Here is a 72,089-nt window from a genome sequence, read left to right as displayed (position 1 = left end):
TCACACATTTCCACAGGTTTCCCCGTCTTAGTGGCAAGGTTATGCAGCATGGCACACATAGCTATGATTTTACAGCAGACCAGGGGCTGGTACTGCCGTGCACCTCCACTTTTGTGCAGGCAGCGGAACCGGCTTTTGAGGAGTCCAAATGTTCGCTCAACCACATTGCGTGTCGATCTATGTGCAACATTGTATCGCCTTTCACTTGGGGTGGATGGGTGCAGGTACGGAGTCTGGATGAAAGAGCGCACTGCATAGGCACTGTCACCTGTGTCTGAGAAGTAAGTAAGTAATTCACAGTCTACATTCGCAGCAACAGGTGTATGGATGTACGCTGTTACAACGCATGCTTTTACCACGCATGCTGTAACAACGCAAGTTTTAAAACTCATTCCAATACAACGCATTACACTGGGGGGTGCCGGATAGTGAATAGTTTAATTTACTATTCCAATACCAGTCCCCGTGGACACTAGGGAAGGTGTTGGATAGTAAATTAAAACTATTCCCTATCCTAGAGCGCCCCCCAGTGTAATGCGTTGTAATGGTTTTCGTTTTAAAGTCTGCGTTGTAATAGCACTGCATGCTAAAAGTTGCGTCATAAAGGTTTTTCCCCCAGGTGTATACCTCAGAGGGTGTCACATGTACTTACCTAGCAGGTAGCCTTCTCCGAATTCCCCTGCAAGGAGACGGGTATAGATCCCACTGTTCCTGAATATGTATAAATCATGTGTGCTCCCTGGGAATTTTGCAACTATGTCGGTGATGATGAAAGACGCATCACATATGACCTGGACATTAATCGAATGTGTGGATTTGCGATTACGGTAGATGTACTCAGTCGCAGCAGGGGGGCAGATTGGTATATGTGTCCCGTTAATGCAACCAATGACGTGTGGGAAGTGGACCTTCTGATAAAAGTCTAACTTGGTCTTCAGCAGTTCTGCCAGTGTGCTGGGGAATTTGATGTAGTGTAGCATCCTTTGCAAAATGGCATCCAGGAATATTTGGAAAAAACGCAATAGGCAACTCTGTGAGACTCCACCTGCCACAGCTATTAGCCCTTGGTAACTGCCAGATGCCAGGAGGTGCAGGCAAGAGAGTACCTGTACATGAGTGGGTATTGCGTGCGCCCTTGGTGTCTGGTGCTCCAAGAGTCGGTGCAGGTCCCGTATCAGGTCCAGGATGGTGTTTAGTTTGTAGCCTGTAGCTCACATGGATTGCAGCCTCAGTCAGTTAGAACAGTGTAACACACAGTCTGTACATGCGCTCCTCCCGTCTCCAGATCCTCAGTCCTGCTGCTCGCAAATGTAGACGCTTTGCAGTCACGTAGAGGGCTGCTATTGTGTTCACACATTTTAGGGCGGTTTATATGCAGTGCACCTGATTACCACCTGCTTTGAGTTCGTGCTAAATACAGATTCTTTAATACCGATTTTTAGCTAATTCGGTATTACCGAATTTTGGTACATCGCATTTGCAATTTTTTTATTTCTTTTTTCCTTTTTTTTCTGATTACTTATTTACCGATTCGGTATTTTTGTCTGCCAGTCGGTAAATAAGGAATCGGTAACTGGTTTCCATTATTTTGCCGATTCCTTATTACTGATTCGGTATTTTTGTCTGCCAATCGGTAAATACGAGAATCGGTAACTGTTTTCCCTTATTTCTATCGATTCCTTATTACCGATGGCGTTCGGTAATACCTACATCGCATATGGCTAAATTCCGGTCGGTAACGCTGAAATTTACCGAAAATCTACGTTACCGGCCAGTATTTAGCCACCTACATCTAGCCCCTAGTTTTGCAGAATTAGTAGGAGATATATTCAGTGCATTGATACCTTCAGTGGGAGTAATTCTGAATTCATGAAGAATCTGTCAATTGTCCACAGTAGTTGATCATTTATCAACTGATACTGCTGGAGGCTACTTGATGAAAAATACCGAAATGGTTGCGATCAGATCGATGGTTTTGCAGAATCGACTTGACCTTGATATTTCATTGGCAAAATGGGGTGGATTCTGTTATATGCTGAAAGCGCAACATTGTTGCACTTGCATACCTGACAAAAGTGTAGAAATTGGAAAATACATAAAAAATATTACACAAATGGAAAATGATTTGAAACAAGTGGAAATTAGCAGTATATAGAAGAAATTAACAAATAGTGTAACATCAATGGGGTCATGGCTTGCTAATATTGGTTAAGGAGTTATATCTCAAGTAATACTACCTATATTCGGGCTAACTATGATTTGCAGGAAGGTGGTATCTGACTACATGGTTGCTCCCAATTTGTTTCTGGTGTTTTGATGGTTTTTGACTTAATATGGCTGGGATCCAGCTATTCAGGGCCTCCGGCTATCTGCTTTAGTTTCTAAATTGATTCCATGTACAATAGGTACACTCCAGTTTAGTTACTGGGGTAACGTTATGAGTCCCTAGTATATGGTACCTTAGGTACCTAGGGCATAGGTATCCAGGAGGCTTACCAGGGGCTGCAGCATTTATTATGCCACCCTTGGGAAGCCTTCCAAAATGGCACCACAGGATTGCTACTGCAGCATGGGTAAGGTGGTGCATGCACCCCTTATTTAGATACAGGTTACCTGTATCTACCTCAAATCACTGCACATAGAAACCTATCAGTCCCCCCTATGGCAGGCCTTATCAATCCTGAAGGCAGGGTGCTTGGTTTTGTATGAGAGGGTGCCCATGCATGAGCAGGGTCCCGCTGCAGCCTTCAGAACCGATTTTCTGGGGTTGTTCTGTGATGCAGCTAGACCATATATTCTTGAGTGCATTACAACCTGCCGGTAAATGTTAATGGCTGCACATAAACATGTTGTGTTTGGTATCAAACACTTAGGAATCCTACCCCCCCTGCCAGTCCTGGCGGCGGGGGTAGAATTTCACCCTACTAGAGGGAGACATGTACACACCGGTATACGTGGTACCAGTTTAAAAGATCCCTGGCATCACAAAATGGAAACTGCAGCCACAGACACAAGTCTGGCCTCCTGTTGCTGGACGAAACTCTTTCTTTTTTCTTCTTATTCAGTATGATTAGCAAATCCTATTTTGCTGTGTTTAGTTATATTTTGCTATTGCTCCTTCTCTTGAACCAACTGTTTGATGTAATTGACTGATTGTCCATGGTTCAGGTTTGCTGGACTGCCCCTGTGGTGTATAACGCTGGACGAAACTCTGGCAGGGTAGGCCTGGACAATACGTTTCCTGTCACAGGGAGGTGTAACCACCTCCCAGACAGACTTTGGTGTATTGGGGCAGGGTGAGTGCACTCTGAGAGTGCTTTGAAATATGCACGGGGGCACATTTGGTGTCCCAGTGCATAGGAAAGTTCAAACCGGTTGCTGGGGCTACCAGCCCCTGCTCTGGCACAAAACTGGACAAAGGAAATGGGCTTAGCCACCACTCTTTCCAAACCCTCCCATAGGTGGGTCCCCAGAGTATGCCCAACTCCTTACTTGGGTATAAGAAAGAAACCTCTGGCAACAGGACTATAGATTATACCTGGACGAAACTCTGCTATAGAAATCCTGGACCTTCGACAATCTACACGACTAGATGACTGAAGAATCTCCCTTGGAGTAAAGGAGTTACTCCCCTGCTTTGCAGGCACCAATGAAGCATTTGCCAGTCTGCATCTCCAAAGCTCCCATCGAACTCCAAAGTATTTGCAGCCCAGGAGGTGGATTTCCAGACTTATCCGAGGCCGACCCGAGTCCCCAGCAGAGCTGAAACCCGCAACCCTTGTGAGTAACGTGGAACCAGAACACCTGGAAACCATGCACATTTGCAAGTGCATCAGCTTCTCGACATTCCTTGAGGCTGTGCATTAGGCTACTTGTAACCCAGACCCAAGCATCTTTTCTTTTTCCACTGAAGATTGCTGGCCTACACTACATGAGTGTTCCTTGAGCCGGCCCTTTGTGTTTTTGGTCGAGGTACCTTCACAAACCCTGGTCCTTTGACTGGTGGGTCCCTGAGAAGGCAACTTTCAACTTTCCTTTGGTTTCCCTGGTTGCACCAGATGTACCCTGACTCTCCACCACTTTGTGAGTCCCTCAGACCTTTCTGGTCTGCACTGAAGTATTTCTTCACTTTCTGCATGGGTTGCTGTTGCAAGGGTTGTTGGTTCGAATCCGGTCACCAACACCGAGCACTCAACATCCTTCGTGGGACAGCTTGAATCCAGCTCCTGGTTATTGTCAATGCCTCCTGGTCCTCGTGGCTGCAGAGTCAAGCTTCACCTCTTCAACCTTCATTCACCCGACATCGGTGGGCATTCGACTATCCCCCTGGTCACTGGCAAGTGACACAGACTCTGTTACCTCTGCTTTCAGGTTCTTCTCATCTTCAATCCAGGCTTGGATCACCCTGGACACTTTTCACTTCAGTGGCAGCAGCACTTTGCAGCAAATCGCCATTGAAATCAACGATAATTCCCGACACTAAAAGACACCTATGCACCCGGCTTCCCTTGGTGAGGTAACTCGAGTACTCCAGTGCTCCCGTTAGTGTTGACCCTAGAACCCCTTAAGTCGAAAGGGGTTTGCTCAAAGTCATCTCCTAAGTGTCCTTAATTTTAACATTTCCAACTGCGACTTTCCCCATAGAAGCTAACGGTGATTCACGGCTGTGTTCTCACACTGCACGCGTCCCCGTGGGTCCCCTGTGTCATTACCTTGGGTGGTTCGTTGTGGGCCCAGCGATTCTACAGGCTCTAGTCTTTGTGTCTAGTCAAGTCATGGTATTTACACCACTTTCTAAATATATGGTTTGGTGCGCCACTAGGGCTCCACGTATATTGTGCTAATTTACTGTGTGATATTAAGTATAACATATGTGCTTTTACATCTAGCCTCATAAAGAGACTAGTAGGGTGTGTTAAGAATAAATATATATATTTTATATATATACCTGGTGTGGTTCTCCTTTCATTTGGTCATAGATGAGATTATAGACTAGTAAAACAAGCTGCTTTACATTCCTTCAAGACTTAGCCTGAAGGCTGCTCCCCATAGCTACCACTAGGATTGCTTTCAGATAAGGTTGTCTTTAACCTATCATCTCCAAGGAGTTGTTTGGACTGGTGCAAGGTGCTCACTATAACTAGTGGACAGCATATGCCAGGCCAACTTCTCACAGGATTAATAATAATGATCTGGTGCAAATATTCTGAAAAAAGAAGGCATGAAGAGAATGAGCAAGGAAAGTAAAGAACATATGAAGAGATTAAGCTTGAGGAATTAAAAGGAGAACTATACAAGAAAATGAAGAACATGAAAGAAAAAGATGAAGTTGAAATTGATATGATAGAGAAGGGAATTGAGATGTGCTAAAGTTGGCATTTGATTTGGGTATGGCTAGGGTTTGATGACATAAATGCCATCAGAGAGGGGATTGATGGAGAAAGGACTCATATAATCTCGTAATAAAGTATTAATAATGTTTGTAATACTAAATTTATACAACATTTCCTATTTTCTAGGAAAGGGGGAAGCTTGCCTATGTGTTCTACTAACAAGTAACCTAAGTGCCACTAAAGATGGCTGTAAAAGAATGTGCGCATGCGTCAGCTGCATGACATCTTAACTCTTGGAGGGGAATCTTTGGTTCTGTGCAGTAGCATTTAAATGGCCACTTGAGAACTCACATGCTAAGCATCTGCTTTGCTGAAAATAATTTGTTATTTACTAAATGCTGATGCATAAATAGTCTTTTTAAGTAATTGGGATTAGATTAGAGATAGGTGGTGTACAGTGAAATCATTTTATTTGAATCTAATACTTTGTCTATTTGACCTCTTTATTAGTTCGTATTTGGGCCTCCTAGAATGCTATGGAGCAATGAGCTCAAGTCTTGGGACTCGTCCAAGGACATCTAGTAGACGTACCCTGGGAACCAGTTGAACATCCTGAAGATTCAATGAACAACTGGGAAATCGTATACATGGTTGTCAAATAAAGTTTTCAAATATGGGTGGGAAATAAAGCTTGGGAGAACAAATTAATGGGTGGTAACTTATAACAAAAGTATTAAACTAAGCACGGTGTGAGGATCATCCCCTCCGCTTGTCCAATCAGAATTTGGAATTTTATAAGGTTGAAACATTTAGGGGTGGAACATGCCATTAAGAAAGTTTAATTGGGGTAGTTAGTTAGTTTAGAAAGGTTGGTCGCTGCCAGAATGCTGAAAGACAGATATGCTGTCCGAATGCTAATCAAATACCTGATGAAACAGACTTAGAATTTTACAATCAATTTAGAATAGAAGACGACTGCGGAAGAATTGAGGAGGCAATAGAATTAGAAGAAGATTGCGGAAGAATCCAGAAGGTAGTAGGTTTAGAAGAAAGTCGCAGAAGAACAGAGGATGAAGTTAGTTTCAGAGAGGGGTCAGACGCAGGCGTAAAATCCAGTAGAGGTCATCTGTCCTATCCTGAAGAACCTATCACCTGAATATCTTTAAGGGGCCCTTACTCTTGGTTAGTGGGGTCTGATTTTTGCACCATCCTAAGTAAATATAAATCTGTGTATTGTGTCCATGTGCTTTCTCACTGTCCTCTTTTTCCTGAGGCACTTGTTATTGTGAATGTTTTATTAATTGGATAGACAGATTCTTCTTCCTCTTAAAGATGGATATAACACTGTAAATTGTTTTGCTCTTTATGATTAATTTAGATAAACATTTAAAACGTTTCTGACTCTGTGGTTATTTCATAAGAAATCAGGTAAATGAGACCAAAGTCATTGGTCATCAATTCTTATCAACTAAAATAGATCCATTTGTAAAGAAAGGGCATAGTCATTAAATAAAGTTTTTTGTCAGAATAGCAAATGTCTTATGAATTTAGTCCTATAAATTGATCCCCAGCTGGGCTCACTGGCCTATATTGTGTGAGAGTGTTTATGGGCCCTCATGAGTATTTAGTGAAAAATGTCCTAAGGTTGGTGGCCCACTGGATCAAGTCTAAATATGAGCTTAATTAATGATCTACTACCCAGGGGAACATGACTAATTCAACTGCTTACCTGGCTGTAAACATTTCGGCCCACTGCTGCCCTTAGGAGACCCCAGCTATTTTATCAAAGTGCACACAAGACTTGTTGAAAATGAAACCTCATGGGCTCAATCTAAGAGCAAAATATAAACAGAAGATAGAAGGAGGGTCTAAGGGAAAAAGTTTAAAGACCAGCGTACATATATTCCTCAAATATGAGCGTTCAATGCAATGATCTTGATGAATATCAAGTTGTACTGAAGGGGTTAACCAACTCAGCTGACAAACACTTATTGCACATTACCGTTTAATTTTAACTACTAGTAAAGTGTGTGCAATTTGCTCGAGCATTAGATGTAGGTTCAGATATGGACCTATATTAACCATCATGCACTCATAACACTAATCTGTGGTTTGCCATAGCTATGGTCTTTATGCCATCATCAGGGTACTAATAACATACTAGATAATAATCGACCCGATTGATTATATTCCTAGTCGAAACGCCCATTCACATTAATATGCGAATTTAATAACTGTTACTTTTAAAGTTGAATACGTGAACATGAGGCTCTGCTTTGATAGCGTTTGCACTAGGTTATATCAATCAGATTGCATTAAAAGCGGAATCACATTTCACTCGAAGGGCAACCACCACCAACTCAAGTTGCTAGACTTCAATTACCATGATGACTAGCGACCTTTTGTAGTTCGGCTGTTACTGATGTTATTATGGCTCTCTTGCCGTAAAGCCAGCACTGACTCGAGTTGCTAGACTTAATTTCCCATGATGCCTAGCGACTTCTGTAGTTCGGCCATCAGTGATGCACTTTTTGTGCTTCTGGCTGGAGTAATTGTAAACACTGGTGTGGTTATTTTAGTATATAAGCAACACCAATCCCTGCCGTCGGTTACCTCTCGAAGCGGCTCAATATAGGCTGGAGAAACCGACGGGCAGGTGAGCATTTCTTCACCATCACGTACTTTGTAGATATTTAGATCGCCGCTCATGATATTTCTCACGTCTCTTTTTCATTATTGCACAATCACTATGTGCACATATTGTGAGAGAATTGCTCCATCGACTCAACATCGAGGACACAGATCTCTTGAGTTCTTTATTGATAGCTGTCTTAGATATACCACACTTTACTCTACAGGTGAAAAGAATCACATTTAGGTGGGTTATAAGCCTTTACAGCCAGCTATTAATGGGTGCCTTTGATATTTTTCAACCTTTCTTTTATACACAAAAAGCTTTATTTGATTGAGCCAAATAGCGATGGTGGAATAGCCTTCATTTCTCTTTAACTTATTCCATTACTTTCCCACCAACACATATGTTATTTTAACATGACCACAGCTGCTTGTCTGCTGAACATGCTGACATGCTTATCACACAATAAATCTCCATGACACAATTTCCTTGTTTTATGGAAAGTACAGTTTGCTCTTATACAACCTATGAACATAGAAGACCATGATCATATCCTCTTAGTTATTGTTTAGATTGCACTGATTTTCTGTTATTTTGCCTCATAAATTACATTAAAGCATAGGTATCATGACCTCTATGACGTGCCATGTCTGATAATCATGTATGCTTTTTCTTTCATAGAGGGGGGCCTCACGTCCTGAGCCGTGGCCAGGAGAGGTGAGGCAGCTTTCTCGTGAATTACGGGCAAGCAACTAGTACATATTGTTCCACGTACACCATTTGGGTGTTAATAACGATGGATCACTAGGGATCCACGTAGTTTACAAGCATGCAGCATATGATTCTCTGTTTTTTCTGATGTCAATTTTAGTTTTTTCTAGGTGGTACCAGTATTCTGCAATTCACTGAGAACCTAGATATCAAGTTACGTGGTTGTATTTATTTCAACCTATTGATTTTCTATTTTGTGCACATTTTTCACTATCACACAGTAGCATTATCAGCTACAAAGGTCCTGAAGAAGGCCGCGATTCTATCCAAATCACAATGGCCGAAAGATGTAGACCATGCTTTTGGACATATGCAGTTATATCAGAACTGCATTTGCACTGTTTTTAATTTAGACATCAGTAAATATTGAATACATATTTTTTCTCCAGATAGTCCATTTTAATGTTCACATCACTGCTCACTCATTTTGCACTGCGCCCATCACCTTTACAATTTGTATCCTTTACATCTGATGGATTTTAGGTAATCCAACTTTACCTTATATAAAAAAAATCCCTGAGCTCCTCCCTCACAGTGAGGGGGTAGTAGCCCTTGGATGTACTAGGTTTTACAACCAAGAGGGGATCCCAGATGATGAAGCATGTCACTTCGGTGAGTGATGGGATTCGGTCCTTTTAAAAAGGACTTCTTCAGGTCAAACTATAGGTCTTGATTTGCATGGCATGCTTGTAGTTCACGAGTAGATGAGATTGACCCATGGATATTTTTTTGCATTGCATGCTGAATCTAAGAGCCCAATTAAAAGTTGTCCAGAAGTATTTGTGGGACTGTGGGAGGGGTACTGCTCCAGACAACCAATTTTCTCCTGGTTTTCATCCAGATAATTCCATGCCCAGACTTTGCTGTAAAGCTGCAAGGACTGTGAACAGCTGCTGCCCTCAGCTCCCGCCAGCCCCCATCTTTCAGCTCTGAGGAGCGGAAAAACCTCCATCCAGCCAAAATATAGAGGAATCTGTCCTCTTGCAACCCCTAATCACCCCCCACCTCAACATGGGTGAAAGAAGCCACAGCAACAGCATCCAGCACTGGTGGGCCTTGTTCGCTCTACACAGATTTGCAAAAACAATTATACACAAAGGCAGACTCCTCTTTACTCTCTTTACGCTGTTGCAAAATGTTCCAACCAGCTATCTAGACTATTTTGGGCTGTGCGGAGATAGGATGCATTTTTCTTATTTCATGTATTCTTTTTTGCCACACTGTTAAAAGGAAAGTCAAGTTTTTCTGGTGCAGAAATTCGGTTTTTGCTAATGCACCACATTTAGGTTTGTGTATGCCCAGTGCTAGAAGTTTCTGAATGCGCTATGCCCAATCAACTGGAGTGCCAAAAGCTGTCCCTGCTTTACTGCTGTGTCTTGCGCTCTTTGCACCCACCATTTCTCATTCAGGCAAGACGGCAGAGTGAAGGGTGTTGTGTGATGGTGTAATCCCTTGCCATGCGAATAGAAAAATACACCACCTTCATTTGTGCTCTACCACTCCCTCCAACCTGACATGTTTTTTGTTTCTTGGCCTTTGTACCCTTGAGGACTCTGAATGGAGGAGGTTCAAGGAACATCTGCTTGCTAAAAAATGAACAATTACCCTCAGGTGTACTTGAATGCAATGAGGAGTGCTTGCCTGGATTTTGAATAAGCTCCGCCCCCTTCTTCTGGGAAACTGCATATGCCTGATCATGAGCGAGAAGAAGCAGCCTCAAATACAGATTTCCAGTGTAAGGCAGATTAAAGGCTCCCAGTGCATTGTTTGAATACCACAAGAATAGTTTCCTAGGAGACGGACATATTTTGCTACATAATGATAATAATTATTATTATATTTGTAAAGCACACAGCTACCTTAAACTAGGTGTCCCGGCGCTAATGTAGCAGACATCAGAAAAGAGGCACCGACATAGTTAATCCAGTTGCTTAAAAAGCCAGGTTTTCAGCGCTTTTCTGAACTCTACATCTGAGTTCAGCATGCATACGTGGGGAGTGCTATAGGCACCGGGGCCAGGATTTAGGATTGTGTTTCTTTTATCCTGATCACACAAACCGCTGCTCATGCTCCACAATGTAAACGTCAGTTTACAAAACCCTTCGGAAAAGCTAAAGAGCGGATAGCTTCCTGGAATTCATTTTTCTTTCTAGTCATTTCCATTTAGACATTGGTGCTTAGAGAATTAGAAAGACGTACCATGCAAGAACCGAAGTAAAGGGGCCAGTAGCTCATGGAGTTTACAAATGAAGATAATACTGTAATTAGGAGGGACTAACAAGCTGATTACAGAATCAGAAGCCAGCATTAATGAAGGACAAAGACACAAGTCAATGAAAAATATTGGTATAGAGTGCGCGGGGCTTCTCTGCCATACTCTACTACAGCAAGTCTAGCAGAGCAGCGCATACACACTGACTCAGGCTCTACCTAAAAAGGGTTATACTGCTGACCCAGCATTAGGAAGTGACTCATTCACAACAAGACCTGAAAGCCCTTCTGATGACTAAAAAAAAAGTACCCAACTTCTATACCTTCCAAGCACAGAAAGGGCTATTCAGGTTGAAGCAAAGACATTATCAGAGTAGGGAGAAAGCAGGCATACTGTCAAACATGTACGTTAGACAACACAGGGTATAATAGGCTATCCCACCTATATGACAAGAGAAGGGGAACTATTGCCACCCAATATGTAGATATACTCACCTTGTTTGTGTACAGCAAACCATCAAAGTCACTTCTTGGAGTTGCATGCTTTTATTTCCATTCTGTCCCTACTGATATTAGTCCCAGAACAGACTGATGCCCTGTGACATTACAAGTAATTAACTAATGCTTGTCATATACAACCTCTCCTTTAATAAAGCACCAGGGGTAGAGGGTTACCTGGTGAAGTACTATGAATTTAATTAACAGTTACTAGTGCCCATGCTAGCTAAAATGTACAAAGATATACAAGAGGGCATTCCTCCCTCAGGTGACATAAATATGTCCACAATAACACTGAAATTAAAGGTAGAAAACGACCCCTAGATAACGCCAGCTATTGACAAAAATCATTACTTAATGTAGACGTGAAGATATTGGCAAAACAATTAGCTAACAGACATAAATAGGTCAGGGATTTCGAAAATCGAACCCACTGGACTCTGTGCTGGCCACATGAACTCATATTACATGTGCTACACAAGCCACATAGATAAACATGCATACCATACATTTAGGATGGTAGCACAAGGATTTGGATTAGTGCATTTAGAAAGTACTTTACATGACTTTGAGGCAGTTTGACTCCACTTCCTGGGAGTCCTGTGCTGCTGGGACGGGTTCTTTGCATCCAAGGACAATGTTTCTGGTTACTATTATTAATTTTGTCAAGTTCAAGTTTTATTCACGTTTATTTGGACCAAAGTTCCTCACACATTTTCACAAATACATTAAAAATAAATCTAAAATCTCACATCATTCTAAAAACATCAAAAGTCATATTATACACTCAACTTCCCTTTCAACTCAGCCCATAACCGTATGCATCATATAGTATTACATTTCATTTCTAAAATCATTTAAAAATGTTTTAACCCTTTGCATGAATTTCCCGATGGCAACAGCTATATCTAAATTGCTCAATTCTGTTACAAGGGTTACTGCCTGGGCCATATCTTTTATATCATACTTTTAAAAATCGGTCGTAAAAACTGTATTTGAATATCTAAAAGCTTCTGACAGTCCATTAATATATGTAAAATGTCACATGGAGTGCCCAAAGTGCAGGTGCATTTCCCCTTATTATCGATCATAGAGCCTTGCACCCCATTATTTGCATAACAGGGGTTCACCCCAATTCTTAACCTTGATATTTCTGTTTTTAAATGCCAGTCGGGTAACCTATTGACATAAGGGAAGCATTGTTCGTTTTTCCATGCGGTAGCCATAACATTTACTGAAATTTATTCAAGAGATAGTCTTGATCCTGTGCCCGCAAAATTTCTTTCCCCTGCACCCTAAGTTCCCTCTTGTTCATTTTCATCAGGTAAGTGTTGGGGCACAATTTAACCTTCATCAGACAGCATGCCTTTGTGATAGTAGCTCTTATCTCTTTGGCCCAATTTAATTCACTCTTCTCAATTTCGTTTTTGCATCATTGTGATATTTTAAAAACCTCCCCTGTTCCTAAACGCTGCCAGGAACGAAGTAGGGCCATACAAGATAGAATGCCCCATGAGGTAATTCCCAAGTCAAGTCTCACTGCCTGAACCATTGCCGGCTTAGGCAATGAGAATACATTTTTCAAAGTTTTACCATCCTCAGCATCCCAACCATATTTGCCACTGAGGTAAAGTAGTTCGGCACCATACAAAGACTGAAGGGGAACCATAGCTGAGTAAGCTTTTAAAACCGGTCTCTCAGACATCGCGCCATGAGACGCATTACATTTTTTCCAATTTGCTGACTGATGCTGAAGATCTCTGAAGATTCCCAGATACCTATATTCTACAACCTTTTCCACCTTCTCAGCACCCAGAAACCAAGTAAAGACAATTTTCTTTCTGCCAAATCCTAGTATCTTTGTCTTGTCCATGTTGACGACAAGTTTTTTCAAGTGACAGTAATCATCGTACCTACTTAGCTTCCTTTGCAGGCCAATTTCTGTTAGAGCCATAATTACTAGGTTGTCCGCATATAATAGACATGCAATATGCTTTCCATCTTGTTTCGGGCTTGCCCCATTTACATTACCTATAATTGACGGTAAATCTGCTAAGAAAAGGAAGAACAGCAGAGGGGCCAATACGCACCTCTTCTGTAGCCCATTTCTAATCTAGTTTTTTTCGGATAGGATTCCCTCTGTATCTAAAATTATCGGTGCCCAGTTGTATGTATGGAGAATTTGTACCATGCCTAACAAATGCTTTGGGATACCATACCCAATTAAAGTCTCCCACTGCAGCTCTCAGTCCACTAGATCAAAGGCTGCGCGGAAGTCCACGAAGCAGCAGAACAAACTTCCCCTCTGCTCAATCGACTTCTACGCAATGGGCCAGAGAGCAAAGCAGTGGTTGACTGTAGAATGTCCCGACTTAAACCCCCCTGTTCAGGGGGTACAATCTGATATTCTTCCTCCCAGTCCTTGGACAATCCCAATAAATCTTTCGCAAAGACTTTTCCCCCTATATCCAGGAGATTTAATAAGCTGTAGTTCTTTGGCGCTTTGAAATCACACTTCCAGTTTTCTTGAACAGTCCCTGACTCTAAGATCTCCTGAAACCTCTTTGCGAGAAACTCTGCCCACCGCTTAGGTCTTGTTTTTATTATCACTGCCGGCAGATTATCAGGGCCTGCAGCACGAAAAAGGTTCAGACTTGTTATAATTTTCATAATGTTGCTGGAGGTAAAATCTTCTTAATATCATCCCTCACTCGTACACATGGTATTGTACTTGCCTTGTCTAGTATTGGCCATTTCCCATAAATTTCTCCCAGGTAGCCCACTGAATTGTCTTCAGGGACAATACAATCTAGGGATCCTATTTTCCTACCGGTACTGTCTTGTACCAGCTTCCAAAACCCTTTCAAATCTTTAGATTCAATTACAGCCAACATATTTGCCCAGCAACTATCTTTGTAATTTTTTTTTTTTATTCCTAATTAGCAATTTATTTTTATACTTAGTTTCCGGAGGGTCAATGATGCTTCCACATTATACCTTGCCCTCAATCTTTTCTCGCTTTGCCTGATAAGTGCCTTGGTTATATGGCATTCCTCATCGAACCAGGGACCCTCATTTTTGTAAGATCTTTTACTTCCTAACCCTGGTTTACTTCCTTTAAATTTCACCCGTAGGCTTTCCACCAACTTACTTATTGTATTTTCGAAATGGATATTGCCATTTTTAGTTGAGATTTCTTCAAAGGGAATAGTCTGCTGGATACCCCTTAACTTTTCAATATGTGCTTCCGATATACGGGTTGTCAGCCGTTTTTGGGTATTCCACATGTACCTGAAGTGCTGTCTCTCTATTTTTACCCCTTGTTATTTGTAACTCTGACCTCTGTGGGCAATGATTGCTGCCTCCAATTTTTGCTACCTTGAATTGTTTAATTAGACCAAAGATTCAGACATGGGTAAACACATAATCTATCGGGCAGAGTTGCTGGCCATTCACAAAAGTATGCCTTGCAGGCCGATCCGTCTGCATTCTCCCATTTAAATGTACCATACCTAATGAGCCTATTAACTGTGTAAAAGCCACATCTTGGGGCAAGATCTCTCCACTAGGGAAATTGGCCACTTCAATATCATAGGATATTAACTTTTCCTTACACCAACAATCTATCCTAGGGGGTTCCAATCTCTGATTAAAGTCACCCAACACCGATAATACATCCTTTTGATAGTATTCACTCACAAACGTTATATCCTCTTTTAGTTTTCCCAGATTTTCGTTATATTCGCTCTCATTTCCCTACTGTATGTACACATTTATGATACATATTCTTTCATAACATGGTTCAGACTTCTGTAACAGCACCCTACAATATAATGCCCATTTACAATGTAATTTCACCGCTTCCACCTTCCTGGCAATTTTTACAGAGATCAATGTTAATTGCCCTCCCGAAGGTCTGCCCTAGGGATTTTTTCTTGCAGCTTTAGAATATTGAGCAAATCTTTTGGTAACTCGGGTAGCTGGGGTATTGTCGCACAGCCAAGTCTCCTGTAGACATTACTCCTAACAAGCTTATTAAAACTGTCTTGGTTTGATATTTTATTATAATCATTTATATTCCATGATAGTATAGATAAGCTGTGCGGCGACCCATACTCCTCGTCGATCTCACTGAGATACCCCTCCTCCTCATACTCCTCATACTCTGGGGGTGCTAGTGCTATGAACCTATTCCCAACAAGCATATCTCTTTTGTGTCTTGCTATTCCTTTTTTAGTTTTGTTATTTCAAGGTCCTCCTTCTTATCCCAGCTTGAATTGAATATTCGTATCTGCTGTACTCCAAATCCAGCATAGTTTGTAAGAAATGCAGCCCCTGCCTTCCTTTCTGCATTTCCCCCCAACCTATCAATCTAATACCCTCCTTTAGCAACTCATTTTTAGCTTTTTCAACTCCAGTCTTTACTAAGGCTGAATAAAAAAGGACCTTAGTTACTTCACCCCATTTGTTGTTTATGAGGAACCCTACTTCTCTAACATCCTCTGTGCCAATATTACGGAGGCTAGCACATGCTTATAGAGCAAAGAGGAGTTGTGATCGGTTTAGAGGTTTTAATTTCTTTGCTTTTTTTCCACCTTTGCCCTGACCCGATGGCTCTGGAAGAACTCATAAGTCCGGGGTAGATTCTGACCTTAGGCCATGTGATCCCACCAGTGGTGCAACTTCCCTTCTATCATTTAGTTACCCTCTTTAGCCTTCTTCCTAAGGCATTTACTACTCCTAGGTCTGCTAAGTCCTGATCGTAGCTTCTTACCCATCCTTCATTCCGTATCTTTCCCCTCTTTTCCAAAGACTTTTTCTTAGTCTTCTTAGGACTTATGGTCTCTGTTCTTCCTCGACTCCCATATTTATTTTCAACACCCTTCCCTTTTTTCACCTCCATGCAGTTATTCTTTTACTAGGGGCAATCTTCTCCTGCAATGACCAAGGGAAGCACTTCTTGTAATTCCTCCTTTCTCCCCGTCTTCTTATGATTATAGGGTATCGAGATATATATTCACTTGGTTTCTCTTTCTGTGATGGGGCAGCCCTTATTACTACTTCCTCCCTACTGCTTGCCCTTTCCTGGTCTTCTCCAACTGGCCTATTGCAGACATTAACCCTTTAATTTGTGTCAGCTCTCCTTGTATTGCTTTAAACTGTCCCCCTTGTGTTGTTAAAAGTTTATTGTTTAATACTGATACCTCTAGCAAGCCTTGTATAGTTTTTTGGAGGATCCACTTAACCTCCAGCATGGTGGCACTCGAGGTTCCAGTAACCTCTATACTATGCATTATAGAGCGCAATAAATCATTCCCTGTACCAAAAAGACTCTCTACTCCATTTTTCTCGCCGAATTGCTCATTGGATCCAGTATTATCTCTTTTACTCTGATCCTTGCTGCTTGGGGGTTCGTATTCTCCTCCTTCCTCATTATTTTGTTCCATTGACGGCGGAAAGAGTCTTGGCAAAGAAGACAGCTGTGGGTCCAGGGATATTCTTGAGAAGTTAAAAATTGATTGATTTGGGGGGGTCTAGGTCCAAGTCTACCAGATTCCCTGATGCTAGGTGGGCCACGGAGCTCAACTCCTTATCCGTCATGTCCTTCCCATTTAAATGTCTCCCCCAAAAATCTTTGATAGAGTTTGACACTGATAAGCCTCCTTTTGTTACCCTTGATTTCGATGACTGTGGCGTTAGGGTCAAGGATTGTGCATGTCTCGGTGCTGGTTTTTTCCTTCCGGTAGTATCACTTAAGGCTTCTTTTATAATGCCATTTTCCCCCACTTTATATTCTACTAACGCATTAGTCTAATTCTTTTTCACATTATTTGGGCCTTTACGAACCTTTGCTTTGCCTGGTGCCATCCTTTGTTCTTCTCTTGCGTCCTACTTCCTACTTTCTACTTCGCCCTCTCTCAAGCTCCAGTCCTACAACTTTGGTGAATTTGCTTTTTCCTCATACAAGTCCCCCACAGGGTTTCCAAAAATTCCCTTTATACCAGCCCAGTGTCCAATGTCAACCAATGTCCGCTCTTTATCACTGGTGTAATTATCCTATCTATCACAGATGTATTCCTCTGGCCATTTAAAACATAGACAGCTGCACCTCACTTGCCTCCATTCCACGGTCGTCATCGTTCTCTCCGTTCTCACTCTGCTCTTCCAGCCACCACCACAGTCACTGCTTCCACTGCTGCCACTGCTGCAGCCACTTCTTATCTATTATTAGCCCCGCAGCTCTTCGAAACCACTTGCTTTCTGCTTGCACTAGCATCTTTCCCGGGTCACGCACCTTCATTTAAGCTTTCGGTCGCGTTCCAGGACTCACGCTCTTTCCTCCGGTCACAGCATCAGCGACTGTGTCAGCGGCGGCCTTCTCTGGCTCTAGCTCTAGCTCCCATCACCCGCGGCGTGTCAGTGTAGTGCGTAGTACGTCGTGCAGAGCAGTGTGGTCACTGGGAGTGGGAGTGAGAGGGAGAGCAGGAAGCAGGATCATGATCGACCGGGAACAGAGGCAAGTACAGGATGTAGATCGAAAAATGTATGCGTTTAGGAAACTGTAACTGACTCCTTGCCACGTGGAAGCAATGTTTTCGGATTCAGCCACATTTGAATAATACCTCGCGGCTTCTGCCGCATTGAAAACATGTTTTAGGGCTTCAGCCACGTTGAGAAAATGCCTCGTGGCTCCTGCCACATTGAAGCAATGTTTTCGGCTTTGGCCGAGTTGGATAATACCTCGTGGCTCCTGTCGCGTTGGAGTAATGTTTGCGGCTTTGACCGCATTGAAAGAATGTCTCGCTTCTCCTGCCGCGTTGGAGTAATGGTTGCGGCTTCAGCTGCGTTGAAGGACTGACTAGCGGCTCCTGCCGCATTGAAAATAATGTTTGCGGCTTCAGCCGCATTGAAAGAGCGACTCCCTGAGGGACAGTTGAGTCCACGGTAAAGTGCCGCTAGCTTTGCTTCTGCTGCTGCTGCTGCCTCGTTCGGCATTCGGCGATCCAGTCAGTCTTATTATTATTTTTGTCAGAGAGAGTGTGGGAATTGGTTAGTTTTGTATATGAATGAGAATGTGAATGATCGAATTGCGTGCGAGTTTCCGAACAAGTCAGTGAATGAGTGAACAAAGAATGAACTAGATTGTTTGAGTAGCAATACACTGTACATTACCTCGATCAGTATTAGGTTAATCACAGCATTTGAAAAATAAGACTCATACTTTTTTTGTAATCATGGGGCCATATCACACAAAGAGAGCATTGGAAGTACTAACTTGTGTCGCTGACACAGCTTTTGACTTATTGATGCTGTAAATAGTTGACTGAAAAAAAAAACAATACCTCAACCGGTATTGGTAAGGAGGACGGTTAGTTATGTAAGTTAAAAACTTTACACACCAGGAGACTCAATTTTTTAGAATGTGCAAACAGCATCATATATTTGACAACATGGGAAAAATCACATAAGAAAGAATACAGTTATAGCAGCACTGTAAGCTAAAATGCATGAACAACCCAAATTGACCTTGGTGTGGCAATGTGAAAGTGACATAAGAAGTGGCGACGCAAGTGACAATTGGTGAATCAGCGAAGGAGAACGGTGCAAAAAGTGAGCAATTATAAACAGTGATTGGGATGGTTGCAGACACAAATGTACGGTTGAAAGAGCAATTGGAGAATGATTTCATTGGAACCACGATGGCTGGATCATCATCAGGACAGGGTTGTCAATTAATCGCAGTGCTAAGGTTTCGTCGGAGTACACTTGGAGGCTGAGTTGGCGGAGGCGTACCCGCGGATACTGGTTGGTCAGAAGAGTCCGTAAGAGGCGAGCGGGGTAGAAGAAAGTCGTGTCCGGGCAGAGCATCGGTGGCGGGCGGCACTAGGGAGTGCGTGCTTAGTTGCTGAGGTAAAGGCACTCAATGGTAAACCGCCACAGTCGTGTGCGGTGTGGAGGGATTTGAATTTTTGTCATGCCGCCACATTTGTGTGCGTATCGCACAATCGTACGATCCGCACACAAACATGGCGGTCATCACGGGTTACACTCCTGTTGTTTCATACACGTAAATAGTTGACTGGCAGAGTGAGATTATATCTCCTTAGACAGTGGTAAATGGTTCTTTGTCACTGGAAATTTAAATGAATATGCTGCCTTTGGTTGGAAATCCAAGCGATATTATTGACATCTCTAAAATAAGCAAGAAAACATACCACAATAACAACACGCAGCAAAATAACAGCATAAATGCAATGTGCAATGCACAGCATGATACAACTGGCAAAATGGTTCACAACAACAGTGCAACACAGAAATGGAATTTAGTAAGACAACACAAAAACCCAGCAGCACAAATATCATAACACATCACTCCCATAACAAAATGCAACACAAAAGATATGTAAAAACATCCTCATCATCTATCACCATCTCCAGAAACCTGTTTTTATAATACTATATAACACTACGATAAAAAGCAGGTGTGCTGCCTTTCAGGGCTTTAAGAGGGATGAAAAACTGGGGGGCTCTCAAAGGGGTGGGGCTAATGTAATTAAGGGCATGGTTTAAAAGCACATAAGCAAAGATCTGTGCTCAGCATAGTGTGCCACACGATTTGTATTTTCCAGATATATGATACAACAAGTAACATCATACCTACAACAAGTCAGGACTATTGACTTTGTCAATTGTTTGTTGCATAAGATAAATAAGCAGCAACTATTACTTGTATACAATATTGAAAAAGTTTCCACTTAAAGCCCTGGTGACACCACAACAATGTTGCTGCTCCTGAGTTTCAAAAAGTGAAGGGAAATCCAGAGAGGAAATGACTGTCTTTAAAGGATTTCCCTTCCACTACAATACTCACCTGGCATGACATCATGCCCTAACTTCTCCACTAGTCAGAAGTGAAAAGTGTGAGTACACACACATCGATGTGCCTGCTGTCACAGCAGTCAGAAAAAAATTGGACCGACTGGGACAGGGCACAAAATAGAGCCCGATAGAGACCCGTTTGAGGCCTCCTTTAAAACACTGCCGGTGCTCAGCACCAGTGAAACCCAGACCACTTAAAGCCTTGCTGCCTTTTATCATTCCCCCTACCAACCCTGGCATCTACCATAGCCTAGAGTGTGCAACAGGCAGCATCCAGGACAAACCCAGTTCTTCAGAAGTCACTGGCAGGGGTTGACGCCTCACATGCACACCACGTATTTGCAAGTCTTCAAAAAATAATTGAGCAGTTAACAAATCTTTACTGATTCACTTCGTTCTATGCCCCCTGCCGTCCCCACTCTTGTAAAGGACTGTTGCAGCAATAGCAGGATAATGTATTTCAGGGAAAATCCACAGGTGGCAAGAAGAAAAATAACAGTGTGTGCTAAATCAGAGCAAAGCTTGTTTTCAAGTGCAATACCAGGAAGAGAGTGCTCTGTATGGTATGTAAATTGTCATGTAAAAATGTCCTAAAGATTCTTCAGCATTCAAAACATATTTTTTCTTTAATGTGAACATGTTTCAGTTCAGAACACTAGAATGAATTGCTATAGTAAGTGACATTTATCAGAAGCCTTAGAGGCAGATCTACTAACATTCTGTGCTTGGCTTGAGTCACAAGAGTGAAAACAAACCAGAGTAAAATGTTTATTTGGAATGTACTTTGCAGTTTTAGTTTTGGCTTCTTTGATTTACTTTGCACCAAGGGGAGTTCCAAGGGTCGTGCATGGGTGTTCCATGGTTTCTGATACAAAGCCCTATCTACTAACAATAGGAAAAAGGAGTTTACACCATTGAGGTAGATGTTAAAGTGTTTCTTTTCCAAATTTTTCCAACTTTGCATGTGTTCTGCACTGTACATCAAACATCTAAAATGTGAAGCTCTAAAGGTTGTCTATTCATGTTTTTTTTTGTACTGGGGTAATACCTTTCCAATACAAAACCAATGCTGGACATGACGCAGTCACCTTTGCACTATTGTGCAAAGGTTTCTGTGTGGCACTAGGCAGTCTGTGCATCAGCGCTAGAGAAAGAGCAGGAGAGCTTAATGGATATGTTGTTGTCCTGTTCACTTCCTCTCACATACCGTTGCATGGATTTTTATTGAACCTATCTGAAAGTTTCAAAACATAAACCTAAAAACATTCATGCCTCCGATGATGAAGGCTATTCATGAACCAAAATACAAATAAGTTATCATGTAAATAACATATGGAGCAAAACGTGAGGTTTTGAAAGCACACATCCCAAACTAAGGTTTTTTAAGGTACACACAAATGTGATGAAGGAAAGGAGGCAGGGGATGGAACTATGCACCTGGAAAGACGAAAGCATTTTTATAAAGCTCTGCTGGGGCCTGCAGCTCTTGTCCCAACAGGGGAATTGGCAATGCGAGTCAGACGAGGGGTGTGCCCGGCTTTTGAGTAGGAGGGAATGGAGAGCTGCAGGCGTTGTGAGTCTCACCCTGGTACCGGGATGAGACATCACCCTCAGAGGCCCACACAGAGTGTAGCCCATCCATGCTGGAGAATGAGAGAAAAGTGAATGAGGAACCTCCACAGGCTGGCCGCCAGGCAATGCACTGGAAGGTGTAGGCATAGTTATAACACTGGTGCCTGCGAAGCCAGCGGGCATGCCCAAGTACCAGCTGTGATTTAGGTTTAGTACTGCATTGTAACAGTAGAAGGAGGAATGGCAGTGGCCTTACCCTGTACTCCACAAGGAGGCCTGCATTCACTGTACTGGCACTTCACCGCACTGTGTGGAAATCTCACGGAGCATTGCTACAATTTATGACAGAGAGTACATAAGGCATCCTTAGTGTGATTCAAGGTACCCCTTGTAGATTCAACCTTCTTGTGCTCAGGGCATCATATTACTCCCATTTTGGGGACAAACACACAGCAGAAGCATAACCCTGACACTCATCAAAATCACTTTACCAAGAGATGATCAGCACACACTAGATCATTAACTAGATCTTACAAAGAAAGAATATTCTTGGACATATGTGATGGAATTTTAAAAGATCCTTTATTCTTTTAGTCTTCACAAGGTAGCCAATGTGTTTTTTCCCTTTATAGAACTTCTTCTGGGCTCAAACCATGCTAGGTAAAATGTTCAGAGATATATAAGAGGGTATTCCTCCCTCAGGTGACATAAATAAGGCCAAAATCACACTGAAATTAAAGGTAGAAAATGACCCCTAGATAACGCCAGCTATTGACCAATAGCATTACTTAATGTAGACATGAAGATATTGGCAGAACAATTAGCTAACAGACTTAAATAAGCCAGGGTCTTCGAAAATGGAACCCACAGGCCTCTGTGTTGGCCCACATGTACTCATATTACATGTTCTACACAAGCCACATAGATAAACTTGCATAACATACATTTAGGATGTTAGCACAAAGACTAGGATTAGTGCATTGAGGCAGAACTTTACATGACTTTGAGCCGGTTTGACTCCACTCCCATGACACAGATAAAAAAAGTCAAGTCATGAATAAGGATTCACAAAGTACAGTATGCTCTAAAACTGATCAACATACTAAGCCTGTGATAGGACAGGTAGTCTACTGTCTGCATAAATAGGGCATGCTTGGTGAGCCTCTCCAGATCACAAGACAGGTCCAGGACATCATTCATGTCATGGAACGGCATGGGTCTTTGCACATACACTTGATTTGTATGAGGTTAGTTCCAAAATCAAAAACTGGGATACCAGATACTCACAGTATGGCACTTAGGATAAGACAACATTACTGTACACCTTGCAAGGGATACTGCCTCCGCAACAGCAAGTTCAGGAAATATTATGTTTTCCTAATTGAACATGATATCTCTTATGGTGTTTTCACTCTGTACGTTTTAGTAGATTCCTGCATAACTGATGTTTTGTGAATAAAGCTAATAAACCATGTGACCTGATGGTCACCGGCGTTAAGATACATGATCACATCTCACCCGCACTCAGAGAACTAAAATGTCTCATGGTTGAAATGCGTGCCAGCCTCAGACCTGCCTGCCTCTCGTACAAAGCCCTGCACACAGGGAAGCCTAACTACCTGGCCTCCAAACTCAAGAAAGCCAGTCAGACAAGGAACCTCAGGAGCTCCAACACCCTTCTACTCATCCCCATGAAAACACACAAACAAAAAAATGCAAACAAAAAAACGCAAAGAAGAAAACGCTGCGCGGTCCTTCACTGGAGAGGCACCCAAAATCTGGAACTCCATCCCAGCTGATATAGGACTATGTCTTCCGTTATAAAATTGAAAAAAACTCCTAAAAGACCTCTTCCTCAACCGTTCCTTCCAGATCCGATAGCCTCCGCCGAAGCACACAAGCTGGCATTCTGCAGCACCTGATAATGTGTTATTAAGACCTACCTCTTCCCTGCTCCCCGTCCCTTTCCTCGTTCCCTCCTCCGTGAAAGAGGTTCAGCCCAAGACAACGTGCACTCAACGAGGTTATCTCCGGACTTCCTTGCCTCAATGTTGCACAGCATGCTGGGGCTTCCGAACCAATATGTATACCACTGCCTTATTGTGTGACTCTTGCATTAAAACTTTTGTAAAATGCTTCAAAACCCTTGCGTCTGCCCAGCTCTATATAAAACTCCTTAATAATAATAGTAATAATAATAATAATGATGATGTCTGCTTCCTTTCAGGGAGACCTGACTTATATCCTGCAGAGCTGATCTACAGCCTGAAGAGCCAAGAGCCCATACCATGGAAAAGAAAAAGGAAAGCTGAATAGGGAGAGTTGTCGAGGGCTTGTAGACCTAATGAGGGGCCTCGACATTCCAAACAAAAGCCCCTCGAGAAGAGTTAAGAGAGAAGAGAGTTAGCCAACCACAATACACAATTCATTGAATATAGGGAATCTTCACATAGTAAATTTAAATTTGCAAAAGGTTTGAGAGGTGCACTCAATAGTATGGTTTGCAAAAAAGTTCATAAGATTTATGGATCTTCCGTTCCTTCTTTATTGATTTTTTTATTTCATTCTTTGTAAAATACACAGGAACAGCCAACGCGTTTCATTCCCTTTCGTGCCTTGGGAATTTCGTCAGGGCTGCGATTTTTTTTTTTACATACGTAAACACATTTGCCTCATATGTAGACACAAGCATTGACATACATGATACATAAATTAGATAAAAAAATGACTAAAGGATATACCAATAGACAAATTAGATTTTTTTAACGGCATGTACATCATCTGTCTGAAAACACGCGTGCCCTCACCCGTGCATGGTCTCAAACAATAAAATTAAAAAGGTGTGTATCTCAATTGTACACACCTAGGTATTGAATCACACCAAGTAAATGTGTTTTGAGATGTCCATCAGGACATCCGAAGCAAAGGCCAAGTAGAACAAAAGTTTTTGAGATGCCCATGGGGAAAAAAGGGGACATCCAAAGCAAAGACCAAGTGGAACAAGAGAGTAGGGTACCGATAAGCCCAGTCAGACAAGTAAGAAGAATTATTATATATAGATGAAAAAGAGAAAGGAGATGAAAACAAATCGTGTACAAGTATTACGACGCACCAGAATAAAGAAAGAGAAAGAAGTGAGAAAAAACATTCCTCCCTAGTTGTGATCCAAAGTCATATAAGGAAATTGAATCCAACCGGATTCTCACCAAAAATATCATCATCTGGGTCCCATAGTTCAAGGGATCAGCTGTACATTCACCGTGAGCGCAGATATAGTATGTTATTCAATATCCAAATATCCAGTACCTAAAAGCGAGAGTAGTGATAGAATTAACAATAAGAAACTACTGGTTCCAACCACCTACAAATTTGGATGCTGTTTCTAAGAACCTTGCTATATATAAACACACTGCATTATTATATACCAACGTGTGACCGGTGTCTATTATGCTTTAACTCCATGATCAAAGAGTTTGTCATTCGTAAAACAGGACCCACTGAAGAGGAATACCTTTTCTTATGTTGTTCGTATTTTTATCGAGAATCGTCTAGGCATCCCAAATATATACCATCAAACAGTTCCCAGGTTCATTGCTAGTCTATTATATTATGGTGGGGAGATAAATACCTTAAGTTAGGGTAGTGTTCCTGAATGTAATCCAAAATGATTCCTCCTTATGTGGGGAATGGTAGTGTTCATAAACAGAACGAAGAGTGGATCTTGCCCCCTGGGTAAAAAACGTACAGATATAGTGTTATTGATCGAAATTGCTGGGGCAAAGTAGTCCTTCTCTGTACCTGCCTTTTGACCTCCTTCCGCCCCTCCTTGTTTTTGTGGTACCCTTGGTTTTGGTTGGTCCTTTTTTTGCTGTAAGCGGCTGCTTGTGCGTATTTTGGCGAGCTCCTTCTGAAAAGAAGAAGCTCCCTCTCCTAAAGGGATCTCAGCTACAGCTCTAATTGAGTTCTAGAGTTGTGCTGCTGTGCCACATTGCGGACCTGTGTTGCATTCCCTAAACAATAAGAGACGAAGTAAATGAATCCCAGGTAAAGGCCTGCCTCTATTCCACAAAAGGGAACATTTTGACATGTTTATTTCCTGAGTAATTTGCTATTGGGCACTGAACGATCGGCTGCAAGTAAATGGGGAATCTATTTTCTCTCACAAAGAGAAGAATATGTGATATTATCAGTTTTAGAATATTATTTTAGAATTGGGCTGCTGATCCAGGATTGCAATCACTAACTGCAATGCAAAAACGTCTTTTACATTACATACATACTAATTAAACTGCAGACAAGGATATATACAGATATATTCTGCACCGATTAGGCTTCCCAACTCAGCAGGCTTAGGGCCCAGGTAAGCATCCAAATCTGGGACCCACCCCAAGCACAGTTATGGGCAAAAATACAATCCCAGCCAAAGGCCCTGCAAACCATTATGGGACGAGATTCTAGAGTGCAGTGGATATTATAGTATCCAATATCAAAACATTCCTCAAGGGGCAGGCTCTCCAGGCTCAGCTGCAAGCTAATACTATAATATTCACTAAACTCTAGAATCTCGCCCCATAATGCTTTGCTGGGCCTTTGGTTGGCATTGTATTTTTGCCCATGACTTTGCTTGGGGTGGTACTAGGAAGATGGGACCACCACTGACTTGTTCAGCATGACATGCTCTTTGTGTCCCAGGCATCTGCTTGCCCTTCCCCTAGGTAAGGGTGACCTGAAAATCATCACCTCTCTCGTTGCAAGGTATTTTTCAGAGTTCACTTTTGTGAATTGGTTATATGCTTTTTAGCTTGTAAAGGTAAAGTTGTTCTAACAAAGGGTGGTGGGTGCAGCAGCTTACTCTACTATGTAGCGGAGTCAGAATTATTGCATGAATTCCGATTTTTCAATGAAATGCGTTGTTACCAAATCTCGTCAACCTCCGCTAGTGGAGCAGAGTTCATTGCCCATGGTTACTCATTTGACAACTTCCATTTCTTCCTTTGGCGTATATTGGAGAATACCAATGCAGTCTGAAAGAAAAGTACCATTAATTGAGCTCAGGGATCCTTCATTAGGATTTCCAGTCATACCTTAGTAAGTGTGTCTAGGTCATTGCCACCAAAAGTATGAGTTCAGGGCTTTGGCAATCCACAATGACTACAACCAAAAGCAGCAATTGAGGCTACTTTATCTCTGGCCAATAATTCAAGTAAGATCCACATTAGACAAAACAAAGTCCTTGTCAATGCCACTCTTTCTAGTACATTCTCTGGCCCAAAACACAAAGCTCTGAGCCACAATCCACACTCTAACCATTTTGAAGGCAGGGAGTAGTAGTAGACAGGAGAACATTGGAACAGACTAAGACAGTTTTCTCAATGAAAGGCAGTTATATGGAGGTCAGGTTCTGGTTTACAAAAGGAAATATTTGATTGTATGGCGCAAATATGCAGGTATCTAAAATTGGGTACTGATTTTTAACCCCTTCCATGCGGCCGCGATTCTGCTGCGGCAGAATCGCAAGTGGGCGGGTTTATGACAGCCCCCAGCCGTCATCAACACACAACCGCCGTAGTGCATGACGGCTGGGGGCCGTCATCAGCATGCAAGGGGTTAAGGAAATGCAACTAGGTCTGTGATTGGCTCTGATGAAAATAAATATGTAATGCACAATCTTGGTTATGCTTTTAATTGCAAACAGGCAACCACACCTGCTGCAATTGTGTTGGACAGTAATGTGCTGCTTTGAGAATATGCAGTCAAATTGTGAGCTACCAGCCGTGGCCCATGCAGGTAAGAGCAGTGGGACAGGGTTGAGGGGGTTCGACAGACGACCATGAAAGAAATAGAAATAAATAAATATATTTTCCTCATCGTCATCTGTTGAAATCCCCGCCCCCAGCCCTACCACTCTTACCTGCAAAGGCCATGGCTGTTACCAACTGGTTCATCAGTGTATTCTAAAGGGGTTTGCAATTAAAACTGTGCTAAGTGAGTGTGGGAAAATGGCCTCAAACTGGCATCTGTTAAAATTACAGTGGTTTACACTCATTAATCATTATGGAGGCTTTATTTTATTAGTCACATGTATGTGGTAAACATATTAGTGAATTTCTCATGAAGTTACAAGGGAGCATATTGAAGATCACAATAATATTGTGAATACGCCCAAAACCACTAGCAGACTGGGCTTCTTTACTGACGAGCAAGAAAAGGGTAATAAATAGTGATCATTGAGAAGTTCAATAACGAAACTAAAATATGAAAGGGATGTTTTGATTAGGCCTAGGAATAGTTCATGGAGTTTCACTCTGTGGAACTCCGTGAAGTAATGGAAAGACTCTTCCACACTCAGGGTAGTTCTGCCAGCAGAGGAGTCTGTTAATCTGCACTGCTTGCAATGATTTATAGCGATAGAGTTTGTCCTGTGCTATAAAATCAGCATGAACAGCACTTTGCATTGGGCAGAAGAGGGCTGTTGCTTTCTGCCACTCGAGTAGACAGTCTACTCGAGTGGCAGCTTCATAAATGCAAGCAACATATTTCTGAATGTGAGCAGCCGCGACCAGCCGCAATCGCCCACGTTGAGAAATCTAGCCGGGAGGAAGTCTAGCACGTGATTTTTGTCTCTCAGGTGCTGGATAACTTAACGTTAACGTTCATGAGAAAATTCTCTGATTTGTGTCACTTTGCTGAGTTTTATGTGAATCTATGCTCCACGCAGTGTGGGCAAAACTCTATGAATTCAAATTGTGGATCGGAATTCTTCGTCCACCTCTAATTCCGATTTGCTACCTTCGACAGTATCTCTGGGTGCAAAGTTGAAAAGGTTGCCATTAGTGGTATGCCCTTCTTATGCTTAGTTTTTACATTTTCTCTGAGATTTCAGGCCAACAGACAACATAAAAAAAAAACCTGATCAGCCTACTCCATTTACAGGTATATAATTTGCGGAAAAAAAGTAGGATTTTAGTGGCATATGTATACATGCAGTTGGTAAAAGTATATATACAAGTATTGTGAGCATTTGATCTGTGAGTAGGTTTTTGAGTTTTTCAGAGGGTTTGTGAATGAGTGTGTGTGCCTCTGTGGGTGTGTGAGTGAGAATTAGGGGTGGGCGTCACATTCCGTTCCGCTCGCGGAAATTGCGATAATGTGAGTCCAGTTAAAGAATTCATAGACTAGAAGAGACTGACAGTACTAGTAGGACAACTCAATCAGTGAGGGGAGCGGCTTACAAAGTCAACCAATTATTTAAATGAAACACTGGCTATGGGCGGCCCTGCACCAGCAAGCAAACAGTGTGATGTAAAACAGTAACCCCACCCACAAAACATTAACAACATTGTATGTAAAGTAGAAATAGTGCTTTAATAACCCTAACAAAAATAAACTATGTAAAAAAAACACAAAACCTGATCCACCCCTTTCCCTAACCCCAACCAATGTCCGTAAAGAAAAAGTCCAACCTAATGTCCAATTGTCCAAGACCCCAACTACCAATTCACACCCACCAAAACAATAAATAAAAAAGGCGCAATAAACAGGGTCTCTTCTTTATGTTCGGTGGGATTGTCTTTGGAGGAGACGCACTGCCTCCTCAAGAAAGGCGACGCAACACTTTAAAGTGCGGCAGTTGCAGCCACAGTGGGAGGGCACCAGTGATGGTAAGCGGGCGGCTGCCAGACGCTGGCGCCGTACCGCTGCAGGGCGGTGGCTGGGGCCCGGGGCATTGGAGGAGGCTGCAGCTGCTGCCGCCTCCTCCTCCTCCTCTTCCAGGACCACCAGCCGACGATATTCCCGCTGGATGGCCTTCAGCTTCCGTGGCCGTGCCTTGGTGGCCATCTCCTTCCGATCCGGTTTCCCCGTGGAAGGAGTAGCTGTATATCAAAAAGAAAAAACAACAACTATTGTAAAATATACTCTTAGAAAAACAGTAAGACAAGTTAATTATACACATAGTGGCTTGGTAGCACTATAAAGCACAGTACATAACATTTGTGGTATGTATCTATCCTCCCACTTGCTGGGCTTTAACATTTGTGGGATTTTTTCAGGCATTCAACCAACCATGCAACTGATTCCTATCAGCCACCTATGCATGCATGCATGCATCACACGTATCCTTCTCTCTGTCAGTCATAAATATTAAATCTCGCATGTCCTTCTTCCTTCCACCCGTCTTTTCCTTTTAGTTCAACACCAGGTGATCTGATCTGACTTTTAGGGCTAGATGTAGGTATATGGTATTTACCGATTCATAAATACCGAATTTTACCGATTCGGTATTTATGAATCGGTAAATATGAAGGGGTGAGATTTAGGAAGAATCGGTAATTGAATTACCGAATCTTTCACATTCGGTATTTACCGATTCGGTAAATACCAAATCGGTATTTCCTATTGATTCCTATGGGCTGTGAAGCCCATAGGAATCAATGGGAAATACCAATTCGGTAATTACCGAAACGGTAAATACCGATTCCAGCAAGGGTGCAGGGGTGTCACTTTGACACCCTCTGGCACCCCAAAAATAGGCATGTGCGCCATGTGGCACACAGACATGCCCTGAGGGCATGTCTGTCTGTCACATGGCTAGGTGTGCATGCACACATGTGCATGCACACCTGAATTCGGTATTTTAACACCCAATTGGATTGGGTGGTAAAATAACGAATTTGTAGGGCATCTGGGACTCAGAAGAGTCCCACCTACATCTGGGATTTACCGAATCGGTAAAAATACCGATTCGGTATTTTACAGAATCGGTAAATTTACCGAATCGGTAAATTTACCGATTCTGTAAAATTATGCCCCTACATGCCAATTCTTAAATACCGGTCAGTAACGGCCGAAATCGGCGGTATTTTGGCTCCTACATCTGGCCCTGAGTCTTCTCCATAAAACTTTCAAAGCGGAGTTGAAATCAGGTAGAAGAGGCCATTAGTTACTCAGTACTCCAGATGCTAATCCCTTTACTAATGCCAATTAAAGGGTGTCTTCACTTTTCAAACATTCACAACAACATCTTACTTACTAAGTCTCAATAGTACAGTATACATACAGTACACCCTTGCAGTGAGTGTAATGTCAATAGTTAAGGATTATGAATCTAACTTACCACTGCCCGCCACTGCTGCTGGCTCACCCCCTGCAGCTCCATCCTCAACTGCTGCATTCTCGCCAGCCGCGTCGCTGCTGGCCCCGGCAGTGGTGGTCGGTAGTGCGCCTAGAAAAAACATTACACATTTTTTAGGTGTCATATACACCTCCCCCTATTGGTCAGTAGCAAGATTGAAAAATGAATTAATAGTAATACATACATCTATAACATACATCCCTAGAACAAATCAGATAGTAGTAGAGTGGACACTAGTAGTTATATGGTTCTTAGGGTCAATCTAGTCTTTGCTTAGTTAGCCGGAGCCATGCAACCATTTTACCTTTGTGTCTTTTATTTTTGCACATGGGACTTTACCTTGCAGCTTGTTGTATAAGACACCTTTGAGCCCACATGAGCTCAAAATGCTACTGTCTAAGCGCTGCGTACCAGGTCAACCAAAACATTATAAGCCACATTATGGAATTCTGGTGTTATTCAATATTGCTTATCCATAAAAATACTACACTTTTTGGCACGGCTGAGAAATGCTTGCAATATAGTAATACGTACCATTTTTCTCATTACAGACGGACGATTCCCTTCTACGAAACAGAGCTTTGCAGAGCTTGTGATGTAACAACTACCAGTACTAGGTTCTTCTAAGGTGAGGGGTCCCCAGAATTCGCTCAGAGATCTTCATTTATAATTTTATATAAACTATATTCCTACCAAGGGGATGGTGGTGCTTCCACCACTGTTCAGTTATCATGATTTCCCATTTTTTTCCTGTAGTTGTTGTAACTGTAACTAACTGTAACAATGTTTTTTGTTTTAATGGTATGCATTTTTATGTTGGTGCTGCATTATAGAACAACGGTCAGAGCTTGTCAATTGAAAATAAAACTTTTGAACTTACATAGACTCGGTGGTATTTAGTGTGGACTTATACAAGTGAGCGAGCAAAAGGTAGGGTGTGCAGGTGCATTGCTTCCACGAATGAGAGGTCGGGAGTGTTATGTTCTGAGTTGTCTACTTGTTTGGTATCTTGGGGGGTTCGGAGAGCTAATAGTTATGACGAGACAATACTAACTAGTCGAGCAGGGGATTGTGGTGGGTTCTGAACTTCTGATTGAGGTGTGAGGAAGGTCCAACCTACCATCATCAACATCCTATTTTCTTGTGCAAAGTTCTGTATGTGCAAAATCGTTACAACAGTAGTAGTATGTCCTATCCTATTAAAATAGTAACATCTGGTTGTGCATTTGTTGGTGGGAATTGTCGAAAAGCCTCAAGATTAACAAAGACTCAAGATCAATAAGAATAGAAGTAGTACAAGAGGACAACCCAAAGGACTGGACTCAATGGCTAGAGCTACTGGGGAATCTGAGTTTTATTTAAAACCTTTTAAATAAAGAGTGGCCAACTGGGCAAGCTGAGCTACAGACAGACTAATAGTAGTAGTACAGAGAGTCATCATAGCAGAGACAGTTAGAGGCAGGGATAACAAGAATTCTGAAACAGATAGTCCAGATTGAAGGATAATTGTTGGTAAAAAATAGTCTTAGGAAACGGAAACAATAGTTCGGAAAAATATGGTGCAGTAAAAGTTCGGGAACAAGAATTATTAATATTAAAAACAAGAAGTCTTACTAGGGCCAGCAGAAGAGCCCTCGTCGTTGTCCTCCTGTTGCTGTTCTGCTCCTCCCGCCGACTGAGACCCTGTCTGCTTGCCCCTGGGTGCTGATCATGAAAGATATAAGAAAGAGACAAACATTGATGATTGGTGTGAAACAAATAAAATATTTTTAAAGGAAGTTAAAAAAAACATTTATGTAAACAACATTTGCAAATAATAAATTGACCTATCTCATCTGGTCAACAAGTAGTATCGGGGGATTCGCGGATCAACTACTTACTATTTATCAACACTAATCCAGTCTTCCATTCTGCTTTCAGAATACTAACTAAACCTAATTAGTACGTACCACCTGACCTAGCCCACCTATTCCAGGCGTGCCAATGGTACATTAAGTATGCATTTCCACTTATTTTAGTCCCAAAAAATGCATAAATGGTCAAATGGAGGACACATGACTACATTTGTGCATACACCAAGTTGTTGGTCGATTGATTGGTGCTGATGTTCTGCTAGTGCTAAGCCTATTACCACTCATTGAACAAACTAAAAAAGGTTCTACTAAAGACTGGGGTAAGCACTAGCAGCACATGACGTAACAGAGGGAGCATCACTCATACCACTAAAAAATTACAAACTCATACTAAGTAACTAAACCTAAGTATCAATCCACCCCTATCTCTTAGTGACAGGACAAAGTAAGGACGAGAGTCACTATAGCATTACGTAACTTAATTTCTCTAAAATAAACTTACATAATCACGCTAAGCGAGCGCCATCGCAAAGTTGCAAACAAGTAAGATTAGTAGCGCAGAAGAGCACCTGTGTCATAACAATCACAGAAGACTTTTAAATGTAATTTACCTTTAATGTAAGCAGCAGCATTCTAGCTGGTTGGAAAAATATATATATTCGCAATATATAACACAGAGCACAAGAACAGATACAAAGTAGTAATAATTAAATAGTCACTCACCAAGACCTGGGACCTCCACTCCTAGCAGGTCCATCAGGTTCTACTCCCGGTCCAGGATATCGGACCACCGGTGCGTCAATTGGTTCTGAATGCGCCGGACCCCAGAGCAGCAAAACACTGCCTGGTGCTCCTTCCCCCACCGCTGCCGAGGCTAACGTAGCCCGTACCCAGACCAAGGCCTGCCACCTGCTGCCAGGGTTAAGGGGAGGTGGCGCTGCACAAAGAAAACGAGTGCAGCCAACTCCACCTCCCCAAAAAAGGCCCGTGCCTACACCCCTTGTGGGCACTGCCTTCCCCAAGGAAGGCGGTTACGGCTCTGGCTCCGGCATCAAATCCTTTGCCCTTTCGACATGGTTCTGGAGTAGGCGGGGCGGGAAAAAAAAGGTAAAAAAATTTAAAAAGTAAGTAAAAGAAATGAAAAGAGCAGGAAATAAAAAAAGATTGAAAAAGTAGTTAAAGGGAGGAGGAGCTTCGCGGGCATCCAAGATGGTCGCGTGAGTGAGGAGCTCCCGAGACCCGCGCCGCCCTTCGCATCTATCCTTTCCGAATCCTGATTTTACCAATGGGCTTTTGAAGGCAGACTCTGGCTAACTTCAACATTCTTCGAAAAATCGAAATCGGACGCTTGGGTCCATTTTTACATCGTCTGGACCTTTTTCGGCCCGCCCCGAGGCGACACCGGGGGCTCAGTTGACTTGCTGGCCGGGGAGTAGTTGAACGACATCGGCCGGAGGGGTTTCTCCCCCCTGGACGGCCTCTGTCTAACTTTCGGTTTCACTTCCTACTCCCGGCGTGGATTGACTGGACTACGGCTCAGATTGACTCCTGCTCCAGCCTGGTCTAGCGGCACTATTTCCAGCCATTCCATTTGACCACCGTGTCCTCAACGTTGTTGACATTTGCCCATTTGGTCCAGTTTCGTGGCTTTTTGGCCTCATCGCATTCGGCCATTTTCACCAGGTCGCGCAGACCCCTCCGGGGTCCCTATTCCAATATGGCCGCTAGACAAGAGCCGGAGAAACGTAAGACCAAGGCACCGCTTCGTGGGGGCCCATCCCAGACGAATATTATGGACCATTATTCTCCACTAAAGGGGTCCCCCAGCAGTGCTAGCCGTTCGCCTGACGATCCTATGGCTGTACCGGAACTATCATTGCAGGATGACATGCTTCGTTCTCGGGGGTGGGGGGTGGTGAGTTGAAACTGTTGTCCTGGAATGTTAATGGGTTGGGAGACAGAATAAAGCGGGGGGTGGTCTTGCAGTTCCTCAGACGCCATTCTCCCGATGTTGTTCTCCTACAGGAGACACACCTGATTGGTAACGTCTGTCAGGCCTTGAATAGGCGTGGTTATCGCTTAGTCGCTCACTCTGGTTTCACTTCTGGCTCCCGGGGGGTGGGCATTCTCATCCGGTCGTCTCTCCCTTTCGAGATCGATGAGGTGATACTTGATGATAGGGGGCGCTATGCTGCCCTCACAGGTAGATGGGAGGGGAAGACTCTCTCCATTCTCTCGATCTATGTCCCTCCAGGCCTACAGGCCTCTACTTATGCTGATGTGGGTAAGGTTGTGCTGGGGTTGCCCGAGGGGTTTCTTATCCTTGGTGGGGACTTTAACTCCGTTGTCTCTGGTACTGCTGACCGTTTTCCGCCCCGGGAGTTGGCCAGATTTCAGATGTGGCTCAGTGATCTGCTGGAAACTTTTGGGTTCATTGATAGCTGGAGACTGCTGCATCCCACACAGCTTCAGTACACCTTTCACTCTGGGGCGCATGGTAGTCTCTCCAGGCTAGATTATTTTCTGATGCCCTCAGCCCAATCTTCCCTCATTGATGAGGTTCGTCATCTTCCCAGGGGCATATCGGACCATTCTCCTTTGTGGCTTCGGTTTCGGGTTGGGGTCGGCAGTGTGGGTAGGATGGCCCCCATCAATCCTTGGTATTTCCGTAATCCTAAGACCCGTTCTGAAATTGTTAAAGCTATTGACCATTACTTCAATGACAATGTGGGGTCTGTTTCTTCAAGACGGTTATCCGTGGGCAGTCACTGTCACTTTTTGCTGCTGCAAAGAAGACTAAACATGAGGAAATTGTGCGGATTGAAACGGATATCACTACACTTGAGAATGACCTCGGTTCTGGGGTGTCACGTTTGGTGTCGCATTCCCTCAGTTTGAAGCAGGCTGATTACAAAGCCCTCATTACTGATGCGGCTAAGGTGATGTACAGTGAGCAACAGGGCCGGTTGTATGATGTGGGGGACAAGGCTGGTAAATTGATTGCGTGGCTCGATAAGAAAGAGAGAGAGAATCGTGTTGTCCGTGTGATCGAGAGGCTGGATGGTGAGCGTGTTACTGATCCTGTTGGGATCGTTGATTGTTTTGTTGACCACTTTCAAACTGTGTATGCCTCGGTCTCTTTTAGAGACGAGGAGGATTCCCGGTTACTTGTTCGGGACATTGCGTTGCCCTGTCTTTCAGAGGATGACAGAGACTTCATGGACGCGCCCATCACGGTAGACGAGATCGCGGGTGCTATCCGCTCCCTCCGCTCTGGTAAAGCAATGGGCCCCAATGACTTACCCATCGAATTGTATAAGCTGCGACCCGACACCGTGGCACCCTATTTAAAGGGGATGTTCCTGGAGGCTTTGGCCTCTGGTTCCTTGCCTGCGGATCAGCGGCTTGCTACCATTGTGGTTCTCCACAAGGAAGGTAAACCTCGTGATCGCTGTGCCTCGTATAGACCCATTTCATTGCTTAACGCCGAACCCAAAATTCTTGCCAAACTGTTGGCTACCCGCTTGGTTACGGTTATCGGGGACTTGGTCCATCCGGATCAGTCCGGTTTTATTCCTCATCGTAACACCGCCCTTAATTTGCGGAGACTCCACGGAGTTCTCGCTAGGGCTGTGACTCTCACTGAGTCGGCCATTTTGGTTTCCCTTGACGCTACGATGGCTTTCGATACCATTGAGTGGCCCTACCTTTGGGCTGCCCTCTCGAAGTTTGGGTTAGGCCCGGGGTTTATCGCTTGGGTTGAGCTTCTTTATGAGGAGCCCCTGGCACAAGTGGTGGTTAATGGTAAGGTCTCCGGGGCCTTTGCGCACGGGCGGGGTACCCGGCAGGGTTGCCCGCTGTCTCCGTTACTCTTCGCCCTCACTTTGGAACCGCTGGCTGAGTGGCTCCGTTGGGAGCCTTCCATGAGGGGCATTTGGTGGACTCCCGACTTTGAGGATCGTATCTCGCTTTACGCGGATGACATCATCTTGTACCTTACCTCCCCTCGGAAATCTCTTAATGTGCTTTTCGATGTTCTGAGCTCCTTCGGGAAGAACTCGGGTCTCGTTATTAATTGGACTAAATCTTGTGTCTACGTTTTGGCTGGGGGAATCCCCCCATTACCTCGTAGATGTCCAATTCAAGTGACTGAGACCGGCTTTAAATACCTGGGGATCTACATCTCCTTGGATGCCGCCGTCCATTATGAGCGTAACTTGCTACCTCCTCTTCAACGGCTGAAGTTAGATGTCGCTCGTTGGCGTCAATTGCCGTTGTCCCCGCTGGGCCGTGCGGCCCTATTTAAAATGATGTCGCTGCCCAGATTTCTGTACGCTCTCCAGAACTCGTTTGATCTTGTTCCCTCTCGGTACTATCGTGAGTTGGAGGGTCTACAAAGGCGTCTTGTCTGGCATGGGCGTGTACGCATTTCTCTGTCTAAACTCACATTGCCGTGGTACGACGGAGGTATCGCTCTCCCTGACATTAGGCGCTACTATTGGGCTTCCCTGCTGAGTGCGGTTAACCACGCGACCTATGCCCCCGGTCCGGCCCCGGCCTTTGCAATGGATAGGCACCTTTTGCCGGGGGGAAACTTCAGCAGGGCGCTTTATTCCCGGAGGCTCTGTAAATCGCTTACAGGATCCACTAAAATTGCGGTACGAGTGTGGCGTGATGCGACTGCGGATCTTGGATGGAATGACAGATTTACCCGTGCGACCCCCCTGTATGACTCTGAATGTTTGGGTAATTTATGGCGAATGAAAGGTTTTGATAAATGGGACATGATTGGTATCAGCAAGGTGGGGGATCTCTGGTCCAAAGGGGACGTTAAGTCCTTTGCGGTGCTACAGGCTGAATACGACCTGGGGGATAGGGAATATTTCCGATATGCCCAGGTCCGGCATGCCCTATTGTCAGTTTTCACCGTGGGTATGGATCTTCCTGAGTCCTCTCCCCTCGAGGATCGTATCCTTGATGGACATGTACCCGATAGCACAATTTCACTGATTTATAAGAAGCTCATAAACAATAGGGCTGATCTGCTCGTGCGCCTTAGGGCCTCGTGGACCACAGATGGTCTAGAATTGGATGATGAGGACTGGCAGTCCGCCTTGTCCTCGCCCAAGGAGGTCGCCATACCAGCCCGCCTTCGATTCGTTCAACTCAAGATCCTCCATCGTGTGTATGTCACTGGTCCGAGTCTGGTTCGCATGGGTTATTCTGTGGATGATCTGTGTAAGCGTGGATGCGGCATGGTTGGCACCTTTCTCCATATTCTGTGGGAATGCCCGGTGGTGTGTGAATTTTGGTTCCGTGTACATGCTGTAATGGAAAGGGTGACTGGTGTTGCATTACCTCCTGAAGCCAGGCGTTGTCTCCTTAATGTCTGGGAGCCCACTGACTATAATACGGCTCAGACCGCCTGGGCGACCCTGGGCAATATGATTGCGAAAAGAGACATTGCACAACTGTGGGGTTCCAACAGGCCGCCTACTGTATTGTCCTGGAAGGAAAACATGGACTGGTGCATGTTTAGGGAGAAAACTGTTTACTTGTCACGGGGTCGACCCAAGAAATGGAGTAGAATTTGGTCGCAGTGGAACTCCTATCGTGGAGATGTTTGCACCCCCCCACATGCTTTACTCCCTGATGTCGCTTTGTCCCCATGATTGACATTCCACTTATTGACTTTACAGGTATTGTTGCTTTTCTCCTCGCTGCCCCCCCCCCTTTTTCTTATGGTTACTGACTGTATACTATATGCCGGAGCGCCTTCTGTACGGACCCATGACCAACTGCTCAATTGTCATTAATGCCTTGTGGTGTTTGTTGTGTTTCTTGTTGTTATTTCAATAAAAAGAAAAAGAAAAGAAAAAAGAAAAAGTAGTTAAAAACACACAAAAAGTAGACAAAAACCAAAAATATTGAAGCAGGAAAATAGTCTGAGAGATAATAAATAAAAAAGATCAAAAAAAGTTTCAAGAAACAAAGGATTGAAAAGATAGAGGGAGGATACAAAAGCAGGCCCCAGTACCATAGCAATAGAGTGAAAAAAAGATGGCCGCGCCCATTGCGACCGCGTCGGCAAGTTTGTGCGATATTTTCCTCCCGAGAACGCAGAAAGCGGCTCGTACACATAAAAGCGTTCTCGAACAGGAAATACGTATCGCAAACGGGCACGAGCATGCATTGCATGACCCGGAACAGGAAATAAGCATCGCGATCGGGCGGGAAAAGTGAAAACAAGATGGCTGCACCTATAGGCAACAGCATGGTCAAGTTGGCGAGACATTTCCAACGCGATCATGCAGAAAATATCGCGAACAGGCGGGAAAAGAACTTCCACGTCTTTGCGATATTTCCGCGTGTTTGCAGAGATTTTCGACATTTTCGCAAAGAGTTGCGTAACGCGATTACGCAAATTCCGCCCACCCCTAGTGAGTATGTTAGTGTCTGTCAGGGTCTTAGAGGAGGTGTGTGATGAGTCCTTTGACCATGTGCTGTCCTGGACCTGAGAGTGTGCGTGTGCTGTTTTATTCCATAGTCTGGTTGGCATTAAATACTCTTTGCTGATCTTTAACTTCTGTTTTATTATGTACTAGTTACACCTTAGGTAGATTGTAGGTAAGTAATAGGGCGAGGTGCTATGTGCATACAGGGTCTGACAGGCACTTCATAGTCTCTCTGAGTCACGTGTGTACTTTGAGACCTCTAGCTACTCTGCCATGCACACAGATCGTTACATAATTCTGGCCCTCAGCTCCTCAGTAATAGGGTCGAATTTTACAAACATTTAAGAAATGTGAGATCATCCAACGTTGTCTTAGTCAAAGTAAAAAGGATCAAGAAGGCCAGAGCGGGTGGCCATTATTTTACTTTTCTTGGTCTACCCACTGGAATTCTCTCCCTCTGGATATTCGCTGCAACACAGGTTATCTTCTGTTCATAAGAAAACTGAAAACTGCCTCTTCCCTAACTAATATGCCGCGGCATTTGATCTCTAGCTCTGCCCAACAGTTGTATCAAATGGCATTTATCAGCGATGTGATATCCCCTGGTGACAATTGTTAGCGCTCTCCAAATACTATAAATAATAATAATACTAATAGTTGAATACATTTTTACAAAAGCAGAGTTACTCACCTAGCCTCTGAGAGAGAGACATATGCATGTAGATACTCAGTGAGATGCTCACACAGCACTTATGTATGCAGCAGTAACAGAGTCACTTGCATACACATTTATAAAAGCAAACACTCAGTAATAGAGGCAGTACATAATATATACAGCCACTTACATGGACATAAAGCGATTGTGACTTAGTTACTTTCTCATCCAGAAACACACCCAGAGAGGGGCTGATACACATATTTAGATATGTACAGAAGTAGTGATACTCCTAATCACCCATGCAGACAAGTAGCACTGAAAATATGTGTGGGTGTGCAGTTTTACTGCTAGGTCTAATTAACATTTAAAACTACTGCCAAAGCTTTAACCTCATAAATACAGGGGGAAGGAGGGTCGCAGGGACAAACAAATATTTAGAGACCTTTCCTGGTTCAGGTCCCCTGCCACAACATATACTATACACACCTTTAACCTCACCTTCTATCACATATGTTTCCCCCAAGTTTAGGCGTACGTAGGCCTTAGGGCAAAATGTTATGTGCTTCCAGGGTAAGACATGCACTTCAAAGTCTAAGTCACTCCCATTTGAGACCCCTAGGAACAGTTAAATATCCAGGGCCTCATTTATGAGATTTGCCGTAGGACAGCACAGCATGCCTTCCTGGTGTGCTGCCCTATGGCAAAAGAAAAGGGCAGGAATGCGCTGCATCTATCAGATACAGTGCATTCCTGTATTTTTCCCCTGTGCTGGCACACTCCGGCTCCCATGCAGAAATTCAGGGACCTTTGCACCATGTTGCATGGGTGCCTGCGTTGCTGGGATGATTATTTTTGTACGGAAAGAAAAACCTTCCTGTACAAAAATAAAAAATAAAATAAAAAATAAATAAAATAATCACAAGAGGCGTTTTCCTCTTTCAAAGTGTGCTACAGAATGCAGCACACAGGGAAAAAGGAAAAACGAGGAGAAATAAAGATATTTATCCTTGTTGTACCTCCCTTACGCCTCCCCTGGGGAGGCGTAGGATTTTGGCGCTGCCTCAGATTTACGATTTCTCGTGAATCTGGGGCAGTGTCAAAAAGCCGTGGAAGTTGCTGGGAACGACCAACGCAGCACCTATTGCATGCCCCTTTAACGCAGAAAACTGCGTTAAAGGGGCCAATATTTATCAGGCAGCAATAAGCCAAAAAAGTGGGTTAGTGATGCCTGATAAATATAACACAAGCTTCTGTGCCAGGGAAGGTCACAAAAAGTGACATTCCGGTTGCTCAAGGGGCCTCTTAAATGAAACCCCCAGTGCCTTACCCATTCCACAACTTATATACATATTTACAAAACCAGAGTAACTCGCCTAGCCAGTCAGAGAGAGACAGAGGCACTTACACATTCAGTCACATGCCCATTCAGCATTTATGTATGTAGCAGTAACAGACCCAACTACACACAGTTATGTCCCCCAAAGCTCATTGGTACAGTCTGTAAGCAATCCATACAGCCAGTTACTTACACATATAGACACCCATGGAGATACTGAGACAGCTAGTCATATAGCAACATAGTCACTCATACATCCAGTGACACCCCCCAGAGAGGGGCTGATAAACTTAATCAGCTATGTAATGAATTAGATATACTCCTAGTGACCCATGCAGACAAGCAGTCCTAAAAATATGTTTTGGACCTGCTACTGCAGAGCCTGTATGTGCAGTTTTACTGCTAGATCGAGTTGGCTTTTAAAACTCCTTACAAAGATTTAAACTTCCCATCTACTACATACAAGTATCCCTTAAGGTAGGGTGTATGTTTGCAATAGGGATGGGTACTATGTGCTTAAGACTTAAGACAAGTAGTTTGAAGTTTCAGTCAGTCGCAAGTGCACTTCCAGATACTTAAGCCCAGCTAGATAGTCAGTCTACCACCCATACTTACAATCACAAACGCTGGAGGAGCACTTGGGTACGCCGTGAGGGGAACGGCTTAACGTACCTGCACTTTCCTTTGTCCCGGCCGTGAGGGCAACGGCATCTCCTTTTCATCCTGTGCCGTGAGGGAAACGGCTGCAGGGTGACCACGCCGGACCCACTGCCAGCGGGCGGACCACACATCCCAGAAGCCCCGGGGTCCGGCGCAACGCCAGTGACGCCATCGACGCGCCCGGAGGCGCATTAATAGCCGGGAGCGCCGGTCGAGCCTTGGGGGTCACTGGAGGAGCACTTGGGTACGCCGTGAGAGGAATGGCTTAACGTACCTGCACTTTCCTTAGTCCCGGCGGTGAGGGCAACGGCATCTCCTTTTCATCCCGTGCCGTGAGGGAAATGGCTGCAGGGTGACCACGCCGGACCCACTGCCAGCGGGCGGACCACACATCCCAGAAGCCCCGGGGTCCGGCGCAACGCCAGTGACGCCATCAACGCGCCCGGAGGCGCATTAATAGCCAGGAACGCCTCCCGCCTCGTGGGACGCGCGCGGGCGGCGCCAGGCTAAGCCCGGGCAAAGGGCGGGCCCTCTGTGGCCCTCAGAGGCCTGAGGAGACTGGGCTGGGCCAGGGACCCTACATCTTTTAATCTGGTACTTATTCGTGTACTATCCAAGTGAGACTTTATTTTATTTGGGTGTATTTCATGTGAGTGAGTGAGTAGCAAATAGTGACTTTTATACAATCTGATATAAGATGTCTAAATCCAAAAATGATAAATCTGTAATCGGCCCCGGTTCCATTGATAATTATATGGTGAAGAAAGGAAATCAGATTAACAACAATAGACGTGCTTCACTAGGGAAGGGGACTCCGATTATGGAACTGCCAGAGTTGTCACCACAAAGGATGAACTCAGATGTTGAGGCAAATATGAGTGGAGCTGTCATAGTAGACCCACAGACACCCATTACGGTGATTGCTGAGGAACATCCAGAACAACAGGCCCTGACAAGCGAGGAAACAGGCGATGTTCCACCGGTAATTAGGCCGATGCGAAACTGCAGGATAACACATCAAAAACGGGGGGGGAAAATATAACACAAAAAAAGGGATGTGGATGGGAAATATAGTAATAGTCTTGTCGCAAACCCCTTTGTGTTCACAGGAAATAATGATAGTGGTCTTAACTCAAATACCGAACAGTTTGCCTCTCTTATTAAAAATTTAGAGGTTAAATTTGTATTGAAATTAGAGGAGATTATTAAACCACTGACTATTCAGATAGAGACACTGGCCACGGAGGTGGCCAGGTTGGCCGGCCTTGTGTCCGCACACTTGGCTGTACCCCTCAGTGATAGAACTGAGGCTGGGGGAAGAGTGCAGAAAGTGGCGAACACTAAAGACCATCAGAACACTCCCAGTACTGTTGCTGTAACCTCTACTGTGCATGAGGCATTAAGTACACCCGTCGTCCCAGCAGTACCTGCCTTGATGACACAACCCACTCTAGCCACACGAAGTGGACCAGTTCCAAGGCCCCCCAGGAATAACTGATACCTGAATCTTCCCCCTGATTGTGCACCGTTTGTGGCGGTACTGACCAATGTTCCATCTTGTGGCACACATCCCGCTTCACCATATGATGAATCCCACGCCTCACTGAAAAATAAGACAATAGCTTGGCTTAATAAAAATTGTGGCTTTCCTACTCACTATTCAGATCAGACAGTGGCAGTAAGGAGGGTGAACTGGGTGGGCCCGTCCAAAAAGCTAGAAACTGGGGATTGCATTGTTGTAAATTTTAAACACCCACAACATGTGGCAACTGTCCTCTTAAGAGCATCTTCACTAGTATATCATGAGAACAGTATTTGTGTGCGCCCATTGGGGTACTTTTATGCACATTTGTGCAAACCTACCCCCCAACAAAGGATGACTAGGCAGGTATTTGATCCACAGACCCAGCCATGGACACACAACTTATATATAACATCACTAATCCATGTGGGCCTGTAAACATGAATGAAATCAACAATATGACTACAAGTGCGGGACGCTACCATCTTGGATACAATGTCAACACACAGAATAGGTATGATACTCTGTCGGGTCTAGAGATGTGTGATTGACGGGAGGTACCTGCGGCTCAGGGCACTGTGGCTTCAGGAGAACCTATATCCGCAGATAATTTACCGGACATGGTATCTGGTTGTTTTTTTGTTTCATGGAACATTGCGGGTTTGGCTGCCAAAATGGATGATGAGAACTGGGTTAACTACATCAAACAATTTAAAGTCATCTGTCTACAAGAAACCTGGCTGGTGGAGTGTGACTCTATCTTGGAAGGATACAAGGCTTTTTATGTGCCAGCCACTCCATCGGCTAGAGGCAGACCAAAGGGGGGACCCGTGATATTTGTTTCCATTCTACTCCCTTGCAAAATGCGCAGAATTGAATCTCAGTATACTGGAGTGATGGGCTTGGTTTTATATGGAGAAAACTGCCGGGCTGGTTTGGTGAACTTTTATAATGCAACCAACCATAGTGCAGGATCTAATCAAATATCTGTATTAAATGCTTTTATTACTACCTCTATGAAAGATTTTAGTTACAACCTCATGATTATGGGAGATTTTAATGTGCATCCTTGCGGTGATCCTTTGAAGAAATGTTTATCAGACTTATTTTGTGAACGCCTGGGAGGTTTACACATGGAACACACAGTGGACGGGGAATTTTGTAATGACCTAATGAATAACTTTGACCTCTTATTGGCTATGACACTTAGGGACCCGTTAAAATGTTTTGATATTCCTACTTTCAAAGGGCACGGCAGGGGCACTTTCATCGATCATATGTTAGTCTCATTGACGATGCAGACTTTTCTGGATTCGTTCAGTATTGAGCGAAGTGAATTTAGTGACCACAACCCTCTTATAATTCGTTTGAAGGGACCCTGGGTCAACAAGGGAAAGCAGAACTACAGCTCAGGTAGGCTGTGTACAACAGATGGAAGGCGGCGACTTAAATGGTCAACGGTTACCCCAGATCTTCTTTACAAAAACATTGTGGAGAAATGTACTGAAGATATTAATAATTGTACACATGAGGGGGGAGACCCTAGGCAGGTACTTATTGCATATCAGAATCTGTCGGAGAAGGTGTCAGAAATGATGACCGCCCCGCAAAGAACCTGGTGAAAGGGGGTCCCAGGTGGTTCAACCACGATTGCTCTAATGCTGCACGTAATCTCAGGACTGCCCTGTCAGTTACCCCGAGAAATCAGGAGGGTGTAAAAATGTGTCGGAAAGAATATAAGTCTGTTATTGCTTCCCGCAAGGAGTTTTTAAGAAAAGAGACTTGGGATGAAATACTTGACCCCTCCACCTTAAATTGTAGCACTAAATTCTGGGCGCTAGTTAAAAGACCGTTCTTGGCAGAAGAACCGGGTGATGGAATAGAGTGCTGCATAACAAGGGAGGAGTGGGAATCTCATTTTAAAAGACTGTATCATTCAGTGGACCCTGTTATAGTTGATGTTTTACCTTATGCTAGGGGAAGTATAATTAAATTTGATAAAAGTGAGGTCACGGATGCCATAGAAGGACTTACAGCTAGGAAGGCCCCTGGGCCTGATGGAATTCCACCGGATCTTTATAAATCAGACCCTGGTTTTTGGGCACCCATCCTGGTAGCTGTATTCAATGCAGCTGCTGTAGTGGGTTGTCCTCTGTCCTGGGGTCTATCAACAATTGTCCCCGTGTTCAAGAAAGGAGACAAGGGCAGTCCCCTTTGTTATCGCCCGATCTCATTAATAGATTCAATGGTTAAGAATAGATCATGGGGAGGATCTTACTGCAGCGTATATCAAGTTGGACGTTTGACAATAATATTATGTCCATCTCCCAATATGGCTTTTGCAGTGGCCGTTCCACCATAACCCAGTGCCTCAATCTCTTTCTTATATTGAGTAAATATACTGCCGTGCAGAAGGGAACCGTTCACCTTGCCTTCATGGATCTGTCATCAGCCTTCGACTGTGTTAACAGGGGCAGGCTATGGCAGACCATGCGGGGAAAATGTGTGGACACAGGGATTGTGGATTTTCTGGTGGACTTGCACAGTAATACCAGTGCAAATGTTAGGTAGACAACAAATGGGGAAACCACTGGTAATTTTAACATCAAAAAGGGAGTGCGCCAGGGCTGCATCCTGGCTCCATTTCTTTTTAATTTTTATATTAACGATTTAGATGCTGCACTACAGGAGGTACAATCAGACTGCCCTAGAGTCGGTCGGCGGGGTATTCCTGTACTTTTATACGCAGATGATGCGGTTTTAATTTCTAGAACGGAAAAGGGTCTCCAGGCACTTTTGAATGCTTTTAATACTTTTATGACCAACAGAGACCTATTGGTCAACAATTCCAAATCATATATAATGCATGTTGGCCGGCAACCGAAAAAGAATTTTATTTTTAAATTAGATGATGTTCTGATCCCCATTACCCAAACATTTTCATATCTAGGTGTCGTATTTGACACAAAGCTTAGCTGGGGCCCTGATTTGGCAAGAAAGAAAGGGGAAATGACAAGAATAAATGCCTCTATTTTTAATTTTGCCGCAAAACTGGGGAAGAAGCCAAATATTGCAATTATGAAACTTTATAATGCAAAATCAATAGCTACCACTGTATATGGCAGTGAGTTATGGGGCTATGTAAGAGATGATCAGTTACAGGTCACTGAAAACAACTTCTTAAAACGTCTCCTGTGTGTCCCAGCCAGCACATCAAACTTAGCGGTACACGAAGAACTAGGGACACAGTACCTATCTGAAATATTTGCGTTAAGACCACTGACATGTTGGGTAAAACTGTGGTTAAACCAAAATATTCCGCTTACCCACTTGATTGTGAAAGACCTTGTGTCCCAGGATAACTCAATGTGTGTGCCCTGGCTTAAATACCTGAAATCCTGCTTTGTGAAACTTGGATGTTTGAATCTGTTTGAAAATCCATGCGGGATTGTAAAGGGAGATGTGGCAGCAATTAAGCGGGCATTTCATAGTGACAGGAAGGCCCAAAGAGAAGGGGAGGAGCTTATGAAACCTAATGTTAGGAAATATGTTATGTTGAAAACATGTGACACCATGGAACTATACCTAACATGTACCTTCACTTCTCATGAAAAAATTTTGTTGACAAGGTTTAGGTCCAATATTTTTCATCATCTTTTAATTAGACCTAAGTCGGATATTTTTAATAAAACTGTTGCTCCCTGTGGCTGCGACGGGAAGTCCCCACAGGATATGCCCCATTTTATATTTTTATGTAGGTTTTATGAATACCCACGTAGATGTTACCTTGTTGCTCTTTTAAAGAAATTAAATTTTAATCAAATAAGACCAGCACTTATGTATTTACAGCGTTTGCATAGTGACAGTGTTCTTCAAGTAATAGAATGTTTAAAATTAACTGTTATATTAAGAAACTGCCTGGACCAGTGATTGTACACCTTTGATGGATGTTGAGCTCAAGTACTGAAAGAACTTATATCATGTTGTAAATACAGTATTAACTGTAGGTTATTGCTGATTTTGCCTACTTACTCATTAATGAAATATGTATATAATGTTTGTCTGTAAATGTGATTTTTTAAATTTGAAATGTACAATGTATTTTATATGTGCACTTTTGTGGTTTGAAATATAACCGAAATAAAGTCTAAAAAAAAAACAAACAAAAAAAACATATTTGCAAAGGAGAGTCACTCACCTAGTCACTCAGACAGAGACAGAATGGAATGGAAGTAGATTTATAAAGCGCATGGTTACCCAGGAGCGTCCCAGCTCGATTCACGAGAAATCGTAAATCTGAGGCAGTGCCAAAATCCTACGCATCCCCAGGGAAGGCGTAAGGGAGGTACAACAAGGATAAATATCTTTATTTCTCCTCGTTTTTCCTTACACATTCAGTCACATGTCCAAACAGCACAGAAATAACAGAGCCAGTTGCACACTCAGTAATTGAACTAATACGTAATCTATACAGTCAGTTATATACACATATAGAGACCCATAAAGAAACTAAGACAGCTAGTAATATAGCTTGATAGTTACTCACACGTGTGTCACACACCCAGGAAGGGACTGACACCCTGATTTAGATTTGTCCTCGGTCTCTCTCTGACTGGCTAGGTGAGTAACTCTGGTTTTGTAAATATGTATATAAGTTGTGGAATGGGTAAGGCACCGGGGGTTTCATTTAAGAGGCCCCTTGAGCAACCGGAATGTCACTTTTTGTGACCTTCCCTGGTACAGAAGCTTGTGTGATATTTATCAGGCATAACTAACCCACTTTTTTGGCTTATTGCTGCCTGATAAATATTGGTCCCTTTAATGCAGTTCTCTGCATTAAAGGGGCATGCAATAGGTGCTGCGTTGGTCATTCCCAGCAACTTCCACGGCTTTTTGACACTGCCCCAGATTCACGAGAAATCGTAAATATGAGGCAGCGCCAAAATCCTACGCCTCCCCTGGGGAGGAGTAAGGGAGGTACAACAAGGATAAATATATTTATTTCTCCTCGTTTTTCCTTACACATTCAGTCACATGTCCAAACAGCACTTAGGTATCCAGAAATAACAGAGCCAGTCGCGCACTCAGTAATTGAACTAATATGTAATGTATACAGTCAGTTATATACACATATAGAGACCCATAAAGAAACTAAGACAGCTGGTAATATGGCTTTATAGTTACTCACACGTGTGTCACACACCCAGGAAGGGACTGACACCTTGATTTAGATTTTTACAGAAGTACTGGCACTCCTATTCAGCCATCTAAACAAGTTTCCATTAAACATTCATTGACAAAGGTCATGGAAAGGATGCAATGGTAGAATACGACTTGATTCATTTGCCAAAGTAGCACTAATGAGTAACTATGAATTGGGCTTGTTATTGCAGAACAATATGTGTAGTATTAATTCCAGGTCGACTTGGCATTGATAACTACTTTCCAAGCCTTAAACTTTCCTCTATTAAATATAAGTCAACCCTAATGCAGGGTGTACGTCATAGGCCATAGGGCATGGTGCTATCTCTTTAAAAGGTAAGACATGTACTTTGAAGTTTCAGTGAGTCACATGTGCACTTTCAGACTCATATGCCCAGCTATACATCCAAAGACCCACCCATATTGTAACTCATATACATATTTACAAAAGTATTGAGACACTACACCCAGCCAGTCAGACAGAGCCAAAGGCACTTACACATTCAGTCATACATCCATTGAGAAAGTTATGTATCCAACAGTGACAGAGCCAGTTGCACACACAATTATAAACCCCGATACTCACTAATGCAACCAGTAAGTAATCCATACAGCCAGTTGCATACAGACCCATAGAGATACTAAGACAGCCAGTCTAATGTATATATTAACAGACCCAGGCACATCATGCTCCATATTTTAGCACACTGAAACACATCTCATGAGTACACTAAGACATCCAGTAAAAGCAGAAGACATACAGGAAGGTACTTATGCATGCCCTGCATACCCAGGCCCAAACTGAGACACAGTTTTTCAATGTAATCAGTGTGGCTTCAATATCTCTACGGCCTGCTTATCGCTACCTTCTGCTTCCTCAGTGACCGCTGGCTTGTCTAAACTACATATATTGAGCCTGAATTGCAGGTCCCTTGTGAAACATCACGAGGACATCCACGAGCTCCTCTCTGATAAATCTCCTGACGTCTTGTTTCTAACAGAAACCTGGTTAACCGAAGATTCCTCGGCCATTTTAGCCCTGGCCCTCCCCCTAGGTTATTGTATCTGTGTTCAGAACAGACCTATAGGCAGGGGAGGTGGAATAGCGGTGATTTACAAGTCCAAATTCATCTGCACTTTTAAACCCACTAATATAGCAAACAGTGAATGTGCATTATTCAAGATAAAGGTCTCTGAAACTTATACCTTCTCAGGGCTTCTGGTCTACCGTCCCCCAGGACCAGCGAGTGCATTCCAAGAGTCGTTGGCATCGATGATTTTATTATTAGCGCTCCAATCAGCCAATTTTAGCGTATTCGGAGACTTTAACCTCCATCTCGAACGCCAAGATTCTCCTGCTATATCAAAGTTTCTGGGTGACTTGGAGGCATGTCAGCTCCACCAGCTGATTGTGGGTCCCTCTCATCAGGCAGGCCACCTTTTGGATCCTGTCTTTACTAACATTGAAGAAGCGACGGCTGAACCCCCTAGTCCTCTCAGCTGGACCGATCACTTCTTGGTCTCTGTCTCAGTTGAGACCCGAGTAAGCGGCAAGGAGAATCCTCCCCCTCCCATATGGAGGCATCCCTGGAATAGCCTAGATAATGCTGCATTAGAAATCAAACTGATCCAGTCACGCCCTGTCTGGTCGAACAATATGGAGGAGGCAGACTCTGCATACAGAGAGTGGATAAACACCTCTCTGGATCATCTCATTCCCATAAAATGCTCAAGGCCCAAACGGGACTACTCTCATCCTTGGTACTCGGAGATGCTCGCTGATACCAAATAACAATGTAAACCGCTAGAACGTATTTGGAGACGTTCGTACGACCCGCTGGCCAAAAGCGAGTTCAGGCTGGCCACTAAAGCATATCCCAAACTTATAAGGAAAAACAAAGCCACATACTACACTGATCTGATCACATCTAGTACCAACCGCTCCAAAACTATCTTTTCCCTGGTAAAAGAAATTACCAAGGCCCCGGACGGTATGGGCAGCCCGATAGTGTCAGATACACAGTGTGAGGAACTATCCTGCTTCTTTATTAATAAGGTCAAAGGGATATATGATTCACTACAACTAGATGGCCCCCTGGGGTTCTCCAGTCCTATTAGTGATCAAGCTATTCTCCCTCACTCCCTCTCTATTATACCATCTTTAGAGTGGACAGAGATGGAACACCTTACACTTAGAGTAAAATCAGGATCCCCAGACGATCTTATTAAACCTGAATTGTTCAGATCTCTACGTGATTCCGCCCTGCAGGCTGGACGAGACCTGATCAATAAGTCCTTTCAGCTAGCCTCGATCCCTAAATCATGGAAGCATGCCAAAGTGGTGCCTCTCTTGAAGAAGCCATCTCTAGACATCTCCCGGCCTGACAGCTATCGCCCCATATCACTGCTTCCCTACCTTGCAAAAGTGGCAGAAGCACATGCCAACAACACCTTGACTACCTATCTGGAGTCTAATGGGATCTTGGATGAGTCCCAAAATGGGTTCCGTGCGAACCATAGCACGGAATCGGCCTTGCTAACAGCTACAGAACATCTAAAAGCTTCACTGGATATGGGCGCAACCTCTATTTTGATTCTGCTGCATTTGAGTGCGGCTTTCGACACGGTCTCCCACAGGATATTGCTTGAGAGATTGTGGGAGATCGGAGTCAGGGAAACGGCCCTGGACTGGTTCGTGTCGTTTCTATCTGACCGTTCCTTCCAGGTGCACGCCCCCCCGTACTCATCCAGCAGGCTCCCCCTTGAATGTGGGGTACCTCAGGGGTCTGCGCTCAGTCCCACATTGTTTAATGTGTACGTCCGCCCCCTGGCCGTAATGGGCCGGGAACGTAAGATACAAATAATATCATGTGCGGACGATACACAACTCATCTTTAACTTCTCCAACAACAATGTGACAGACCAAATGAAGTTTCAAGAAGACATTTTGGCCATTTCTAAATGGCTATCTAACAACTGTCTTCAATTAAACTCCTCCAAAACAGAGGTACTTCTGATTGGCAATGGTACACAGACATGGGATGAGCACTGGTGGCCTCCTGCGCTAGGACCAGCTCCCATGCCCAAGGAGCTGGTAAAAAATCTAGGAGTGATGCTTGACAACTCGCTCAATTTGGACTCCCATGCCAAAAAAGTGGCGGGCATCTGCTACGGGCGCCTGCGCTCTCTCAGACCCATCTTGGGGTACTTCGAGCCCCCAACTCGTCAACTCATAGTCCAGGCGTCAGTCTTTTCTCACCTGGACTATTGCAATTCCCTCATGCTAGGCTCCAACACGACTACAATAAACAGGATGCAAAGAGCGCAAAATGCTGCTGCTCGTGTTTTGTTTGCTCTGCCCAAAACCTGTCACACTTCCCCTTTCCTTCGGCGATTACACTGGTTACCTATAAAGCAACGTATTCAATTCAAAACCCTCTGTCTTACCCACAAAATCTTGTATGGCGCTGGCCCCCAAACTCTTCAAGGACTATGCTCCCATTATACCCCTACGCGCGCACTTCGTTCAGCGGACCTTTTCTTAGGACGCACCATTAAGATACGGAGGAGCAGAGCTGGTGGCCGCTCCTTCAGGTATTTGGACCCTAAACTTTGGAATTCCATCCCTTTAAAAGCTCGAGCCACCTCAAATCATCTGTTATTCCGCAAACTTATAAAAACTTGGTTGTTTGCATCCATCTAATACACCCTCTGTCGCATTAGTGGTAGGCATGTCCGCAAGCGCTGGGACGCCCCGTTGCTGGGGTAGCCATGCGCTATACAAGATTCCTTAACATAACATAACATAACAGAGGCACACACATGCACACACCCAGTTACAGACTTAAGCATATGCTGTCACACCCTGGACACACCCAGGTACACTCTAATGCAGATAGTGACGCAACCAGACATATGCAAATAGTGGCACGACCACACAAATGAAAATACATACACTGATACACCCAGGCAGATACTTATGCACAAACTAGCACACTCAGTCAGACGCTAAAACTTGCAGTGAGAACCCCAGGCACACACTGATACGTACACTAAAACACCCACACAGACACTCATGGATACACTAATACACCCAAGCACACAGTTATGCACACACTGACACAATCACACATTCACTGATACATACACTGATACACCCAGGCACACATTTATGCATACACTAAGACACCCAGGTACACTCTGATGCATATATTGACACAGGTGCGCATACACTAATGTATACACTGATACACCTAGGCACACACTGATGCACACACTAATATACCCAGTCACACACTGACCTATACATTAACACGCTCAGACACACACTGAGCCATACACTGACACACCCCAGGTAGACAGTGATACATATGCTAACACAACCATGCACATTCTTATGGATAGAGTAGCACACCTATGCAGACCCTGATGTACACTCATGCACACCCAAGCAGACTGTGATTGATACATTAACATATGCAGGTACATATTCATGCATACACTAATACACCAAGTGACACAGTAATGGATACACTAACAAAGTCAGTCACACTCAAAGACACACTGATGCATATGCATAGACACTCGTGGAAACACTGATGCATACAGTAGCATACCCAGGCACAGAATGATGCATGTGCTGAGACAGGTAGAGACAGGCAGATATAAACATGTAAGTTACTAGACTAAGAGTAGCTATAATATAATAACATAACTGTTTATAATGGTAGTTGAAAGTTTACATTATGTAAATAAATAGTATGTAATCAGAAGCTAAATGTACAGATTAGTTGTTTTCTCTTTCAAAACATATAATTCTACTTTAAACCAACGAATTACCATGCCAAAAAAACTGAAACAAGAAAAAGAAATAGAAGCAAGGTTATTTTCTTTTTACAACAGAGAAACAAAAGGGGAAGAATGTGGACAAGTTGGTTAAAGAGAAAAGATATTCTGGCAAGAAAACAAAAATGTTTCTTAAAATACTATGCGAAAAACTGCAACGTGACCAAAAGCAAGTAAATAAAAAGCGAGGTTTCAATTTAGGTAAGAAAGGACAAAAAGAAAGTGACACTAAGAGAAATAAATTGGACAAGAAAACACAGTTTAACAAGAATGCAGATGCAGTTTAAGGAAATAAGAGTCAGACTGTTTTGCAGTAGGGCAACTCAGAATCTAATATGACCTATGATGCAGTATAAAAGGAGAAAGAGAAACAGTTAGAGAAAAGTGTTGAGACTGTAGTTGTTAGGGCGTTTGACCTGAAGAGGAAGGTATTTTTTTGATTCTGAGAAGAATTAGAGCACTAGATTAAACAGTGTTGTCTATGAGGAGAAGAAAAGAAAAGACTTCTGAATAGAAGACATTTTTGCAAAATTTTCAGAGGTGAATGAAAGCATTGAGCCTTTCTTTAATGAAGAAAGTTACTTCCAAGAGGACACAGTAGTGCATGCAGTTGAAGCAACTGGTCGATGTGATGAGGTTAAGAATGGTGCTCCCATTCCAAAAGAGGAGCTGGTTCCTAGGAATTTTGAGGAAGTGATAGCTGAAGAGATACAAGGAAGATACAAGGAAGACATAAACAGGCCATTGTATTTGCAGAGTTCAGCAGGAATCTATTAATATATTGAGCATTTTCTTATATAACTTTCCATGCAAAAGTCTGAAACAGAAAATGGGAATTTTGCAAGGATTAGATCCATGCAAAGTAAGGAAGTAAACACATTTACAGGGGTATTCACTAGAATGTCTATCAAAGAAAGTGTGCCACAGATGCTTTCACCACTTAAGAATGTTAGCTGTTCACCATTCTAAAATACGAAAGTTAGTTAGGAGGATTTACTATGTCAAAACTCCTGTCCTATGTTTAGAAGAAATGATTAGCTTTTGCATGGTACAGTAGTTGAGGTAGAAACAGTTTGTGAAGATGTTCAGTTTTGTTTTTTTGTTCCTGAACAGGAGTCCAGGGAAAATGAGGAGTTGGTATGTTCAGGTGTAGAGGAATTGGACACAGGTATTAGGATTGATATCTTTACAGAAGAGATTAGAAAGTTTAACACAGTTTCTTCTGAGAAACCAAACTATTAGCTAGTATTTGTTGTCGACACACTCACTATAAAAGCCAAAGTTGCAATGTAGTTTTATTCTCAAAAACTGAATAGGAGAACAGAGACAAGTGGCAAGAATTTGCTGTATATTTATTAGCAGATGAACATTTTGAGTTGTACAAACAGCAAATTACATGTAAGTACTGCTACAATAAGTTAGAAAATAACAAAATGCTTTTCGGCCATTCTGAGGCAATTCTGAGGTTGCCTTCCGCGTCCTAACTTATCCACCACAACCAAGGTCCTGGTGTCCTGGTGTGCTTAACAGTGAGCCGCGCCCACCAGGCGAACACCCCATCGGTACTGCCAATCACTTAATTCTGCCAAAACACCGACTCAGGGGGGTCATCCCAAACACGTTCCTCAATAAAAATGTTTTTTTTTAAAGAAATAGCATAAAACAGTGCAAGCAAACCAAAAACCACCAGCCAAAGCAACATCAATTAATAGAATGGAACAATCAACATAACAAATTACAACAGACACATCAAAGTGAATAAAAAAAAATCAAACTCAAGATACATCAAGACAAAGATGACATCTGGTAAAGAAAGGCAGTCTGTTACAAAAGTCAACAATAACAGAAAAAGGAAAAGCGTGATTTTACAAGAGCCGAATAGAACTCAAGTAACTACATCAATAACCCCAGGCCTGGAAGCACCAACAATCCACAAGGCATTCCAAACATTTGTGGACATAGAGGATGCAACTAGCGTGCCAGCAAATCAGAAAAAATTACATTTGTAGCCCAAAATATACTCAAGATTCTTTTTTGTAAAAGATGCTGGGGCAGTGTTAAATCTCAGTATCAGCAAGCAGCTGAGCCTCTCCTCCCCACTGCACCCGGAAATGGAAAAGGAAATGAAAGCTCAAACACCAGCAAGGAATGGCACAACACCAGAAAGCAGTGGCGAGGTACCTAGCCCAAAAACCAACCATGAAAAACATATAACAGATCAAGAGTGGCCACAAGTAACAAAATGTGACGCCCTGCAAAATGACAAAAACAGCAACAAACTCACTGGGAAACAAAAACAAGAAAAATCTAAGTACACCTCCTCCTCTCTGGTGGCATAAAAAAACACCACCAACAATTCCACTGGAGCCAGACATTAAAATACGGCCCCGCCAGCGCATGTCATCTCACGCAGCTGCAGTTGCTGCACCTGCAAGGCATGCAGATCTACAAGCCCACTCAGCCGCTTCTGAGACAACTTCAAACAGTATCACCATCTCAGACACCATTCCAACCAAAACAAAGGAAATTAAGAACCCCCAACTAAGCTCAAATATGATTGCCACTGCCCCTGACTATACACACGAAAGAACCAACCCGACTCCACAGCTCAACGGGGTACAGGGTACAGAGCCTAGAATTTTTGACATAGAATTTAAAACTGAACTCAACATCAATATCATGCTCAAGCCGCTAATTCCAGCGCACTCTGGACCCGAGTCAGAACCGGTTTCCCCTACAACAGGCAGCAGCACAGGACAGGCCGGAGGCAAACCAGATTATACACCCACTTGCAAAATCAGTAATATGTCACCACTCACAAACGAAGAATGGGAAAATCTGGTAACCAAATACTCCTCCGAGAGTAAAGGCGACATAGTCGTTGGAGAATCTGGAAGAGCAACACGTGAGTCGATAAAGGAGACGCCAATTGGAGAGGACAAAATATGGGCATCTCTTCTAAACACAATGTAACTTACAACAGAAGCCATGGAATATCACTCGGACAAGATGGATATTCAGCTAACTCTCCTTAACTGTTTAGCCCTGGATGTTACAAGCATCGATAGTAAGTTGTCGGAACTGAACAATTTCATCATTGAGCCCAAGCCGAAACAACAATAATCCCTCCGAACTGCACTTGCGATTTAATCATCGATAAATTTCCAACAATGCCCACGGTGATGGGTGAACTTTTAAGGGTCTTAAAAATCACTAATAAAACCAACTCAACAAATATAAGTGAATCAAAACCCAATAACAAACAAAAAGGAGGCCTCATAAATGACAACGTATCGCACGTTCAGGACCACAAAGAGCAACCCATAATCAACGAGAACAAGAATGCTCCTAGCTCCTCCACCTCTGTGGCCAGAACCAAGCCATGGCCTGGAGGAGAAATGGCCGCTGATCAGGAGCAACAAGAGGAATCGGGAGCCTATGAAAGGGACAAAGGGGCATACATTCGGGCTTCGTCTCCACAAGCGATATGGGCGATCCAAAACAACAAAAGACTGAGCAGAGATCCAGCATCAGCAACAAGCAGACAAGGCATTCTGTTGGAGAGGAAGTCTCTCCGAACAAATTTCAATCATCCAAACAACGCCGGAAACAGAGGGGAAAAGGGAGGGAAAAAAATACAACCACTAAAACCTTCTTTCAAGCATCAACAAAAGTTTTGAGCGGATTGCAGTCAGAACAAAGAGCCAGCAGTGAACCTTCTACCCCACAGTCTGAGGCGAGTGACCCCGCTGTAACGGGTACAACTGGGTCGGAAGAGCAGGATCATACATTCTCTGAGACCATCAACTTAACCGAACAGGCGGTAAATCACCCGGCACAAACAAGTTCCAGGGGAATCCTCCCCGTGACAAAAGCTGCCGTAAAGGTTTCCATCAAGTAAACAGAAATAGTAGACCACAAATGAAATTCGGATATAGTACCTGGCCAAGTTGGACTTAGCTGTCTCGACACAGAACGGAGGAAAACGCTAAGCACCGAAACAGCCGACAGAATGAAACTAGTAAAACAGTCACCCCTAAACAGAGGGGGAAAGGAAAAGGACCTGCACAGCGTAAATACCCAAAGCAATTCCCAACGGGAAACTCCAAAATCAACTCTGTTCATCCCAGAATATAAGTCTAAAGGAGGGGGCAACACCCTCAACAGAGGAAATATTCTTCGTATGTTAACCGCCATTAGCAACGTGGCTGGGATAGGTTCACAAGACCTGGAATCTGTCAAATTTGAAACATTCAAACACCTGTCGGAGCTTGAAACAACAAAAACAACTTGGGCTACCCGAGAAATAGTGAAGAGAATTCTTAAGGAGGAGCACCAACTAGAAGCCTGGGTGATCCGACTACAGACTCACCACACAGTCGGGTACCCAGAACCCCTACTTCGACTCCATCAAGGGCCCAAAGACAGCAGGCCAAGTAATAAGGACAACTTTCGACCCACTAACTCTGTGATTAAAGGGGCTCGTAGCACCTCAGTTGATGCCATTGACAACAATGGAGCAATCACCCACAACGCACAGAACAAAGGAGGAAAGGACACACCAAATGAATGGTCATAGATAGCAAAAACCAGACATTTTAGACCCGAAAATCAATGACAGAGAAAAGAAAATGCAAAACACATTTTAAATCTAAAATTCTGCTCCTGGAATATAAACGACCTTGAAACTAAAACACTCGACAAAGCATTTTTGATTTACCTTCAACAATTAGACATAATTCTCCTACAAGAAACATGGCTGGAAGACTCTCTTCATCTACAAGGTTTCAAATCATACCATCTTTCGGACACCAGAAGTTCGAAATGTGGTCATCTGAAAGGTGGCCTTACGATCTATGCCTCAATCAAAACTATAAAATTCACGAAGGAATTAACAAGTAAAATCACTCCAAAAAATGGAATAAAAACATTACAGATAGAAAAAGCAGGTCTAAGATATAAACAACAGCTAATACTTGTTAACACCTATATACATCCCCGTGATAAAAGAACAGATGCAAGACTTCTGGTAGCTGAACTAACTAAGCTAGTCACTCAAGAGGTTTATTCAAACTACATCGTCTCAGGTGACTCCAACAAGCGCCTCACAGGGGACACCGATCCGGATAGGCCAGCATCAGGCCGACACGCAGCATGGGGGGTCCCTCGCCAAGACGAGTGCAGGTCGGGCAAGCAATCTAAGATATCTAAAGACCTTCTGAACTCACTAGAGAACCACTAAATAGTCAATTTGCGGGTGACCGCCCACAAGCTACAACTTCTCATAATGCCTTCACAAATACTGCAATAGACTACACTTTTATTTCGCTCTTTAGCTCAATAAAACGGTGTAGGAACGGAATACTGGATCACAGTGACCACCAACCTCAAGAGTTCATACTTGACGCTCATGGAACAGCAATTACACAACCAATTGAGAATTTAAATGTAAAGGTCACATTGAACCACCAGCGGATTAAATGCAATACGAGCAATCCAGAAAAACTACTGTCCCTACCCAAAAAAAATTGGAGGAAAGCTAACAGCTGAGTACGAACAGTTTAACAGCTTTTGAAAACTTCCCCAAAAGCTTCGACTCAAATTAATTAAAAAATGAGCCAACAAAAGAAAAAGCAAGATCAAAAAACGAACAAGAGGTACCTTCAAGTTGGCAAGCAACCAAATAATTCACTTCACTAGACCCCAGAACGCCGAATTAAGACAAATAAAGACCGAAACTAACAAAGCACTGCTACAGTTCAGCTGAAAACACACAGTCAGCACTAAGGAGGCTAAAAGCACGCAGAAAGAAAATTATATGGCTTGCAAAAAAGGAATAATCAGACACAACATGCGCGAAACTGCTATGCGACGTGAAAAACTATAACAGCACACTAGGTTTTGGCAGACAGTCAAGAGCTTAGAGAACCCAACAGCTCTGGGAATAAACTTGTACATAACGGAAGATACTTGGGAAAAGTACCTACAGCGCCACTTCAACGCAGAAACTGATGAAAATAAACAAGCCCCGTTGGAGTCCCAATGCAACCAGCAGCTCTCCAATCCTCAAGGATTGGAATTCATCCCCTTCTTCTCAATCAAACTGCTAGTGAACAGCATCTCGAAAGCCGGAAAGACACAGCGCCTGGGCCTAATGGCCTACCACCAATCGTATACAAGAAGGACCCGAAATATTGGGCTGAAGCGCTACTACCCTTTTTCAAGTATAGTATGGAACTCGAAAGAATTCCTGATTCTTGGAAGTGGTCAATTATTTCATCAATCCACAAAAAAGACAGGCTCATCGCACTAATAGACATTGAAGTCAAATATTACGCAGGCCGCTTATTGAATGAACTTGCGGAATGGGCCCAGGAAAAAGCCCTAATTCCCATCAACCAAATTGGCTTCCAAAAAACATGGAGACTTCGACAAATATTCTTGCTCTTTCACTCCTCATAGAGGCTACAACAACATCAACAAACCACTATTTGTTTGCTTTAATGATTATGAAGCCGCTTTCGATAGCGTTGACAGGGGGACAATCTGGTTAAAACTCTCGAGGTGAAGAATTCCCACAAACCTCCTGAACCAGCTAATTTTACTTCACTCCGAGACATGGGTCCAAATTAAGGTGGGAACAGGGGACAGTTTGTCTAGGAGAATATCAACCACCAAAGGGCTGAAGCAGGGCTGTGCCCTGGCCCGGACCCTGTTCAACCTCTTTGTCTCCAATCTCACCACAGAGCTGGATCACTGTAACCATCATGCCCCCATTCTGGGGGGCTTAACTCTTTCAAATCTATTATATGCTGATGACTTGATACTTATCAGCCATACTCCAGTCGGCTTGCAGCACTTGATAAACACCACAAGCAATTTCGCAGACAAGAACGGGTTAAGCATAAACCTTGAACAATTCAAAGTTATGGTATTAAACCAACAAAATAACAAACGCCAACCCCAATGGATGATGTGGTGCAGGTCGCTGGAGACGGGTGTGGAATACAAGTACTTGGGAGTAATCTTTGGCAGGCATGGCTCGTTCTCAAAACAGAAAGAAGCCATCAAAAGCAGAGTGACCACACTGGCAATAGCATTAAAAAAAGATCTAGCATAAAATATCTGGCCCCAACCTTCTCCCTTTATTAGAAGTGCTCTGAGCAAGTCTCTTACCACTTAAGGCAGTGAATCAATGAGAGGGAGAGACGAGGTTACCCTGGATAATGCGGTCTCCAAGGCTGTGAGAATAATATTTAACCTCCTGCAGTTCACTTCGCCAACTCAAATAAGGCTAGAATTTATTATTATTATTATTAAATTACACTTGTATAGCGCTATCTACCCGGAGGCCTCGTAGCGCTCATGACTGACACTTTATTAGCGCGGGCTCAGGGCAGATCAGCGTGCTTTCGCATACAAGTGTGTTTTAAGAGTTTTCCTGAAGGAAAGATGGTTAGTGGTTTCCCGGAGGGATAAGGGAAGGGCGTTCCAGAGCCTGGCCGCAGTGTGTGAAAAGGAACGGCCGCCCCATCGAGCCTTCTTGACTCTGACGGAGGTGGCCAGCTGGAGGGAGCCAGAGCGGAGGGAACGCAAAGGAACATAGGGGGTGACCAAAGTCTGTAAAATTGCGGGACCGGTATGATGGAAGGCCTTGTGTAGAATACACATAGCCTTGAACTGTACTCTCGCTGCAATAGGGAGCCAGTGGAGTTCTCTTAAGGCATTCCTAGCTGACTGCCAGCGAGGAAGATTGTAAAGAAGGCGGGCCGCACTGTTTTGGGTGACTTGGAGCTTTTGAATGACAAAGGAAGGGGCTCCCATAAAAAGGGCGTTCCCATAGTCCAGGCGCGATAATATCAGGGCCTGGACCAGGATCCTCCTGGCCTGAAAAGGAAGCAGGGGGAGCACCTTCCGCAGCATCCTCATCAACCCAAAACAGGTGGCTGCAATCTTAGTGGCTTGTACCGAGAAGTTCAAGGCTGGGTCGAACCAGATCCCCAGGCTTTTTATCTGGGGCTTGGGGGTGGGGGGCTCACCCAGACATGGTGGCCAGATGGATGCAAAAGCGGAGGGGGGAAGAATTCCCCAGCAGGATGACGTCCGTCTTCTCCCCATTGAGTTTTAAACAGGAGGATTGCATCCATCCGGCAACCGCCTCCAGACAGGGACCTAAGGTGTGGGACGAACCCTCCGCGTGGTCTAAAGAGACCACCAGTTGGGTATCGTCCGCGTAGGTGATAATACGCACACCGAAGGGTTGGACTATCCTGTCTAGAGGCTCCATGTAAACATTAAACAGGGTGGGGCTCAGGGAGGAGCCCTGAGGAACCCCACACCTGAGTGAATGTTTAGGGGACACTGCCTCACCCTCAAAGACCTGGAAAAACCGGTCGGTCAAGAAGGATGTCAGCCATTCCAGGGCCGCGCCCGACACGCCCATGTCCGTCAGTCGTTGCAACAACGTGACATGGTTGACCGTGTCGAACGCGGCACTCAGGTCCAATAGGATAATGGCGACTTTCCCACCCTGATCCAGCACAGCTCTTGCTTCTTCCGTGACCGCTAGAAGAGCAGTTTCTGTCCCATGTAGCGGACGAAACCCTGTCTGAGAGGCACGCAGGAGACTGTTTGACTCCAGATAGTTCGTTAAGGTGTTATTTACGTGCCTCTCAAGCAGTTTGCTCAACCAGGGGAGCAGGAGATAGGACGATAGTTTGCAAGGTTACTTTGGTCAAGATTAGGCTTTTTCAGCAGCGCTCTTACCATTGCGCACTTCCATGGCGGGGGAACGGATTTGGAGGATATGGAGGTGTTAAGAACATCCAATATTTATTTTTTATTTATAGAGGCTTTTATAACGCGCTCTGCTACTAAATAGTATAGTATCCTGGCGCGACGAGAAAAGAAGGGGACAGATCACAGTAAATGCCAAAGAGGGACAGCTATTGGAAACTTTAGGACACAGTGCAGAAGCACTACAGAGCGCAGCACGCTCACAGGAGCTCGGAAAAAGAAATTTTAAAAATTGTAATTTTTATGTTTGTGTAAATTGTGAATAGCTGCTGTTTTTACTGGCTTTGAACTACTACCCACTCACCTGCACCATAATCGTTAATCACCGCGTTTGGAGCGGGTCCTTTCCCCGAAGCAGCACTGCAGCGGCCATCTTGGGTTGGGGGGGGCTGCTCAGAGGAGCTGCACACCGGTCTAGTCGTCGCAAGGACGCTAGACCGGTATTTAAACGGGGCAAACTAGGTGGCCTGTGATTGGAAACTTTAGGACACAGTGCAGAAGCACTACAGAGCGCAGCACGCTCACAGGAGCTCGGAAAACGAAATTTTAAAAATTGTAATTTTTATGTTTGTGTAAATTGTGAATAGCTGCTGTTTTTACTGGCTTTGAACTACTACCCACTCACCTGCACCATAATCGTTAATCACCGCGTTTGGAGCGGGTCCTTTCCCCGAAGCAGCACTGCAGCGGCCATCTTGGGTTGGGGGGGGCTGCTCAGAGGAGCTGCACACGGTCTAGTCGTCGCAAGGACGCTAGACCGGTATTTAAACGGGGCAAACTAGGTGGCCTGTGATTGGAAACTTTAGGACACAGTGCAGAAGCACTACAGAGCGCAGCACGCTCACAGGAGCTCGGAAAACGAAATTTTAAAAATTGTAATTTTTATGTTTGTGTAAATTGTGAATAGCTGCTGTTTTTACTGGCTTTGAACTACTACCCACTCACCTGCACCATAATCGTTAATCACCGCGTTTGGAGCGGGTCCTTTCCCCGAAGCAGCACTGCAGCGGCCATCTTGGGTTGGGGGGGGCTGCTCAGAGGAGCTGCACACGGTCTAGTCGTCGCAAGGACGCTAGACCGGTATTTAAAACGGGCCATGTTGACGCGCAGCGGGCACGCGCGGCGGGCTCGCCGGAGCACCGCCGGAGTCACGCCAGAGTCCAGCCCGTCTGCGCCCGTCCGCGCACGGACGGGCGCGGGGGCTGGGACGGCTGGTCAGCGTCGCATTTACCCCCCCGGGGAGCTGAAATCCTTGAATAGAGGTGAGCCCATGGTAGACCAGGCGGTCTTAATGCTGCTTAAACACTATGGTATATCCCGGAACGGTAGGTGTATACCTGCCGTGGGTAAACATCCCATCTTAAAAATAGCTAGTTTGAACACCCGCTCGCTTCACTGCCACCATCTGGAGGTATATAACATGCTTCAGGACAGTGAGATCGATGTCCTGACCCTCTCGGAGACCTGGACGGATGAGAACTCACTGCCGGACATCATTGCCGCTGTTCCAAGCGGGTATGATATAATGTGGCACAACCGCCCAGGGGGCTCACGGGGGGGCGGGGTAGCTATCCTCTACAGGAAGACCATGACAGTGGAAAAACTAGTAACAGAGACGATCGACCTGGCCGATTTGATCGGGATAAAGGTCACTGTAAACAATGTGTGTTGGGTGATTTTGTCTGTCTATCGCCCGCCCAAGGCAACCCCAACATTCTTTGACCTCTTTTGTCCTATCATATCTGACTTTAGGTCAAGATATACAAAAATCCTGGTAACGGGGGATTTTAATTTACACTGGGACAAACTCAACTGGGACTCACCCATGCGTCAGTGTGGTAAGGTAGTGGATCAAATAAGGATGGAGATCCAGACAGAAAGGTTGATAAGGTGGTTTATTTCAGGCAGAGTAAATCAACCCACGACCAGTAAAGTAGAATACCAGGTTTGCAATGGTCAAAGCATACAGTATAACATTCTAAGAACATGGAATAGGAACTCTAAAGAAGGCATTCCTTAAAGAGCTAGTATACTAATAATAAAGTACATACTACACATCCTTCCCCTAATAAATATAAAGATAAAAAGTAGATAAAAAAACAAAGTAAAGTAAGCAAATGCATACAAAGAAAAACAAGATTAATCCAACACATAATCATGGAATCTTACAGGAACAGATCTAATTCTCCGACTGTGATCCCTACCATCCCCCGCACCAATGGAATTGGAAACAGGCTGTAAAGTGGGAGGAGGCATGAGAACGTTGGAATCACCATGTGCTAACAGGGAAGTGTCAAGGACAAGGCTATTGCCGGGAACAGAAGGAACATTTGGAGAGGTAGATGATTCACCAACACCAAACCAGTCAGAATAGCGATCATCCGATAAATCTGAGGTCTGTTTGTTGGAAGAAATTATCTTTGCTTGTTGATCAGAGATCTTAATAAGGGCATTCTTGTTCCACCAACCCCTTTCAAATAAAAGAGCTGCAGAACGAGAAACTTTCAACACTTTAACCGGAGCAGAAAATTTGGATTGCCCCTTAGTTACCTTCACAGGTTTCCTAATGATGACCCAATCACCCGAAATAAGAGGTTTTTCTGTGACATGCATGCGTTTGTCATAATTATTTTTGTAACTCTCTTGTTTACTCTTGACATGTTCACGAATTTTAGTTAAATCCACGTTGACAAGAGAACTTTTCATCAACCAAGAAGGGTTCAACCTAGAAGTGGGAATTCTGCCCCGCAGTAAAACAAAAGGGGACACTCCTGTGGTACTGTGCGGGGTGCAATTATAGTTCCAAATTTTCTCGCTAAGAAATTCAGCTACATCAAGTTTATTAGCACAGGCTGTTTGAATAGCTTCCTTCAACAAACGGTTGGCTCTTTCTACAAGACCATTAGAAGCAGGACTGTAAAGAGGAACTAACATGTGCTTAATGTTAACATTGTTTAAAAACAAATTCATCTCCTGTGAGACAAAGTGTGAACCGTTATCGGAAACAATTTCATGTGGAGTACCATCGATGACAAACAAACCCTTTAAAAATGAAATTACAGCAACAGAATTAGGGTTCTTGACTAAAGAAAAATAAATCCATTTGGAAAAGTAATCAATGGCAACTATTAAGAATTTGAGGTCATCCTTAAAAACAGCAAATGGACCAGAAAAGTCTATGGCAATTTTCTGCCAAGGAGACTCAGGCCACTCTACAGGAACCAGTGGTGAATTAGACAACTTCCAGTGTTTATCAGAGCATAGACACTGTGGACATTGATTGACAAAGGATCTAACCTGGTTATCGATACCAGGCCACCAATAAGTGGTTTTAATTTTATTGGTGGTACCAGTGATACCAGGATGAGTTTCATGGGCCAGAGAAATGATGGATTGCCGGATGCCAACGGGTGGGACAAATTTGTCTTGCCTGAACAAAATGTCACCTGACACCGACAATTCAGATGCAACTTGTGCATAATGTTTTTCTTCCATTGACATGTTTCTATCTCTGGGCCAACCTTTAATCAAAAATTTTTTGACATTGAGTAAGCAAGAATCGTTATCCATACCTTTTAACCAGTCTTGTTTAGTAAGTTTTGTACCTTGAAGGGCATCATCAACAGCAAATACATATTCTAAGTCAGAGTTGACAATGTTACAAGTGGATAAAGGAATGCGTGATAAACAATCCGCACGAATGTTTTTTTTTCCAGGTAAGTATTTTATTTCAAAATTAAATTCTTGAAGACGTGCCAATAGTCTAACTAAACGCGAAGAAGCTCTATTGGAGGAACTCTCGCCGAGCATATAAATTAACGGCTTGTGGTCTGTGTATAAAAGAAATCTGGTGCCCCAAATGTACATTTTAAATTTTTCAACTGACCATGAACAAGCTAAGGCTTCTCGTTCTATGGTACTGTAATTTGCTTCAGCTGAAGTTAATGAACGAGAAGCGAATGCAACGGTGCAATCTTCACCTTTAACTATTTGACTCAGAACAGCTCCTAGGCCACGGGAACTAGCATCAACGGTAATGATGCTTTGAACACCATGGGAAAAGGGCTTGATGGCAGGAGCAGAGAGTATCAGATCTTTGACAGAGTTAAAAGCAGATTGAGATTCAGGGGACCACACAAACTTAGCATGTTTTTTTAACAGATCTCTAAGGGGTTGAACTACAAGAGCATAGTTCCTAACAAAACGAGCATAATATTCGCTCAACCCCAAAAATGCCCTGAGTGAGTCTTTATCAAGAGGGGGAGGAGCATTTTTAATAGCATCTAGCAAAGAAGATTTGGGTTTAATGCCATCTTTTGAGAGGTTGTGGCCTAAGTAATCTACATTACTAGCCAAAAATTTACATTTCTTCTTGTTGACGGTAAGACCATTATTTAGTAGAGACTTTAAAACATACTCCATCAATATGTAATGTTGATCCAGGGATTCAGAATGAACCAAAATGTCATCCTGGAACGCCTGAATTCCGGGACAATTATAAAAAATGGAGTCCATTAATCTTTGAAATATACTGGCTGCAGAGGCAAGCCCAAAAGGTAACCTTTTATACATATATACACCAAAAGGTGTAACGAATGTTGTGAGAGGTTGAGATTCTAAAGATAAAGGAATTTGGTGGTACGCTGAGCGCAAATCGATAGTGGAAAAATATTTGCTACTACCGATGTTGGCCAGCATATCATGGATTTTAGGTAAGGGGTGTACATCAATGATAATGTTGCGATTGAGTACACGCAGGTCTGCACATAAACGAATTTCCCCAGAAGGTTTTCGAGCTACGACGGCAGCAGAAACCCATTCTGAAGACTCAATAGGAGAAATAATGTCTTGAGCAATAAGAGATTCAATATGTTTTCTCAAATCCTCTCTCACAGACAGAGGGACAGGCCGCACCTTTTGAATAACAGGGCAAGCGTTGTCTTTTAACTTAATATCATGCACGAAATTTTTCACCAACCCAATCCTATCTTCAAAAACAACCTTGTATTTTTCTAATACATTACAAAGAATGGGGTCATTACAATAATCAAAAACAGCTAGTAAAGGAAGATCACCCAAAGTAACGGGTTCAGGATGACCGGGTTTTAAAATAATGCCCAGTCTGGCTTGGTCTTGCCAACCTATAATATCACGGCCATTGTGTGCAACGTATATTTTAGTATAGATAACACGACCTTTAAAATCAATGTTGTCTGGAAAATATCCACGCATAGTTATGTCAAAACCCCCGAAAGCTTTAGGATTAACATCAGTAGTGAATAATTCTTTGTTATTCCAAGAGCACTGAAAAGTGGTTTCATCCAAAATGGTAATAGGGGATCCGGAATCAGCCATAACCTGTATGGTCTGAATCCCAATAGAAATGGTGCAAATAGGCCCCTTGATGCTGAAATCACACAAAGCATTTACCTGAATGAACGAAATAGAAGAAAGGTTTAACGCATCACAAATTTCCTCCTCAGAATAAACCATATTAACCTTAGACTTATCTTTGGGTAAACGACACGAAGCAGCAAAGTGACCTACACGTTTACAATTAGAACATCTTTTACCTTGTGCAGGACATTTTGGATTATTTGCAATGTGAAACTTTGAACCGCACCTGTAACAAAACGCATTAGTTTTGGGTTCAAAAACTTTTTTCCCAATATTACGGTTAGAAACCACATTAACATTGCAATTGTCCCTTGATGCCTGCGAAATATTGCAAACAGTTGAAGAAGAGGCATGTTCAGCTAAAATTTTAGAGGAGACAACAGAACACTCAATACTTTTCGCAATTACAATGACTTCATCCAAAGTTGGATTTTTACATGTCAAAATTCGCTCTTGGATCTTCTTATTAAAACAATTAAAAACTAACTGATCACGAAGAGCAGTCTCCAGATAGGTACCAAATTCGCATTTCGATGCAAGAACTCTTAAAGTAGCTACATAGTCTTCTATGGACTCTTCTTGTAACTGTTTCCTTTTAAAGAACATATGTCTCTCTACCATGACTGATGGATCATCTTTAAATTGTTTGCCCAGACGTGTTAGTGCCTCGGTATATTCATTCCATGAGTCATCATCAGCAGGAGCTTGAACTACTGCTAAATTGTCAAATAATTGTTGGCCAGCATCTCCTAAGTGATTGAACAGGATAGCTCTTTTTCTGGATGCAGGATATTCTAGAGCATCTATAGCTTCCAAATAGTTTGTAAATACACGTAGCCATTTGTGCCATGGAGTAGGAGGTTTGCCAGGAACAATTAAAAAAGATGGAGGTGCTACAATCCCATTGTTGTTATTACCTGAAGCAGCCATAATAATTCACACAAAAAATTTTTTTTTATATTATGATAATTTCTTACTTGTCAGCCTTGAAATAGCACTGTCAGGAAAAACGATCTTTTAAACCTAGACAGAAGACGACCAAAATTTCACAGACAAGGTCGCGTTGACAAGAAGTTGAGGAGTGCGATGCCTGTCAGCGTTATATGAAGCAGACGCGGAGCGCTGAAATAGACGTTTTATTTTGAGAAGTTGACGTCAAGCGCTGCACACGTTAATACAGCTGGAGCGTAAGCAGTTGGAGTTGAGCGCCGATAACGTAAACAAAGCTGGGGCGCACTTAGATCACAGCATACGCTGGACGCATTCCAGAGTGACGCTGTAGACGTACTGCGCGTGTGCCAGAAGCGCGTACGAAAACAATTCCACAGCTAGCCTCACGAGCGTAGAATGCTTCGCGCATTTGAAAATAAACGGTATGGAGCAGGCAGCGCTCAAAGACGGCTTCCAGGTAATAAATTATTAAAAAAAAAACTCACAGTTTATGTGAAGGTGGTTTCAGAGATGAAAACGAAAATTCCCAAGTTAAAATCCGATTTTAACAGAAACGTTGGAGCCAGTGACCTTAAAGTTCATGGTCGAACTGCTCATGTCGGTGGGTTTGATGCCAATCAGCTTCCGATCGTCGCCAATAATTGTGGTAAGGTAGTGGATCAAATAAGGATGGAGATCCAGACAGAAAGGTTGATAAGGTGGTTTATTTCAGGCAGAGTAAATCAACCCACGACCAGTAAAGTAGAATACCAGGTTTGCAATGGTCAAAGCATACAGTATAACATTCTAAGAACATGGAATAGGAACTCTAAAGAAGGCATTCCTTAAAGAGCTAGTATACTAATAATAAAGTACATACTACAGTCAGCTAGACACTTTAATGTCTGCCCTGGGTTTTAAACAGGTGGTGGATGTTCCAACACATGTAAAAGGCCACACTCTCGACCTCATGTGGACTACAGACGCTGCCCTAATATTTAGGGAGGCAGCGCCCTGTGCTTGGTCGGATCACCATTTGGTCTCGTGTGAGGTCCCCCTTAACAGTGGGGCTGTTTGCAGCCCACATGGGTCTAGAAAAACGCGGAAATGGGCTGAAGTCAATCTGCTGTCTTTGACCAAGGCTCATTTGGCACCTCCCCAGGCCTCTGAGTCGGACTGTAACCTGGACCGAGAATACTCCGATCTAACGAGATGTATGACTCGAGCGATCGATCAGATAGCGCCAGTGAGAACACAGCAAATAAAGGGATCAGGGAAAGCTCCCTGGTTTACACCACTCTTAAGGGAAACCAAAACAAAGCTAAGGAGACTAGAAAGGTTGTGGAGGAAATCTAAGCAGGACGTAGATAGGAATATCTATAAGGCCTCCCTCCACCAATACAAAAAACTTATGATCCAAGCTAAAGCGGACTACCTTGAGTTGCGCCTAAGCAAGGCCACTAACATCCAGAAAGAAACCTTTAAAGTATTGGCCGAGCTGAGTAAAAAGCCGGACAATGCTAAGGCCCCTTTTGACTGCAACACCTTCCAGACCTACTTCCTGGAGAAGGTGAAGATCATTGTCCAAGAGATGGAGAGTGTGGCGGCAACAGGGACTGCGACCAGCCTAACATCTAAAAATGCGAATGACTGCTCCTTTGATGTGTTTCCAGAGATGGATGCACTAATTTTGGAACAACTGATGGGCAAAATTAAATCTGGCTCCCCAGCTGATCCGTGTCCACCTGAGATCTTTCGCATTGCGCGTCCCTTATTAGAGGAGTATATCATCTCTCTCCTCAATAGATCGCTAGGCATGGGATATCTGCCGAATGAACTTAAGGAGGCGCGGGTGAGACCTCTATTGAAAAAACTAGGGTCGGATCCTGCTGTGTTAAAAAACTACAGACCCATCTCCCAGCTTCCCTTTCTCTCAAAAATCCTTGAGCAGCACGTTCTTCAGTCCCTGTCCTGCTATCTGGAATCTCACCACCTACTCCATGATAGACAGGCAGGGTTTCAAGCCCACCACAGCACCGAGCTAGTGATGCTCTCGGTGCTGGATGATCTAAGAGGTCGAGCTGACTGTAAGAATGCGAGCGCCCTGATATTATTAGACCTATCAGCGGCGTTCGACACTGTCAGCCATGCTTTGCTCTTGGATAGACTGAAGAACTCTGGGATTAAGGGTCTGGCTTTTCAGTGGTTGGAATCCTTCCTTATAGGAAGGACCCAAAAGATACAACTGGGGGATGAAACATCAGAGGTGGGGTTCTTGGAGTGTGGGGTACCGCAGGGGTCTGCCCTGTCCCCGCTTCTATTTAACCTATACCTGCAACCACTGATTGCTTCGCTAGCTGCGATGAACTGTAAAGTTTTTAACTACGCTGATGACACGCAGCTACTGCTAAGTATAAATGACACCACGGAGGCACAACTCCAATCCCAGAACATCCTGAGGTTCACGGTGCAATGGATGACGGATAACCTTTTAAAAGTCAATCCTGACAAAACTGAGATCTTGGTTATCCCATCCACTTCTTCACCTTGGAGTGACCTTTACTGGCCTATGGAGTTGGGCCCTGCCCCAAAACCAAGCCTGGCTGTGAAAAGCTTAGGGATTAAACTGGATGCCGACCTGTCGATGGCTGCTCAGATCGCATCGGTGGTAGGCAGCTGTATTAATATCATTCGGCAACTGCGGAAGCTATCCCCTATCCTCTCAGAGTCCATGATGCGATCAATAGTGGCTGCCACCATCATTTCCAGAATCGACTACGGAAATGCTCTCTATCTTGGCTTACCGAAAACCCTTACCAACAGGCTCCAGGTTTTGATGAATGATGCTGCCCGTTTGATCTTTAGACTTCCCAGGAGGTCTAGAGCCACTCCCCTACTACAAAGCCTACATTGGCTTCCAATTAAAGAGAGAGTGGAATTTAAGAGCTTGTGTACAGCTCATAAGGCAATTTACGGCAAGGCTCCAGCCTATATCAAGGAGCGCCTACAGCTGTACTGTCCGACGAGATCACTTCGGTCCTCGGACTCGCAGCTGCTGACCTGCTCCCGCTATAGGCTAGCAACGAAGGGAGGGAGAGCCTTCTCAGTACTGGTTCCCCAGTTGTGGAACAGTCTGCCTGGAGGGCTGCGCGAGGAAGGAAACCTCCTAAGATTCCGAAAGAGCTTAAAAACGCTATTGTTTAGGAGAAGCCTGAGCATAGCATAACCGGAATGCTGCTCTTTGCTCTGACTTTGTTATGTTGTTGTCCTGTACCATCTTTTCCTGGCGCTTAGAGACCTGCAGGTGATTAGGCGCGGTATAAAATTAAAATAACAAATAACAAATAACAAATATTAGGCATTGGTGTTGAAGAGGTAGGTTTTTAGGCCTTTCCTGAAAGC

Source organism: Lissotriton helveticus, chromosome 3_1, assembly GCF_964261635.1.
Source record: "Lissotriton helveticus chromosome 3_1, aLisHel1.1, whole genome shotgun sequence".
Classification (NCBI taxonomy): domain Eukaryota; kingdom Metazoa; phylum Chordata; class Amphibia; order Caudata; family Salamandridae; genus Lissotriton; species Lissotriton helveticus.
Note: the sequence above shows the minus strand (reverse complement) of the source record.